The 70113-nt window shown below is 51.3% G+C and overlaps 2 protein-coding genes across 2 annotated transcripts; both read right to left on the bottom strand.

Annotated features, from left to right (window-relative positions):
- Positions 1-23924: 23924 nt before the first annotated feature.
- GHRHR (growth hormone releasing hormone receptor) lies at positions 23925-39216 on the bottom strand. Its single transcript, XM_049785974.1, has 14 exons — positions 39160-39216; positions 38203-38305; positions 38023-38130; positions 37384-37481; positions 35795-35892; positions 34968-35097; positions 33947-34100; positions 33674-33734; positions 33149-33218; positions 32401-32492; positions 30997-31126; positions 29735-29776; positions 28498-28561; positions 23925-24040 (listed from the first exon to the last, which is right to left on the bottom strand). Exons 1-14 carry the CDS (start codon positions 39214-39216, stop codon positions 23925-23927), a joined length of 1323 nt encoding a protein of 440 aa, XP_049641931.1.
- Positions 39217-55499: 16283 nt separating this feature from the next.
- Positions 55500-64570, bottom strand: AQP1 (aquaporin 1 (Colton blood group)). The gene is made up of 4 exons (XM_049785303.1): positions 64129-64570; positions 56507-56671; positions 56318-56398; positions 55500-55682 (listed from the first exon to the last, which is right to left on the bottom strand). Exons 1-4 carry the CDS (start codon positions 64516-64518, stop codon positions 55503-55505), a joined length of 816 nt encoding a protein of 271 aa, XP_049641260.1. The 5' UTR covers positions 64519-64570; the 3' UTR covers positions 55500-55502.
- Positions 64571-70113: the final 5543 nt, after the last annotated feature.

The raw sequence follows: 70113 nt of genomic DNA, 5'->3' as shown, positions 1-70113 counted from the left end.
AGGGCATAAATAAAGATGATTCTTCCTGAAGCCTGCGTGTGAGTGATTTCACCTGGGCCTGGAACTCGCCGGCTGCATGGAGGTTGCAGAGCCATGTGGGCTGGATGGCATCATCCACCATCCAGCCCCATCGTTATTTATTTAACACAACAGGCTGGGCCTGAGGGTAGGACCAGGACCAAGGACTGAGTCTCCACTGACCAGAAGTCTGGGCATTGTCAAAACCTTGAACTGAAAATGGAGCTGGCAAGGGGTGACTGCCCCCCCAACCCAGCAGAATCAGCTGGGAAAGAGAGCACTGATGGGGTCCAGGGGGTGAAGCATTTCCTGGCCTCAACCAGGAGGAAGTATTGGAGGATGGGCTAAACAAGCCCCACAAACCCCACCTCTGGCACCCTGATGCAGTCCGCACACATCACACTCTGGACAGGCTTCTCAGTGACCCCCCCACCCCCCCACCCCGCCTCCTGTCCTGGGACTCTGCTGCCTGACTAGCAGTGGCAGTTGAAGGCCCCTGACCGCCATCATTGTGCTTCTGTGGAATGCCCTTTGGCTGGGCCATCCCAGGCTCTGTGCCAATGTCACACTTGATCCCCGTGGGATCTCAGGCAAGGGACTCCTTCGCTCTACGCTACAACTTCCTCAGATGCCAGTTGAGGAAAACAACAAAGAGGTGTGAGGAAGTGAGGAAAATACAGTGCTTGACTGGCAGCTAAGGCCCACCAGGAAGATCCCAGAGCACCCCACTTGCCAAGGTGATCACCGTGCCCTGAGAGACGTGGCCCCTGCCAAACGCCCCCCTCCCTCCAACACACACAAAGCTCAGAGCCACAACAAAAATCCCCTTTTCTTGTTTGGGGGCCATGTTTAGAGGTGTTCAGGGTTTACTCCTGGCTCTGCATATAATCACTCCAGACAGGGCAAGGGGGATGGGGGGGGCATATAAAATGCTAGGGATCAAACTTGGATTGGCTGTGTACAAGTTAATAGCCCTCCCTGCTGTCCTGCCATTCCAGCCCCAAGAAAGCACATTTTATTGCATTTTATTGTATTTCTTTTGTTTGTTTGTTTGGGGGCCACACAAAGCTGTACTCATGAGTTACTCTTGGCTCTGCACTCAGGAATCACTCCTGGCAGCGTTCAGGAGACCATATGGGATCCGGGGATCTAACCTGAATCAGCCCCATGAAAGGCAAACGCCCTCCCCACTGCATTATTGCTTCATCCCCATTGGGACGAGGATATTTAGAAAAGAATTGATGCCCTTGCCCCCTCCTCTACCCTCCCTCCCAGTATGGTCTGAAAGAGCGAACACCAGTCCCAGTTGGGACAAACATGGCTATCACAATGGAGGCCATGAGAGCATGAACATGACTTTTGATAGTGTCACCAAGTTGAAGTTTCCTATTAGCCTCATGAAGAAAAGAAGCAGAACCAAGGAAAATGAATTCCAGACATGTTTGATTGAGTATCTAAGCGATCATCTTCTGACAAATAACGCAGGTAAGGGGGAGCAGTTTGGCCTGTTTTCCTTGAGCAGAGTCGGAGACTTCACACTTCATGGGAGACTTCTGCTGGTTCAGCTCAGGTGCTGGCGTGGCCTGAAGACCAGCAGCCCATGAAGCAGGGTCCTGGGGAGCAGTTGCACCATCTCGGTGCCTTTGAGAGAGACGTCCCTTGAAGACACCTTGCAGATTTTGACGTGCTTGTCAGGGTTTGTGTGTGTATTCAGGCACAGCCACTGTGCTTTGGGATTACTCCTGACTTCTGTGCCCAAGATCATTCCCAACTCCATGTTTAAGCATTACTCCCGTCTCGGTGCTCAGGGAGTACTCCTATCTCAGTGCTCAGTACTTACTCCTGACTTAGTGCCCAAGGACTCTCTCCATGTTTGAAGATTACTCCCAACTCAGTGCACAGGGATTACTCCTTGCTCACTGCTCAGGAGTGACACATGGTTGGTTGTTGCATTAAATAATTAACGATGGGGCTGGATGGCGGTGGATTTCTCTCCGTGCCATCCCAGTCCACGTGGCTCTGCAACCTCCATGCAGTCGGCGAGTCCCAGGCCCAGGTGAAATCACTCACTCACAGTCAGACGTCAGGAAGCAACAACTTTATTTAAGCCCTAGCCACCACGTGTGTGTGGCCTATTCAAAACCTTTCAAGCACAGCCATTTTTAGCTAGCCCTGCATCTTATCTTCTGTTAGCCATCTTCCCTTTGGGCTCCATGCTGGTCAAAGACCAGAACACAGAAACCCAGAAGCCAGAGCGCACAGCAGCGCAAAAAGGGCAAGGAGCCCAAAGGGGCCGAATTCCCTTGGTCCAAGCCTTATCTAACATTTCCAAGACCCCTCCCAGGAATGGGAGGGTCTCGCAGGTAAGGTTACACCTACTATCCGGTTCCCAAGACCCCTCCCAGAAATGGGTGGGTCTCAGGGTTTTAAATAGGTACACCCACAGTTGGTTTTCGATGGCTATTCTGGACACAGTGCTTGGATATTGTTATTATTATCGGGCATCTCCTGGCTCAGTGCTCACTCTTGGCAGGACTCACATACACAGTACCAAGAACTGAACAGCCACCATGAGCAAGTGTCCTGCATCCAACACTGTCCCTCTGGTCCCCAGGGCCACTGGGATGACCTGGCTGACCAGAGCCCAGGCTCTACTACCCTGGTGAGGCTGTTGTCTCTGTCTCTGTCAGGCTTTGTCTCTGACTGGAGGGCTGAGGACTGGCCCTGCCCCCCACATGGGAGAAATTGAGGCCTAGGATTGAGCATCTGAGCAGCATGTGCTGGGAAAACAGGGCCACAGAAAGGGCAGTGCTAGGAGGATGGGGTGATGGGAAGCCAGGCCTCAAGCTACTTTCCCAGGCCCCCAGCCCTGCGCAGTGACCCTCCCCCCCATTCCTTTGTCTGATTTATTGCCCACGACAGCTGGGCTTTGCCCTGCCATCAGCCATCACTGTGTGGCTCTAAGGAGGTGAGTGTGGCAGGCTGCACCGCAGGCTTGGCACGCTGCTTGCCGTTGCCTGGAGACCGTGAGGGAGGAAGGCAGGTCCTGCACCAAGGGCCAGATGGACAATGGCTGCCTCCCAGGGCCACAGTCTCCTGCTCCCTGGCTGGGGATGCCCAAGCACCCGGAGGCAGAGGGGAAACAGAGGTCCCTAGCTAGGCCCTGGCCTCTAGACCTGAGCTCTACTGGCCCCTGGCCGCTGCAGCCTGGGAGAACGAGGAGGCCCCTTGCACCCAGGCTCCCAAGCAGCTGCCAGGGAAAGAGCCAGTTCTGTCAGCTCTTGCTCTCAGAAGCAGGGAGCATGTGTCACTGGGGTGCCGGCAGAGAACAGACAATCAGGCCCTCCTCAGGCTTCTGGCTCCTGAAGGTGGTTCTGAAGGGGATCCTGCTGGGTCCGGGCTGGTGAGCCAGAAAGGGACACTGAGCAATGGGGCCCCAAAAGGAAATGGCAGGGTGCAGGGTTGTGGGGAGTGCAATACTCCCAGGATGGTATCAGGGGGCTGGGAAGGGCCCTACTTGAGAGCCAGTCAGGGGGTTCTGGAGCCATACATAGCACATGGGGAGGGCATTTGCCTTGCATGCAGCAGATCTGAGTTTGGTTCTTGGCATCCCACGGGGTCCCTGAGCACAGCCAGGAGTGATCCCTGAGTGCAGAGCTAGGAGTAACTTCTAAGCACCTCTGGGGGTGGCCCCAAACCCAATCCCAAAATCAAAAGCCAGACAGGGGAGGTCTCGTCCCCAAGGCAGCTGTTTTGTTGGTCGTTCTGTTTGGTTTGGGTTGGTTGGTTGGTTGGTTGCGGCACAGTTGGAGGTGCTCAGGGCTTACTCCTGGCTCTGCTCTATGGAATCACTCCTAGTGGAGTGCAGGAAACACTGGGGAATGCTGAGAACCAAACCAGGTTGGCTGCACGCAAGATGAGAGCACCATAACCCTGCACTCTGGTGCCTCCTGAAGGTGGTTCCGAAGTGGCCAGTCCACAGGCAGCAGATTCAACGAACCGTTTTGAATGGAGGCTGCTTGTTAAACTTTGCACTGGGTTGGGCTTATCTCCTGAGGTGTCCTCCTGCCTCCCACCTGTGTATGGGGAGTGCAGAAGAGGTGCTTACTGAGCACGGCCTGACAGGAGGAGGGGTGGGGAGAATGATTCCCTGCTCCTGAGCGCATATCAAGCCCTTATTTCAGGGTGCGGGGTCCTGCAGTGTGGTAGAATGCATATGGGGCAGGGTGAAGGGGGGACTCCTCCATTCAGGTACCAACCAGAGCAAGGTCCCAGACCAGGGGCAGGACTAGGGCTTCTGGGTATCCATATCTGAGGTAGATGCCCCCAAATTTCCTCCAGACCCATAGCAAACACACACACACACACACACACACACACACACACACACACACACACACGCAAACACACACACACACACACACACACACACACACACACACACACACACACACACACACACACACACACACGCCCTCAAACTTCTTTCAGATCCACAGCAAACAAATCTCCAACTGCTGGAGGGCCCTGGTATATATACACACACACACACACACACACACACACACACACACACACACACACACTCTGCTGCCTGAGCTGTCAGCCACAAACCCTGACAGGCTGATTATCGCCATCTGGGGAGAAAAAAAAAAACATGTCAGCCACAGCATGCCTAGTGAGAAGGATTCTGAGGAGAACTCCCAAGAGGCCAGCACTAGAAAGTGAGTAAGCAGAGACACCACTGGCGCTCGCCACACTCCTGGGGAGGGGAGCAGCACCTCCTCCAAGAAGCCCTCCATGTTGTGCTCAGGCCACCACCAGACCTGTGAGAACCCCTGGGGATGACCTAGAGCATTTCTCTCTTTCCCAGGGGTGCTCCAGTTGCTGCTTGGAGGCATGGGCAGCCTTGGATGCCTGGCTGGCCCCTCACTGTTTGGATTTACTTCCACCCTGAGGGTCCCCCTTTTACTTTCCTGCCACCATAGTTTGCCCAGGTTTCTCTCCCCTGGAAGTCTGTGAGCTCTTGGAATTGCCCATATCCCCTTCCCTATCCTGTGTGTGTTCCAACCATAGCCAAAGCCAAACCCAGAACCAATCCAGACTTCACTTCTCCCTGGCCAATAATTCTCCTCCATACTAGGCACAGCCCCTACCTTTGGTGGGAGGGTTTTGGGTAGTGGTAGGGGTGAGTTGTCCCTCTGACCAGTAACCCTCAGCACAGCTGTGCCTGAATTTTCTGTCCCCTTCACAGGTGCCAAAAATCCAAGCCTGGGAGCAGATGCGAGAGGCCACTACTCAGGGCCTCCCTCCCTTGGTGCCTAACTCCCACTGGTTGGTTGATCCCGACAAGGACTCAGTCCTTTGAATCAGCAGCCATCTTTAATTCAGGTACCATGGCCAAGCCTGAGACCAAAAGCAGCTCCTGGAGATCTTCAGGCTGCCTCCTCTACTCAGCCCATCTCTCCTCATTATCCTGATCTGTATCAGGCTGCTGCAGCAGCACAGGGTGCAAAGATAAATCCCATCTCGGCTCATCTTTGCAGATTTATCTCTGCTCATTATCTTCACGTAGCCAGGAATGTGTAGCCCAGAGGGTGAGTCACAGCTCTGGAGGGGCTCAGCGCATATCCAGGACAGTACCCAGACACAACAGTCAGACAAGACACCCAGACACGGGGATGGGACTTCAAGCCTGCTCAAGCCTGCAGCTGACCACAGTGATGCCCAGGATCCTCTACCAGGCTTCTCTGCCCGGGGTGCCTGGCATCTGCTGTCCCTGCCCACAGCCACACCCAAACAGCACGTGCCCATTAAGGACAGAGGCTTCCATTCTCCTTCTGCCCTCCTACTTCTGTCCAGGGCCTTTTCTGTGCCCTAGCTGGCGTCCAAAGCAGATGCTAGGTGGATTCGAATGCTGAGACACATGCATAGCACAGTCCCATTATTCTTGCAAATAAGCAGCCAGCAGGGCATGCTGACAGTCAGGGACCTAGGTGCCATCCTAGTGGTGTGACCAATAGCCCCATGTGAGTGGCACTGCCTTAAGTCACAGGGTTACGGGCCCGGGGAGATAGCACAGCCATGTTTGCCTTGCAAGCAGCCGATCCAGGACCAAAGGTGCTTGGTTCGAATCCCGGTGTCCCATATGGTCCCCCGTGCCTGCCAGGAGCTATTTCTGAGCAGACAGCCAGGAGTAACCCCTGAGCAACGCCGGGTGTGGCGAAAAAACCAAAAAAAAAAAAACAAAAACAACAACAAAAAAAGTCACAGGGTTACTATCTGTGAGACAGGGAAACTGAAGATTCTTACAGAGCTGGAAGGCAAAGGGACTTTTCTGGGCTGTGCCACTAGCCGGAGACCCAGGAATGGTACAGAGGAACAGAGAGGGCTCAGCTGGGATGTTCCAGGCCAGCCATGGCTGCCGGACTCCCTTTGACCCTCTGACGGCCACCCAACACTTGCTTTGTGGGGCTCAGGTCTCTGGGTGAGTTTGGTAGCATGGCTTTTTCATAAAAGGGGCTCAGAGGCTGTGTCTCCAAGGAGGGGACACAGGGGGAGTTTCCCCTCACCTCCAGGCATCCTTCTGAACTAGAAAGGAGGCTTCTGTGAAAGGCTTGTTCCTCCCAGCCCCTGCCACACAGGCTGACAGCTGTGTGTCATCTCCTTTGAAAGGCAGCGACAAGTGACCATGACCTGTAGTTCCGAATCAGCAAGGACCAGGGCCACAGGGAAGGGAACAAGCAGGATAGCTCTCACTCTTGCTCCCTTGTCCCTTCTCATTTCTCACTTCTGCTGGCCCTCCCTCTCCCCTCTCTCCTCCCTTCTCCCCTCAGCCCTTTCCCCTGCCCACCAGAGGCTCTCTGGAGGCCACTAATAAAGGAGAAAGACCCAAAGAAGCAGCAGCTTCTCTCCCCTCAGCCCCCAGCCCCACTGCCTGCAGTAAATGGAACGGGGGACCAAGAAACACACACACACACACACACACACACACAGTCTATGGAAGCAGCTGCAGTGTAATTTTAGTGCTGCCTTGTTTGAAGAATGGGTGGGGGGGGGGGCTTGCCCTTGATTCCCTAAATAACAGGGAAGAGATGTTTTCCTGGTCGTGCCCCCAGGAGCATGAAGGTGGTTTTGCCATGGGCGAAGTGCTATCCCTGTAGAGTAGGCTGAGCTCGCTGCCTCAGGCACAGGGGCAAAAATGAGCCTTATCTGGGTGGGCATCCTGCTTGCTTCCCTGGGCTGAGACCTCCTACAGCTTTCAACCAGGGGGAACCCCAGAACCTTTGGCCCAGTCCTCTGAGGGAAGCAGCGGAGTGTCGGGGAGAGCAGCATCCTGAGAGAGTCAGGCCGGATCCATCATACATCATCGTAGGCAGCTCTAGGGCACTCTGCGCAGATGTGAATAAATTCTGGGACGACTGAGCAGTGCAGGTCTTGGGGGCATGGGCAGAGTGTCAGAACCCACCTAGGTTTCTAGCTTTCCCTGAACAATTGGGCCAGCAGTGCCACTTATGCAGGGTTAGCTGGTGTGGGAGGGGGGGCAGTAACTGTGCCAGGAACCAACTCTCTTGTCTGTACTGACCATCCCTTTCTGTCACCCCTCAGCCCTGGGCCAGCCCCCACGCTTGCACAAAGCCATTTCTCTGTTCTCATGTCCCTGTCCAAAGCGAAATGTAGAATGGGGGTGTTGAAGGGGAGGACGCTTGTCTTCCATGTGGATGACTCAGGTTTGATGCCCAACATCATGCATGGTCCCACAAATATCACATCAGGAGTGAGCCTTGAGTACAAAGCCAGGTCTAAGCCCCGAGCACCCCAGGCTGTGGCCTAAAAAGAAACAAACAAACAAAAACATAAATGTCACCAGAGAAGTCCCCCTTGCCCCACTTTCTGCCCAACAGGCTAAGAGGTCAGCACAGCCCCATCCCCAGAGTTTCTCTGGGGACCCCCCCTGCCCATCTTCACTCGCAACCCCTTCCTTGAGAATAAAATCACTGTGGCAACACATTATCCCCGGAGGCAGAAGCAGAGGCCCAGGCTGAGTCGAAGGGGGAGGGCCCCCTTCTTCTCCCCTCAGCCTCAGCGGCTGGGCTCAGGCTCAGGGCTTGGAGAAGCAGCTGAATGCTCCCCCCTCGGGCCTACTTCCTCCCAGTACAGTTGCCATGACAACTGGCATTCACCCTAGATGCCAAAACACCTCAAAAACAGCAGCACCAGCTCCATCAGGACTCGGAGGAGGGGGCCATGGAGGGGGCCTGACATGGGGAAAGACATCTGGTCCCAACAGAACCCCTAGCCCCCCAGAGCAGGGACAGTGGGAGGAACTGGGGGAACGGAGGGGAACAGAGGGGAGGGGAGGGGAGGAGGGGAGGGATAACTCAGTGGGAAAGGATTCCTCTTGGTCCTTTTTTCTGCACATTCACTGGCACTCCCTGTCTCTTCCAGCACTTTCTCCACCCAATCCCCTCACTCTGTTCCCAGGCAGAGTGCAGGGAGGAGTAGGATGGGGCTGGGTCCAAGGGCAGGAGGCTCTCCCTCTGCTCTGGGCTATGTGACCCCCTCCTCTGCGCCCTGAGCCCCCACCTCCCCAAACACTCATCCCCAAACACCAGGCTCCTTCTAAGAGGACGAGATGGGAGCAAGAAACTCTCTCCTGTCCAGAGACAGCTCCAAGCTGAGCCCTTCCACCCTGTATCCTCACCACAGGGGAGGTGGCAGAGCAAAAAAGGAACCCCAGTCCTGGGGCTCATCCCTTGAGAAAGGAGGAGAGGAGCAGAGAAGAGGTCCATGGTGAGCTGGACAGAGCCAGAAAGAGCCCGGGGGCCCTCTTGGCCCTTGTATGACCATGACTTTCATCCTCCTTGGCCCCAGGAATCAGTCATAAGATCTGGGTAATGTGCCACCATGCTGTGCCCTCACATTAGGGTGTAGCAGGAAGGACCAAGAGGGGGCAGTGGAGGTAGTGACCAATGAAAGCAGAGACGCCAGAGCCCTGGTACTGTGGCCTGGGGTGGGGCAGCTGCACACACACACACACACACACACACACACACACCACCCACTGTCTCAAGGTGCTGGGCTGCTCTGCACAAAGGATGGAACGAGACGGGTCTCTGCTTCCCCTCCAAGGTGGCCTATGCACCACAGTGCAGTCAGCGGGCTCAGTGCCAGGTTCAAACACAGATGGAGTTGGCCCAAGCAGGAGGACCAGTGAAAAAAGAGAACTAGACTGGACTGGGAGAGAAACTGTTTAGCTCCATAAATCTACATGTCCATTTTAGAGGCAAGTGGTGGGGACAGCAGGGGGGCTGGCAGCTCTAGTGTTTCCCTGCCCTGGCTCAGTCTGTCTAATTGCCCCATGAAGTTTCTCTCAGCATCCCCTCTCCCTGGCCCAGCCCTGCACCGAGTCTCTGCCCATTCCCCTAGTCTATGTGTGACTGTAGAAGTCCTGGAGCTCAGCTACTCACCTTCCTCTCCCCAAAGACCAGGCACATGGAGGTGTCATGAAGCCAGGGGGACCCAAGCTTAGTCAGAGCCTAACTCCAGTGACTGCTGGGATTCAATCACTTGACGAGCATTCAATCAACCATTAAATACATGACACCACTTGAAGATAACTGACAAAATGCATAGAGAAATATGTGTGGGGATTTATCACTTGTACCAGCATATATGCTAACCTCACCCTGTAGAATTCTAGATGCACTAAACTAGTTATATTGATTTCTTCATTGAAGCTACATAGCCCCCTTCTTATGGCAGGTACCAGACTGAGCTCTGAAGACAAGAGTGACAGAAGTGTGGCCAGGGGAGTATAGACTCCGCTTGCACAGAACTAGCAGCAAACTTGGCCAGAATGAGCACAGAGCAAGACACAATGGTGAGTCTTGGTGAGATGGGGTTAGGTACAGAATTATGGTGAGCTTCCTGGATATTCCTGGTGATATTTAAGCCACTACCTATGGGGAAATACCTGGCAAAGGGTGGTGGTGCAGGGAGAAGAGATTGAGACAGGGGGCAGACACCATAGCCACAAAGAGACTCACTACAGCCATTCAAGAGACGGGCTACATGGGCCTCTAAGGTACATGTCTCAAAATAAAAGCATTTTGTTCCAAATGGGAGGAGGTTATGGGAGGAGATTGACAGAACTGAGAGCAGTTTTTGTTGAAAAGTTCTGGAAGAATTTATGATAGGTGCCTGACAAGCAAGCAAGTAACAAACAGTGAAAACCAAATTAACTTCAGAGAAAATGAGCCCCCGTGGATTTCCCTTCCAGAACATTTCTCAAATATCTCCCTTCTCTCCTCCCTGGTTTCAGAAGACCCAATCACTGCAGGATTCTCCTCAGATCTGAGAGAGCTCATAGGAAAGATCTCTGGCCTTCAGTGGGCAGCACACACTCTGGTAATTGCCACCAGGAGCCTGGGCTCACAGGGCTTCCCAACAGCACCCTACAGCCCACTTAGGGCAACCACGTGTATTTGGAAAATGCCCCTGATGGGAGGCCCTGGGGAGCACATTCTCAAGCTAGTTTAGCATCACGTGAAGCCCTAAATGTCATTCCCCAAACCCGGACGGTCCCTTTCTGAATACCTTGGCCAGATGGGACAACTCAGCTGGTCACTGCTCACTTGCAGGGCTGAACACAGCCATTTAGCTCCAACTCTCTGTGCATTAAGTACCAGCTTCTGAGTCAAAAAAAGAGAAAAAAAAATCATCCAAATCCCATGTGTCAAAAAGAAAGAGAAAAGAAATCTAGATAACAAGGTCAGAAATATAGCACAGTGGGTAAGACACTGTATTTGCACATGGTCAGCCAGGCTTTGATCCCCAACCCACCTAGGATTTGATCCCCTGAGCACTTCTAGGAGCTATCCCTGAGTGTCTATAAAGGAGTAAACCCTGAGCACAGCTGGATGTGGCTCACCTCACACACACACACATACACACACACATATATATATAAAACAAAGACAATGTATGCCCAGCAATAAATGCAGAAATGGAAGCGTGCTGGGGAGAATATATATATGGTGAAGATGCTCAACAAATTGTGCTCTCAGGAAGTGAGCCAGGATCTCATGTGTGCAAGGTGTGGGCCTTGCTATTGGGATGGCATTCCTGGCTTAGAAATCATAGTCTTCACAAGCAAAAAAAAATCTCTTTCAGATGCAAGGGCACTTAGAAAAACGATGAAATCAAAACAAGCACTTGGGCATGCTCATTAGAAGCAATACATTTAAAGAGCAAGAGAGAAAGGTGGGAGGTGCCACAAAAGAAAGGACAACATGGTTTCAGAACCATAGGTATATAGAAGAACACTTAGGTAAAAGAATCCATGACATTGAGACTTAAGGCATTTTCAAGGAGGAAACACCACTGAGAGAGAGAGAGAGAGAGAGAGAGAGAGAGAGAGAGAGAAGAGAGGAAGAGAGAGAGGAAGAGGAGGAAGAGAAGGAAGGAAAGGAAAGGAAGGAAGGAAGGAAGGAAGGAAGGAAGGAAGGAAGGAAGGAAGGAAGGAAGGAGGAAGGAAGGAAGGAAGGAAGGAAGGAAGGAAGGAAGGAAGGAAGGAAGGAAGGAAGGAAGGAAGGAAGGAAGGAAGGAAGGAAGGAGGAAGGAGAGAGAAAGAAGAAAGAAGAAAGAAAGAAAGAAAGAAAAGAAAGAAGAAGAAAGAAAAGAAAAGAAAGAAGAAAGAAAGAAAGAAAGAAAGAAAGAAAGAAGAAAGAAAGAAAGAAAAAGAAGAAAGAAATAAAATGAAAGAAAGAAAGAAGAAAGATGGAAAGAAAGAAGAAAGAAAGAAAGAAGAAAGAAAGAAAGAAGAAAGAAAGAAAAGAAAGAAAGAAAAGAAAGAAAGAAGAAAGAAAGAAAGAAAGAAGAAAGAAGAAAGAAAGAAAGAAGAGAAGAAAGAAAAAAAAAAAGAAAGAAAAAAAGAAAGAAAGAAAAGAAAGAAAGAAAGAAAGAAAGAAAGAAAGAAAGAAAGAAAGAAAGAAAAAAGAAAGAAAGAAAAAAGAAAGAAAAAGAAAGAAAGAGAGAAAGAAAGAATGATATAAAGATAGAAGAAAGTAAGGAAAGAAGTAAAGAAAGAGAAAAAGAAGAAAGAAAGAAAGAAAGAAAGAAAGAAAGAAAGAAAGAAAGAAAGAAAGAAAGAGGAGAGAAAGAAAGAAAGAAAGACCAACATGTTTAAATAGAACATAAGGTTAGAGGGAGGTCCATTCTAGGAAATTCAATTTATATCCAGCTAGAGGCACAAAATGAGGACAGGGGGAATAAAAGCAAGAAAGGAGGAATTATTGAAGAAATAAACACAAACTCATTGTAGTTGAAGCACATAAATTTCCCAAAGGAAAATAGTGTCCACCTCCTACTGCTCAGCACAGTGGAGGTTAAAAGGTCATGAGCAAAAGGATGGAAGTTCTAGGGAATTCATAGGTGCTGTCAGGCCACAATGAGTCCTCTGTGGAAACCACAAGGTAGAAGACAAAGAGTGATGTTTTGCCAACCAAAGTCGCTCTGACCTAGAAACCCAGGTCCCAGGAAACGGCATGCAAGCTCAGATATGTTGACTTTTCTTCCCCCCTCAGAAGGCAGCTGAGTGCCAAGCTCAGCAATCACCCATCCAGAGGAAAGCCAAAGAGAGAAGAGAAGAAAACTTCGTGCTTCAGTGGAAGCTACTTTGCATAGGTGATTGGCAGAGGGTTAACTTACAACCCATTAACATCAGGAAAAGGGGTTACCGGTATATATGTTATATATATAAAGAAGGTAGGAAGGCCAGAGAGATAGGACAGTAGGACAGGGGGTAGAGTGCTTGCTTGGCTTGCATGCAGTTGACTTGGGTTTGACCCCTGGAATCCAGAAGGGTTTCCCAGGCTCTGCCATGAGTGATCCCTGAGTACAGAGCCAGGCAGAAGCCCTGAGCACCACCATCACCTAAAAGAATTTGTGGCCATATAATTAGAACAGGAGGTAAGGCACAAGGCTCGCATGTGGCCAACCCCTATTGGGTCTCAAATGATCTCCCAAGCATTGGCGAAGTCCCCCAAGCAAACAAAGCCCATATGGTCCAGGAAATCCCTGTCACCATTCAGCCAAGTAGTTCATCTTAGGCCTTTGTGAAGGACCACAGACCCAGTTGGCTGAGAACCACTAGGAGAGGCCCTAGGAGTTCGAGCAGTGATGGATGGAGATGCATTTTCCTCTCCTACAAAACAAAGGATGCAGGGAGGTAAACCTGGGCTCAGTGCTACAGTACTCTCGTTGAATGAAAAGTTGGAAAAGAAAGAGGTTGGGAGGATGAAGGCAAAGCAAGGGGAGGTGATATACCTGTTGATTTTACAAGAGAGGTGGACCCAGCTAACAACCCAAAGAGTCATCAGAAAACAGATGAAGCATAGATGTCCCCTCTATTTAGACGGGAATGGAACAAAATCCTGCAAGAACCCATCCAAAGAATGGAGGGAAAGAAGTGGAGCAGGGAAGGTGTTTGGATAGCCGAGCAGCTATGGTGGCCTTCCAGTTTGAATCTTCTTGCACAAGTCCCTTTGCTGTTGCACTGGGACCACCTGGAGAGCCCAATACAATACTCTATCTTGTAGCTGCAGGTTCTCAAGCTGGGCTCCGGGCAGGCTCTGCAGTGAATGCTCCTGGGGGAATGAAGAGTGAGAGGGAAGCCAAATATGGGGCTCTTGGAGGTGCTTCCAGGGAGCAAGCAGGCATGAGGGGGCACTCCAAGGCAGCCTGGGATTTCGATGAGCCGAGAGAAAGACTAAACAGAGCAAACAGAGACACAGACACTCTCCAAGGCTGGACAAGTCCCTTCATGGGAAGGATTCATCTCTCTCAGAGACTTGAAATTCTGAGTCACTCGAATGGCTAAAGAAACTTTGGTACATATACACAATGGAATATTATGCAGCTGTCAGGAGAGATGAAGTCATGAAATTTTCCTCTACATGGATGTACACGGAATCCATTATGCTGAGTGAAATAAGTCAGAGAGAGAGAGAAAAACGCAGAATGGTCTCACTCATCTATGGGTTTTAAGAAAAATGAAAGACATTCTTGCAATAATAGTTTCAGACACAAAAGAGAAAAGAGCTGGAAGTTCCAGCTCACCTCAGGAAGCTCACCACAAAGAGTGATGAGTTTAGTTAGAGAAATAACTACATTTTGAACTGTTCTAATGAGAATGTATGAGGGAAATGGAGAGCCTGTTTAGCGTACAGGGGGGTCGGGTGGGGAGGAGGGAGACTTGGGACATTGGTGATGGGAATGTTGTACTGGTGATGGGGGGTGTTCTTTACATGACTGAAACCCAAACACAATCATGTATGTAATCAAGGTGTTTAAATTTAAAAAAAAAGAAAAAAAAAAGAAATTCTGAGTCACTGCAGAAGACCCAGAGGAATGGGTGGGAAGGCAGAGTCATCAGCTCCCTGAGTAGAAAGATCCAGAAGATCGCCCTCTCCACATGCACAGGTCTCCTCCATCTGCACTTCCCTGCTCTCATCTCTCTGCAACCCGTGTCACTCTCCATTTCCACTCCACACTGGAAAGGCCTGGGGTGGGGGGAGCTTTCCTCTCAGCAGTGCAAATGGGCTAGCTACTTCCATCACCCTAAATTGGGCCAGGACTGGGGCATCCCCCTAAACTCTCAACAGTACCCAGACCCCTCCAAACAATTCTGGGCCTACCAGATGGTGTTGCTCAGGGTCTATGGTGCTAGGATTAACTCCGCTTCCTGGGCCAGCCATGTGTTGTCAGGGATCATCTGGGGTGGTTTCCATACAACGTACATGCCTTATCCCAGGTACCATCTCTCAATGCCCCATTATGGGCATTCTAACTTGATATTTTACTGTGATTCTAGTTGGCATATACTTGCCACAATTTGCTATTATTGCTTTTCTTTTAGGGCCACAACATGATTTCTTTTCCTAATTTTTATTATGACATCATGATTTTCCCAGTTGTTCATCATACAGTTGTTTCAGGCTTTCAATGTTCCAACCCAAGTTATACTACCAGTATGGTAGCCTTCCCTTTACCAGTGTCCTCAGTGTCCCACCCACCACCCTAGCCTGCCCCTTTACAGGCACAAACAGTTACTTCATATTGTTTGTTCCAACATGAAGGCCAATGGAATGATCAGAATTTAGACCAACAATGGTTGGTGTGAGATGCTTCTTCCTTATCTCCATGGTATAACTAAAGTCAGTTTCTGATTATTTACTGGGCTTTAAGTGGAAGAAGCTGAGCCTTGAGTGTTCCTGTCTAGGGTCTCTGAGACATGACCATGACTTGAGCAATATAAACTGAGAAAGGACGGTTGGTATTCATTGCCACAGTGTAAAAGAGTGTGCTAGGTTTCATCTTCACTGTAACAGGGTCAGAGGGTGGCCTTTTTCTCCCCGATTCATCCCTGACGGGCCTCTGAGCAGTGGCACCTTTGCAGGAAGAACCGTGGTTGCCTTCTGAATTTCCTCTGAGGTTCTGAGATGTAGAGCAAGATTGGAGCCTTCCTGGAGTAGGAGGCAGGCCAGGCCCTAAAAGGACTCATAACCCTGAATTTGCAGTTCCTTCCTTCCTAGGGAACACCCTGGAGAGAATTGGGGGCATCTGTGACCCCAGGTCTGTGACAGGAAACTGAAGGAGGCTATCTGTGTGACCTTCAGGCAACCCCCAAACAACCTTCTGATTCTAGGAAGTCACTGAGATGTGAGGGGCTAGTGCTGGGAGCCAAGGCCTAGTGCTGTGGTCACCACTGTCATCTCAGCTTCCTGAGGCCCAGAGAGGGCTGGCAACTTGCTGGAGACCACATAGCAGGCAGAGGCAGGGCTGGGGAAGCTGCACTGTCATCCTGCCCCTCCAGGCTCTGGAGGACCCCAGTATTATGCCATCTAGAACCCATTGGAGGAAGACACTGGAACTGAGGTGTCTCAGGATACTAGGCTGAGTTTTCCCCATCTGTACAGGGCCATGGTACTGGCTGAATTTGGGCTGTGTTTGTTCCACAGAAGTCTTGGAAGAGTGGATGGATGGGCAGGGTCACAGGAAGGGGAAGACAGTGGGAAGTTTGGAGTCAAGACCTCAGGAAGTACCTTACTAGGACACAACCCCAGATCAGGCATGGATGGCAAAGCTGGGGGCCCATCAGGCATCCTGAGCCAGGGGGTGAATGGGGCTGTGTCCTAGAGAATAAGGGACTCTCAAAGCTATAACCCCCCAGAAAGCCACAGTAAGGCTGGGCTGCCAGAGAGGTCAGAGGTTAGTGTGAAGACTAGAGCAGAAAAGGCTCCATTTTGTCAACCCGAAGTTAATTCTCCATTTAAGGCTAAGTTTTCATTTAAAGGCTAAATTTCTATCCCAACAATAACGACACGGTCCCCGAGGCTGCTATAAACCACAGTAGGCCGCCCTAGACATCTAGCCATAAGAGAACATGATGAACATCCTAGACGCACCCTTGACAATAGCCAACCAACTTAAAGGTCAAGACATTCTGCTTCTAGCCCTCTAGAATCTGCCTTGTGATGGGGGTGGAGGGCTGGCCTCTCTGGAAAGTGACCCTGGCCTATCAGTTTGTAGTTTGTTTGTTGGTAGATAGAATAATGTTTTGCTTCACTTTATTTCAATTGTGTGGTCTCTTCCTTCAACTCCAGACCCTAGCAGTCAGTATGGGGCAAGTACGAATGGGTCTTCCTCGAGCACCTCCTAGGGTTCCCTGGGGCCAGAGAGACACCATGTGCCTGCCTCCCACGCACACATGTGTACTATTGTGTTCTTGCGTGAATGCACATTATGCATGCATACTGACATAGATGCATGTCCATGCATGTATGCATCCTCCATACACAGGCATGTGCCTGTATGTATGTGTAAACACATGCGTCCATGCGTATGTTGGTGCATTGGTGTGTGTGCAGAGTGGCTGCCAGGAGTTCAAGTGATCTGTGCTGAGTGACCAGAAGGAAATGCATACAGCTAGTAGGGGTCAGGATCCCTTACTGTCCCACCCACCCCTCTATGGGTACTCTGAACTCTCCATTTCTCTCCCTGGACTGGGCTGCTTGCAGCCCGCTAAAGATGGCCCTGCAGGTCATAAGTCCTTAGTCTCAGGCGTCTTCGTGTTGCCCAGAGCAATGACTTGGGAGAGGGGGTTGGCTGGCCATGTGTCATATGGAGGCCGAATGATCCCTGCTAAGGGTCATAGGGCTTCTCTGGACCACTCCTTCCTGCCCCTTTATTCTCTCATAGGACAGGACACTAGATAGCAACAGGAATCTGGGTGGGATGGGCAGGCCTGCCCCCTCTGCTAAAGCACCAGATCCTAGAGTTTCCTGTCCTTACCAGGAGTGGTGGCCCAGCCTTTGTCCCCCACTTGGGCCCCTTGACAGCAGAAGGAATCAGACCTGCCCATCAGCTCTTCTATATTTACCACCTGGTCGCCAAGGAGGATCCATCTTCTGCACAATTAAATGAAAAGAGTTTTAATATCGGCAGGCAAAGGACTGAGCATCAATGGAGAATTAGGTTAGTGCCGGCAATTGAATTAGCGCCGGGTGGCGGGTGCAACGAGGGCTCCCACACGGGCCATCCCTCTCCCTCTCCAGCATCCGGCCTGTCCCCTGGGAGGCTGGCTCCTGTCTCTGGCCTTTCCCACTGGCCTCAGACAGGCAGGTGCAGAGAAGAGGGGGCACGCGGAGGGCCCCACAACAAGGTGAGATCAGGTGCCTGGTTGCTCTCCTCTCGACACCAACTTCCTAGTCTCAGGCAGGCCTTCCCCAGGAGCTGCTTTATCCTCCCCACGCCCCACCCCCAGTCTGTTGTCTGTGCTACACACAATCCTTTGTCCCAGAGCACATTGCAGAGAAATTCAGGCACCGTCAAAGGCACAGCAGGGCGCCTGCCAAATCACCCCCTTGTTCCTCTTTCTATTCAGCATTACTTGTTTTAGATTTACTGGCTGATGAGTGCACCAAGGTGCCCTAGCTAGGCCTCCTGGGAGCAAACTCAGTCACATGGTGGCCCTGCACGTTTGTGGGAGCCAAGTCAAGGATCCTTCCGCTTGCCCTGACCGTGGGGGTCCCATTTGATAAATGCATGTTCAGAGGTGGGCAGTTCCCAGTCCTGGGGGGATGTTTGTAGATGGTGAGGAGAGACCTCAGCAAGAATAGAGCATGTACTGGCCCCTCATCCTCGATCCCTGACATCCCTGTGCGCCCCCCACCCCACCCCACCCCCAGCATACAAGCATTCAGGGAAGCAATGATCAGCAGTGATTTTCACAGACCCACAGGCTCCTTCCCCCACATTCTCCTGTCACCAGCCCTGGGCAGGAGCCTGCACTGCAGAGACAGAAGCAGCAAGAAAAATGACCAAGAGGAGGCCAGCAGGCAGCTGGCGGAGACACCCAGTGCGGAGGCCACTGCGGGTCATCAAGAACAGGGCAGCACTAGCGCAGGGCTCGGGTGTGACAATGCCACTCCTGGCTAGATCCCTGGTCCCTTGGCTCTGGCAGGAGACCTGAGGAATCCAGGGCACAGCAACCTATGAGCAGCAGCATATCCACAGACCCTTGTGGGCTGAAAAACTCCCAGGGCTGTGTCTGGGTCCTTCAGCACTGGGCACGGCTGGTCTCATGTTCCTCCACGAGTTGTGGTAAGGGTGAATGGGTGTGACGCAGCAGGACTATCACACAGGGTGGCCATCTTGTCCCCAGATTGACATTTTGCTTTTTCTCTCCTTAGAAACTGTTAAAATGGCCACGAAAGCCCAAATGAAGACCTGAGGTCAGAGACAGCCCATGGGCCCAAGGTTTTTATGGGAACCATAAAAGCCTAGGGCCTGGGAAGCTCAAAGTTCAGGACAGCCCTGGGGCCCAAGGCCCAGGATTCTGGAAAAGCCCCTTACCTCAATAAAGATCACAAAATATACCTCAGAGAATGCAAAAGCAAAACAAGTTTATTCCAAAACTTTGGGTCTCCCTGGAAGGACGGAAATTAGGGCTGCCTGGAGGAGGAAAGGGGAGCAGAAAGGCAGAGGCAACTAGGAAGGGTACTTGGATGGAAGTGATAAGAGGCTGCAAGAAAAGGCTTAGCATAGAGACCATGTGAGGAAAATGCACATGGTGGTTAGGGCCTTGGAATATAGCTGGATATCTCCTGATCTTTATCTGACTGCCTGGGAGATCATTTCTCCGCCATTACCCTGCAACCTACAGGCCATAGGGGCTGCAGGCGCAGGGCCAAGCTGAGGAAGACCTCACCACGATACCACCTTAGGACTTTATAATTTATATTTAAAAAACAACTCAAGACAGGACATTTCTGAAACTCCCCTAGCAATGGTACCACCCATCTCACTATTATGACATGGTGGTCTGCTTATCTGCTTAAGTTCATCCACTCTGGGAAAAATGTGTTCCCTCCCCTCTTTCAGACTTGGAAAAATTATGATCCAAGCACCATGATTTGGGTTTGGGACACCAGCTCATAAAACTTCTTGAAGTTCTTAAGCTTTGTCTAGGGTTGAGTTCCTCTATTTGACCCCATCACATGCACCTTCTTTGGCTTTTATGGGATTTCTCCCAATGTGAGTTTTTCTACCATTGCCAGGGTAGTTGCTGGGGGTGTGGGATGGTAGGGGCAATGGATGTCTTTGACCTTCTCTTCCTGGCGGCCTTTGTTCCTGCTGGAGCTTCTCTTGAGGGAGGTCCAGTCTTCCCTGGGCCTGCAATTGCACCAGGCCAAGTTCTTCTCAGGCCTTAATGACTGTGTCCATCACAGGGCATCATCAGCTTAAGGCCAATGACGGTGATGCCTTCAACTCACATCTCATGCTTTTGTTCCATCACAAAGATGCATTGTCACGGAGAGGGGGCTCCCTATCTTTCTACCTGCTTCATAACAACAAACACTCCAGTCCCCTCCTTACTACTGTTTCCTTCTCCAAAAACTGGATTATGGCCCACTTACCTCACAGGGCTTGTCCAGGTGACACAGTGACCAAGCCTTAGACCTAATAGGCTGTCACCCACACTACATCTGAGACAAGTGATGCAGAGCTGGTACTTCACGTATGGCTACTGGCAGCCAAGGGTTAAGAGTGAGGTAAAAGGCAAAAAGGGCAGAAACAATATATATATATCAAGATGAAAACCCAGAGGAGAAGTCTGGAGTCTGTAGCCTCAGCTCTTGAAGAGGACATGTCCCTTGAGATAAGGCCACTCTAGAGTTCTCTAGATCTCTTCTGCCTTTCCCTTCTGCCCTGATATGCAGAGACCCTTTGCTATGTAGGTTAGATCAGTGGAAATTGGCCACAAGGCCCTTGTTCTTCTAAGAATGCCAGGTCTAAAGTAAAAGATAGAGACCATAAAGAGCAGTTGGGAGTCAGGCCATGAACCCGTCATCCCATACTTTTGCCTCTTACGTATGTCTTCATTTATTTTTATTATTTATATTTAAAAATAATACTGTGCTCTGTTTCTGTCTTGTTTTCTTTTTTATTTAATTTGTTTGTTTGTTTGTTTGTTTGTTTTGGGCCACACCTGGTGACACTCAGGGTTTACTCCTGGCTATGTGTTCAGAAATCACTCCTGGCTTGGGGTACCATATGGGACACTGGGAATCAAACCATAGAGCACCGCCAGGTGTGGCTCAAAAAAAAAAAAAAAAAAAAACTCTTACAAAACTAGTTTCAAGGCTGTAAACTCCCTAAGCAATTGCCTGTCCCCAAAGCTCTGTTTACTTCCTGCACATCTTCAAATCACTTCATTAATACTCCACAGAGTCTGTTTCAGCTCAACTCACCAGGGTAACCCCTGTGCCCCCCAAGTTGAAAAGTTCCTGACCACTGCACCCCTGAACACTACAGTCCAGAGCATTGAACAGCTAGGACATTTTCTTCAAAGTCTCTCCTCATTGGTGAGGGAGGAGAGGACAGTGGGGGGACTGTGGCTGATCTCTGTGTTCTGACAATGTTGGTCTGGCCCCTTTTTCCTGCAAGCCAAGACAATGTTCCACTGTAAAGCCCCCCCCCCCCCACTTGTCAGGTGTCTATGAAGACAACTGTGGGTGTAGCCCTCCACTTTCAACTCTAGTCCACCTAAATTGGAAGCATCTAGTGAGTTGGGAGGGAGGGTTTCTGGTGTATGTCTTCTCTGCAGAACACCTGCTGGGGCTGGGGAGCTGAAGCTGTCTCCATGAGGAGAAAAAAGCTTCGGTAACAATCATTCCTGGCTGATGTAGAAATGCCCACGTGCTCTTCCGCACTGGCTGGAGGCCAGAAGGTGGGTCACAACTTCCACCTGTTCTGCTGGCATGTCCTAAGGCATGGCAGTGGGCTACCACCTCCGCTCTATGCAGGCCCTGGGCCCCTCCTTGTCCCCAGCCTTTCTCCCTGGGCAATGCTGTGGTTGCAGGGACCAGGGTCACACAAACACACACAAACATAGCCATAGACATGGACAAACACATACAAGCAGACACACATACATACAGATTGAGTACTCAACAGGGCCCAATATTATGCTGGATCAGGATTACACTGCAGGCTACCCAAGTGCCCGCCTGGCATGCAGGGTACTGTGCCGGTGGAAGGAATAGTCTGCCACAATATTTGTATGCTCTTTGCTGCTGTACAGCCTTGTTCAGGCACGGCTTTCAGACTGTGGAGCTCCTACAGTTGTGCTCACGGTTGTCCTCCCTGCTGGAGGCCCCAGGGATGACACCTGACACATCGTACTTGAGCAATCGTCCAGCTAGGAGAGCACTGGCCTTGCACATGGCTAGCCCTGGTTCAATCCCCAGAACCCCACAGGGAATTCTGAGTCCTCCTAAGGTCATCTCTGAGCACTGTTGGATATAGCTCCCCAATAAAAACAAAACATAAAACTGTGTCTTGAGGACAGATACTTGGGCCACCCTAGTCCCTCTTCTAACAGGCCCAGGTTTCTATGGGCTGAGGCTCATCCTAAGGGTCTCATTTTCACTTCATCGCCTCTCAGAAAGCCCATTCTCCCCACTGAGCAGAATCTGGTGCTTGGGTGAGTCCCTCAACCTCTGAACAGAGGGGAGACTGCCCTCTGCAGTGTGGGGTATGATGGGGCCTCTGCAGGCCCAGTCTGTGCCCCTATCTGCAGTCCCCACTCCTGTCTTCTCCAATACCCCCAACTACCTCAGTGCCTCCCACCCTTCACACTGTCCCACAGCCTTACACCCCAATTTCCCCAGAGGTGGAATTCTCATGAGCTCTGCCAGGACCTAACTCTCAGCTTGGGCCTCCTTGAGGGCACAGTCCTATAGGGACCATGGGGCAGGGGGCTGACCCACTGAGGAGTGAGGGAGCCCGAAGCAGTGAGGCAACTCTGGGAAGTGCAATTGGGGATTTGGAGCTAGGAGGAGGCCTGAAGTAGCTGCTGGATCTCCCTGTTCTCAGAGTCCGGCCTCTGGCCCCACCAGGCTTGGCCCAATCTCCCTCCAGCGAAAAATGTTCCAGATGTTCCCAAGGGCCCTTCTGCCTCTAAGTCCAGAAGAGGGTGAAAGGGCGGCCTCAGATTTCTCAGCAGAGGGCTGGTGGCTGGCGCAGGCTGCTGGACCTGGCTGGGCCAAATGTCTCTTTGCTGTTTCTCTGCATCTGTTTCTTTCTGGCCTCCTTCAGGCACAGGGGTGCAGGGCAGAAGGGCACAAGGCAGAGGGCACGGGTTCTTGAAGTGACGGCACTGCTGGTACCTTTAGAACACAGTGCTGCAGGCACTGCTGATATGTACTGGGTGTGATATTGCTCACTGTTTTCATTCGTGAGCCGCTGCCTGGCCCCACATGGCCCACAAGACACAAGCAGCCAACGAGCACTGGAAAAGTTTGAGTGATAGAATGAGCACCACTGCTCCCATGGTCTCTGGCATGCAGCAGAGAGGGGAAAGAAACTGTCTCAGGAAGACAATTGTCCTAGAGGGACAACATTGGATGCACAGAGGTTCTTTGGGGCATAGGGCAGGGAGATAAAGGAGGCCCAGATGGCAGAACAGAAATGAGAGTGTACGGAGAGATCAAAGCCTGACTGGCAGCGGGTCTCCCATCCCCAGAGACATACAAGGTCAGCCAGACTCAGACAGTCTTGTGAGCCCCTGGAACACCTGAAGATCTGCTGAGGCTGGGAGCGCTCATGATTTCTGGCTCCAGTTGTGCCTCTAGCTTCGTCCCCTAGGACTTGGGTCAGTCACCCCTTTCTCTGAGCCTCACCTGAGCTCTGCCAGGAAAACACCTGAACTTGGTTGTCACAGATACACTTGCTATTGCCAGGGACAGGATGGGGGCTGGGTCCCAGCTGGAAGCAGGTCTTTGCGGGGTTCACCTCTGTGCTGCCCCCTTCATATGCCCTTGGGGAGACTGAGGCCTCAGTGTCAGCAGGCAGGGAGGAGTCTGTTGGGGGACTGAATGGGATCCCCTAAGCCTCACTGCGGGTTAGCTCAGGCATTCGTGATGGGCTGCCTATGTCAAGTGTAAGTGGGTGAGGAAGGACAGGGGCCAGCTGGGGCCTGAGAGGGACAGAACAAGCCTGAAGGTCCCCCCGGCCCCGTGTGCTTACACCCAATGCTGGCAGCCTGAAAATCAAAATATATGCAGGGTGGTCCTCACTGCATCCAGTGTTGGCCAAGGTGCCCCAGTCCCTGACTACAACTCTAACTCCAGGGACCCTGTGCTGCAGGGATCCCCCACCTCCCCTGGGCCACACACGGTCTCAAGGGGTTCCAGAGTACACAGAGCAAGCACCCAGCCTGCAGGAAACAAGAACATCTCAGCATATCCCCGTGGCTTGGGCCCTGGCTCCCACTCTCCCTAGCAGAGCTTCCTCCCAGCCCCTCTTGCACGCACTTGGCTCTGTAAACAGCCTTAACGTCAGCTCTTGGCGGGTAATTTCCCATGATTACAGGCCCGGCAGCGCAGCGAGACCACAGCTGCCAGGAAGCGAGGCCCTGTCAGGGCAAGTAGGAGCGCATGCTCAAGGCACGTGTCTGAGAGCAGACACACATGGGCACACACGTGAACACAGACACATGCAGATGCGCACACTCCATCCACCCAGCTCCAGGATTTCAGGGGCCCAGTTTGGCTCAGGGACTTCACAACCTTCCCTGGAGCACTATACTTGGGCCAGCAAGGTGGGGGACAGAACAGGTTTGGGGGCAAGGACTCCCATTTAGCCCTTCCTTCTAGGGAGAAACTTCTAGAATCTTCCTCCTCTGTATGGTCCAAGGGAGGAGCACCAGAAGAAGGAGCCTCTAGTAGGGCACCTGCCTTGCATACGACTGACCTAAGTTAGACTTCAAGCACCATGTATGGTCCCCCAATCCCAAAGAAAAAGGATCCTCAGCACCACCTGGTGTGGCCACAAGACAAGCAACAACAGAGAGCTTCCCTTTTTATAGGGGAATACCTGTAGCATGCTGGACTCTTCCTGGCTCCAGGGTGAGGGGAACCACTATTAGGATATGCCTATCTGCAATGCCTGTGCTCAGACTCCTGAGTTATCTCTGAACTCTAGAAATGCCCTGTGGCTTCTGCCTTGAGGTTCCTACATACATTGTGGCTGTGGGAGTGTCCAGGCATGCGTGCTGATGGAACTGTGGGGTGTGCAGGTGTGTGGGCTGATGGGAAACATGTCTTCGTCTTTATTTTTCCTTCTAGCCATTCCCTTTCCCTTCTTCCTGCCCCTGCCCTGCTGCCCACACAGGAAGCTTTGTTCTTCTCCCAGCAGTGCCCTGGCTGGCAGGTGTGGACTGGGCAGTGCCCTCCCTCCCTCCCAGACGTGTCAGTCGCAGAGTTCTTGGCCTCAGTTATCCAGCCATCTAGTGGTCACAATGAGTATTGTGTGTCTCCACCCACACCAGCCTCGCTGCAGAGACTTTTAAAAGACCCTGCAGGGCCGTTGAATAACTTGCTTCCTGAGGTCCTGGGATGAGCAGGCGATTTCTGCAAGGCTTTGAGTCTTGGTCGTGGCCCTAGACCAGGGATCCTTGCCACAAAAGAAACTAGAGCAAGCGTTCTGAGAGAGAGAGAGAGAGAGAGAGAGAGAGAGAGAGAGAGAGAGAGAGAGAGAGAGAGAGAGAGAGAGAGAGAGAGAGAGAGAGAGAGAGCTCCTGCTACACAAGCCAGTACCTTCAGAAGTCAATATGACAAATTTTCCAATAGTGCACAGTGAAGTCAGAGAAACAGCAGGGAGGGAACTTGCCTTGTACGTGGTCAACTCCAGGTCCACCCTCAGCACCTCCAGAGAACCCCCTGAGCACTCTCGGGAGTGATCCCTAAGCACAGGGTCAGGATTAACCCCTGAACAAAGCTGCAAGTGTTCACAAAACTAAAAATAAATTTAATGTTTTATTTTATTTATTTATTTATTTATTGGTTTTGGGGTCATACCTGGCAGCACTCAGGGGTTACTCTGGGCTCTACACTCAGAAATCACTCCTGGCAAGCACGGGGGCCCATATGGGATGCTGGAATTCGAACCACCATTCTTCTGCAAGCAAGGCAAATGCTCTACCTCCATGCTATCTCTCTGGTCCCAAATTTAATGTTCTTTAAGTTTTGTGTTTTGTTTTGGTTTTTGTTTGTTTGTTTGGGGGGCCACAACTGGTGACGCTCAGGAGTTACACCTAGCTATGAGCTCAGAAATCGCTCCTGGCTTGAGGGACCATATGGATGGAACCCCCATCCGTCCTAGGCTAGCGCAGGCAAGGCAGACACCTCACCACTTGTGCCACTGCTCAGGCCCCTGTTTTTTTAAGTTTTTAAAATCTGTGTGCTCCAAAATTGGCTCCAAAATTCTAGGTCTAGGTTCTGCTTCTGGGTTTTTATGTATTTGAAGTGTTCTTGAAGAAAGGCACTTGTCCTTACAACGATTTCTTTGGAAAATTGGAATAATTGTCTTCAATAGATCTGTTCAGTGATAACTTTACAAATGTGATTCAGTGATTACCTTTACAAATCACACAGCAGGATGAGACTAGCAAGTCTCTACTTTGACTAACAATTTTGTGAGATTCAATTCATGTGTCATAAATCTCACACTTTTAAAGTGTATGATTCAATGTTTTTTTTACCATACTGACAGTCAACAAACATCTTGTCTGATAATTCCAAGATACTTCATTATCTCTGAAAGAAACTCCAAGCCCAGTGCTCAACAGTCCCTAAGTCCCCGACCCCAACACCATTTTCTCCTCTCTCAGTCCTTGCTACCATTTATCTAACTTCTGCATCATCTGCACCTTTCATAAATGACCTTTGCCACTGAGGTCTTTAGTTAAAGACTACGGTCTTTCTTTAGCATATTTTCAGGGTCCAAGTTCATTGCAACTTATACCAGTGCTTCACAATATGTCTTTACTGATTGAGAGTTCATAGCCTGTTACTACCTCCTGTTTTTTCCATGTATCAACTAATGTTCATAGGCATCAAAATGGGACTTTTAGCAGCAATGAACATCCTTGCTGTGAATATTCATAGCATGTTCTTACACAGACAAGAGCTTTCATTCTACAATGTTTGTCTAACACAGGTGATGTCACATTGCTTGACTTTTTGAGGGATTGGCAGACCTTTCCCCAAAGCAATGGCACCATTTTACATCCCACCAGCAACGCATGGGGTCACCCATTCCTGTACATCCTTACCAAGACATGAAATTGTCTTCTTGTTCACTTTACCTTTCAAGGCAATGAGAAATGGTATCTCAGGATTTCTAGGTCCATTTTTTAATGACAGACTTTTACTTGCTATATTGGCTGTTTTTATAATATTATACATATATATTGACTTTGAATATAATATATATATATTGATTCTGAAACTACCAAAACACAATGCATATCTATACATAGAGAATGAGCTCAAGGAATTAAAAAAGGCAGAGAAAATAATCTTTGCAGAAACATGCAAAATCAGTGACGACTCTCTCTGGCTGATTATTCTGGTCTATCTTTTAGCTCTTTCAGATGCTTTGTAAAAAGAAGAAATGACTTTGATGAGTTTTGAGGAACAGAAACTGGGTGGGGGGTGATGAAGAGGGCTTGGGAAGTGGGGCTGCCCTTGACCATTTATCTGGCCAGCTGACCACATGGCCACAATAGGTTGTGGATTTTTTATGGTTGGACACACACACACCCATGACCCAGTAAGCAGGTTCTACCCAAAGAGGCTTGACAGTGAAAGCCAGTGGAGATTGAAGGTTTCCTGAAGAAAGAAGACTGGAACGAGCACTCTGTCATGGAGACAGATTTCCTACTGGCCATACAGTCCCACCACTGCCACCATCCTACCTGTCTCATGGATCAATAAACAAAAAAGATTTGGACTAAGACTGGGCAGAGTTTGGTGTGGGCATTGAGATCAGTTTCCAGTCAAAAACACCCCAGTTCTCAGCTTCTCCCCTACCAAGAAACAGGCTGTGAACAGCTGCTTTCTAGGCACCAGTGGACATTGGAGAGAGAGAGAGAGAGAGAGAGAGAGAGAGAGAGAGAGACCTTAAGCAGAATATTCGAGAATAATAGCAAAGGGATCCAAGAGTTTCTGGAGGAGCAACCCCAATGGCTGAGGAGCTCAAGAAGAGCTGCTAGAACTCAGTTACTACAAAGCAGTGCAGGGCACCCTTTTACCAAGCACATCCAACTGGAGCACTCACAGAATGGGTTCCCCTTTTCCAACATCCCATCCAGCTGGTGGCTCACACTCATGGCTTCAGGGATGGGAACCGCAGGTGCTCAGGAGTCAAAGGACACCATGTTAGCCCTCCAGGTCTTGGGACACAAAGACAGGATGCTACCATGTGACCTTTGGGACACATGGGAGATTCACATGGATGATGGTCCATGTGGTGCCCATGTAGGGAAAGCCATGGAGCCAATATAGAAGGGGCAAACCCATGGATCTTATTCAAGTTGAGTGTCAGGACTAACCTGGGTTTAGAGGCATCACCCCAGCATCTCTGTCTTTACAAGCATAGGCTCCCCAGCCTATGCCCCATGAGCTACAGAGCACAGAGACATAGACACCTCTCAACAGGGTCTTGACAGGAGCAGGGCCAGAGGAGGTGGAGAGAAAAATCACACAGGGAAGCTGTAAATACAAGGGCTAAGAGCTGTTGTATGAGGGAGCTAATGCGAACTGAGTGGCACAAATGCTTCTGGTCCAGCAAATGGAAGCCAGCAAGGCTGTGTCCCACCTGCTGTGTCCCACCCACGAAAAAGGCTTGGGCCACATGCACCACTTAGGGCCTCTGGGTCGAGCCTATGAGAGCAGAGTTGAGAGAGAGGGAGCCCCAGGGTGCATAGAACAGCAAATGATGTGGGTGGCCTCAGTTCCAGCAAAGGTGCAGGTGGTGTTGAAGCTGCTCAGGGCGGATGTAGACACTACTAGCAGACAGAGGTCAACCCCTTTCCAGATGGGCAGGAAGGCTCTGTCCATGGGGCACAGGGACTTCTGGGCAGGAGCTCAGGCTCCTGGCAGTGCCACCTCCGCAAGATCTCGGTCCTCACCTCCAGGAACAAGGGACAAGACATTAGGAAGGCCTTCGGCCACCAGTCTGAGGGTGCATGGGAGAAGCTGGGAGTGGGATGTGAGGGGTATCAGAAGGGGGTGGATTTCCTGCAGGGCCACATCTGGCCCAGCACTGAGCACAGCTTGGTCTGGGCCCACCTGTGTCTCCTTGAGATGCTCCAAGTTCCTGAAACGCTCATGTCCGACCTGCAATCCTCCCTCAGGCGGACACGCAGCTGAGTCCTGCCCAGAACCCCAGAACCTGTGACCCTTTATCTTCAAAAGGATCCTAGGAGATCTGGCAGAGTAGGGCCATAATACTTGGAGAGAATGGGGAGACATTTTTCTGTCCAGCCTCAGGGAACCTTCTGGCCACTACCACCCCAGTCACTGTTTCTTGTCTGATATGCAAAGCTCTCCTTGGGGTCACGGCCCCTGATGGCGGTCATAACCCGCGACACTCAGAACCCCAAGTCTTGTTCTTGCACCTAAAGGGAGAGGGAAGCTCAGACGAGGGTGAGTGCGGAGGGGACATGGGGGCAGGTGCAGGCATACTGCAGGCCCTCCCTCTGCCAGCAGAGGGAGCCCTGGTCCCATTCTAAAACAAAGTGCAGGGTACCAGCACTGAGCTAGTTTCCCACTTCATCCCACAAAGCAATCCTGTTGTAAGGGGGAAATGCAGAGGCTTCTGGGCTTTGGGGTTCTTCCTCTGCCCTGAGTCCATATTCTATAAGCCATTGGCACCACAGCTTGTTCAGCATGGTCCTTTGGGTTCTGTCCACTCTTCAAATCTGTTTCTCAGCTTCAGCTCTGCATCACTCTTGTTCCAAACCTCCCAAACGACCACCTCTGAATTTCTTTACCCACTACTTCTGTTCTATTATTCAGCCCCACCGCCAAGGAGACTCTTCTCTAAAATTTTCCTTTCTTCAAGATGAAGAATACAGAATTGGATCCATTTATGGGTATCCAAATGGTCTCCTTCATTTCCTGCTGAGTGGATGGGAAGCTGGCCCATCCCAGAGGAGAAACAGATGACAGAGGGAGTGTGCTCAGGATACATTTAACCTGTCCTGCTCAGGACAGGATGTAAGATTCAAGGTGGGAGAACAGGGCCTCAGGATCTGAGCATAGGAAGGCTGCAGGAGAGTCAGGGCTGAAGAGTTTCCTACCTCTTGGTTGAGGAAGCAGTATAGGATGGCAACGATGAATCCCTGGGGGTGGGAGGAAAGGTGTTATTTGAATATTTTGTGGCCTCATGGTGCCCACACACTTCCTGTAACTTTATCCCAAAAGATTCTGGACTGTGGCTTGAGCCAGGGCTTCAGGCAAAGGAAAGATAAACATGGGCAACACTTACTCTACGTGGCAGACACATCACCTCACGTGATTGCCATACCAAGTCTGCCAATGCCCTGATTCTATGGGCACTTACTCTTACTTTCTTTGTCTATGTAACACTTGGGATTAAGCACATAGCCTAGACAGTGATTTTTTTAAATATTGCTTAATACATGTTGGTTGGATGGATGGATGGATGGATGGATAGGTGGGTGGATGGACAGGTAAATGAGGAAGTGGATAGATTAATGGATTGATGGATAGATAGACAGATGGATAGATGAATAGGTAAATGAGAGGGTGGATGGAAAGACAGATGGGTGATGGGAGGATGAATGAATAGATGGGTAGATAGATGGGTAGATAGTTGGGTAGTTAGGTGGATGAGAGGATGCATGGATGGATGGTTGGTTGAATGGATGGATTAATGACTATATGGGTATATGGATGTATGGGTGAATGGGTGGATGAATGGATAGATGAGTGAATGAATGAATGATATGGTGGTGAGTGCATGAGTAGATGAGTGGATGCATAGGTGGATGGATGAGTATATGGGTGGATGGATGAATGGATGGATAGATGGACCAGTTAGTGGACGGATGAGTAGATGAGTCAATGAATAGGTAGGTGAGTAGATGGATGAGTAGATAGGAGGGTGTATGTAAGTATATATGTATGTGTATATGGATGAATGGTTGGATGATGGATGTATTGTATGTGAGTGGAAGTAGGTGGGTGGATAGGAGGGTAGATAGTTGGTAGTAGGGTTGTCAGGTATACTGTGAGTAGATGGGTAGACATTATATGGTTAAGCATAAAAGTGCTGATGGGTAAGTAGAAGGATGAATGAATGGGTAGATCGGTAGGTGTACCAATGGCTGAATGATGGCATACAGGGGTGGAAGTACAACTCTGAAGTTGAGTATAGAAAAGTTGAATAAATGAAGATGGCTGACAGAACATACAAAGACAATTGAACAGCTTGACAAGTGTCTAGAACCCTCCATACCCAGCTTAGGTGCCCTCACCCTACCTTAGAACCCAGCAAGCTTGTGGGTACAGCCCTGCCCTCAAACCCAGCGGGCCACACCTGGAATGAACCCAATCCCAGCTCCAATGGGAGGCGGATGTTCAGGCCAATGTCATCAGGCAGAAAATTAAAGATGATGTGATGCGTCCCGAACAGTGGGATGAGTAGAAGTGTCGACCTGGAGAGTCGCCTGTAGGAGGGGGACAGTCTCTTACATTCTTGCCCACTCTCACATCCCACCAGAACTTCCACACATCAGAGCTTAATTGTCCCCTCCAACTCCCAGACTTGACGGCAGAGCAAGGAGCTATGAACTCCTCTCTGCCAAGTTGTGTCTCCATTTACTCCAGACAAAGGCTACATGCACATAGTTCAAAGTCAAGTTCAAAAATCAGTTCCCTCCAAGAAGTCCTCCCGGACTATCCTCAACCTTCCACTCCTCCTCTAGAAAAAAAAAATCCCCATCCACAGAATTCTGGTCTTCATTTATCTGGCCTAGTCACTGGCTATCTCAAGCCACACACTATAAGCCCTTGGGGAGCAGGAAGTCACATCTGTCCTACCTAGGATCATGAGGAAGAGCTAGAGAGCAAAGTGGTGAGTTATGAATAGAATAGAAACATGCTGATTCCCACTGCAGCGTCTCACAAGGCTCACACACATTCACACACACACACACACACACACACACAGTTTCACTCACATACATATTCATGAGTATGAATGCACAAATATGTACTCACCTATTGACATACATAGTAACACATTCACACATATCTCATTTGCCCCCATAGACTTGAAACACCGACCATCTCTACACACCTGCTTGTACTTACATATAAACATACTTACACACATCGACACATTCACATTACATTCAATTGGCACAAGATCGCATCATACACTCATTCTCCCACACCAGTGGTGGGCAACCTGCATCTCGCGAGCCACATGTGGCTCTTTACACTTTTAATTTGGCTCTTCTGTGTGCCGCGGGACTCTGCCCCTAGTCTCTGTCAGTGCGCGCCCCGTGTGTAGCCCCGGCAGCCAGCACCACACAGCTCTGATCAGAACCAAGGCCGATGTTCACGTTAGTGTTTGTGACTTTGTCAGTCATTGTCAGGATGTAATTTTCTCTACACTGTAAGGCAAATGTTATGGAGTTTAATGTTATCGATAAATAATACCGTTCTAAAGTTTTTGTTTTATTAGTTGTGTTATTTGTATCCTCCCAACCTATGTGGATACTTGCATGCAGAATAGTCTCAATAAAAACTAAAAACAGTGTACCGTCCTATGTATTTTTGGTTTTGAAAATGTGGCTCTCAAAATAAATTTCAATCTGGTTTTGGCGCGATTTGGCTCAGTTGAAAAAAAAAGGTTGCCAACCACTGTCCCACACACTGTGCCTTCACACACACACACACACACACACACACACACACACACACACACACACTTTACCAGTACTGAGACCGGGTGTTCAGGCTGCCCTGGGCTGGCTCCAGTTTTCTCAGCAGGATGCGAATAATGTTCAGAAAAAGCCCAAAGTTCACCTGGAAATAGTGCCAAAAGTGAAAGCAAGAGTGGGTAGGGGCTTGGTGATCTGGGGTGGGGTCTTTTTTAGGGTGCAGAGAGCCCAGAGTCTTGAGTCAGGGATCTGGAGGCATACAGAATTTGGCTCTAGAACTCACAGCCAAACATGAGACTAGGAAGGCCCACCTGGAACTTAGGGTTCAGGGTTCCACCCTCTTCTCCTGTGCCCAGTGGGGGGGGGGGGGGACAGCAGGCCACCATGTCTCAATGCCTTTAGCACCAAACAAGCACAGGCAGCTGGTGAGTTGGGGAATGCACTTGCAAAGTGGTAGGGATGGGATTGGGAGTGTCCCCCGCCTGGCACACAATCCTGCTGGCCCTGTTCACAGAGAGCCACTGGAGGATTTCCACAGCCCTCTTTTCCCAGTCCAGTTTCTCCCTGCTGGATTTCAGGGCTGACTTGCTACCGGGCACCAGATGTGTCTGGCAGAGAATGAGAAACAGCCTAGGAGCAACCCCTGGTTGACATCTGGAGACTCGTTGAATACCTCATAGGGGACAAGTGAAGAGTCCACAAGACCCAGAATTCCTAAATCCCAGCTCATGTTTTTTCTGCTATGGATGCCCCCCAACCCCCAGGACTCCAAGGACAAAGGACTGGGTCCCCAAGACTAACCCCAACGGAAAGCACTATGGGCCCTTTGATGATCCACCAGTAGAGGGAGCTGTCATCTAGGTCCCAGCACCTGAGGAGCAGAGGTGGGATTAGAGGGTGCGAGGCCCTCCCACCTCTCATTGGTCTGTATTCTTTGCCCATCTGGTCTCAGCCCTCCGATCTGACCCCTTCTTTGCCTCCTCCCGTCTCTCTCCACCTAGACTATGAACTGGCTTGGGGGAAAAGTCTTAATTCTTCCTTGCTGGCCAACACTGCCCAATCCCAGGAAGGGAAGCTCTGACACCCACCCTCCTCTCCCCAGGTTTACACCCTGAGAATCTGGGTGCACCCCTCCCTCAGATACTCAAGACTGCTAAGTGTTGCCTGTCCACTGTCCACTGTCCCATGGCCCATTTCTCCCAGCCTGAAGTCTCAGGAGACCCAGCACCCACTACTGGGAGAGCAGGTAGGGTACCTGCCCTGACCTATAAGCCCCACATGAACTTGGGTAGCAGGTGGTGTGAGCCAGCAGCCAGCCCAACTCACGCAATGTCCTCAAAGGCCACTTTGCATATGACCCACACGCCAGTGAAGAGCAGAGGAAGGCCTGGGGTGAGGAGCAGAGAAGGAAAGGGGTGGTTGGCCCTAACCCCAATTCCCAACCTGCTCCCCAGAAGCCTTTGTTCCTTGTCCCTTCCCAACCCCTGGAGGTCATAGTCCCTTCCCGAGTCTTCCTCAGTGAACTGAGGGTCACTTTGTTCTGATCATGCTCGTCTCAACTCCCCTCAATTTCCCTCAAATGATCCCCTGGACGCTCACCCCAGCCTGCAAGAACCAGCGCCCAGAAGGTTCTCCAGGCCTGGAGTGATGGTGAGGCCAGCAGACAGGTGAGGTACACGGCTTCTGCCCACAGCCAGCTGAAGTTGGTCATGGTGGCAAAGTGTGAGGTGGCCACAGACACTTTGCAGAGGACCTGAATGCCAGGGACACTCATCAGGGCTCAAGTCTGCCCTGCCACATGCAGACCCCAATTCCCCAACCGCATTCCCCAACCCTCGCCATGAGTACCTCTAGAAGGTACTGAGGTAATGAAGACCACAGACCAACTACATTCAAGTAGGCTTTTCTTCCTGTGATTTGGGAAGCCCCTCTGCCCTCAGCCCATCTAGAAGAGGAGAAATACCTTTCCAAGGTCTCCTCTGGGGTGGGGTGGGGTGGGGGAATTGCCCCTGAGTCCCCGCTGTCCAGCTGGGCCTAGCCCTACTCAACATCTGCTCACACTCCTAGACTCTCGACTTAAATGCAGGGTCGGGGAGAACTCAGGAGCCAAGGGTGCATTACATACCACTACCCAATTCAAATCCCTGCAGTGTGTGGGCCCCCAAAGCTATGGGGTGTGGTCCCAGGCGCTCTGGGGCACTGTCCATGTGAGTGACTTGTAGTCCCTGAACTCAGCACAGTCCCAGCCTAAATTACCCAACTAGGCTCGCAGGGTCCTTGCTAAGGAACAGACAGGCTCCCGCTAAGAACGAGTTCCCAGCCACGTGTCCATCTCCAGGACTACCCAACTTCCCAACTTCTGCCCTCTCAGGTCTTGCTCACATTGGTCCTTCCTTTCTGATCTCGTCTCCCGCCTCTTCCCTCTTGGCTAGCCTCAAATTGGGGGACACTCCCCCTAGAGCCCCCTCCCCAGTTCCTCACACCCACAGCCTCAGATCAGGATCTGCAGGGGATGCAGAAGGGCCTGGGACTTGCCCTGCACAGAAGGCACGGCTCAGCCCTGCAGCACCCGGCCTGTTCAAGTGCCCCAACCCCACCGGCTCCCTCGCGCTGCGCTGACCGTGGACAGACTGCAGGGGTCAGCTCCATCTGCATAAAGGGTCGCATCCTTCAGGAACGCAGCGACTGCCTTGAGGATAAAGGAGGCGAACAGCTGGGTGTGGATGTAGTTCCTGGGGCAGTGCAGCCTCCTGGAGGGGTGGCAGGGTATGGGAGAGGGTTCCCACAGAGGGTCTGGTTTGAGGAAGGCGTGGGGGTAGGGGGGCATAGCCCAGGGAGGCTCTGGCTTTGTTCCCTTGACCTGAGTTCCCACTGCTACCGCAGGCCGGCTTCCCCAGCCCTGCCTGCTCTTGGAGCTGTAGGGAACAGGAACCCCAGTATGTGGAGTGAAGGAATGTGCGAGTTGGGGTGAACTGCCCACGAGTGGGCAGAGTGCGGGGAAGAAGCGCAGGCTGCAGGCTGTGGGGCTCAAGTCCTGAAGTGAGAGGGACCTTGGGGGAGACCAGGGGGGTGTTAGTCAAAGGCTCCAAACAGTCCAGATAACCTGGACGGAGCCAAGAGGAGGGCTGGCTTTGCATCTAGGCACAGAGAAGAAGGAAAGACAGGGGCTGGCGTCCTGGTACCAATATCAGAACCATGGGAGCAGAGGAAGTAGGGCTCTGGGATGGAAAGCGATAGCTCTTCACCACAGGTACCCCAACTTTCCTCTCTGGCACCCCTTTTTAGAACAAAGGAAAAGTACTCCCCCCAAAATCTACTTTCTTTAAACAAAACTGATGGGAAATGCTCCCCAAGGACAGAAAAGACCTGCTGCAGGCCCCAGATTGTCCCTGGAAAGGACATTGGGGTGGGGTGCTGCGGGTGGGCTTGGAGGCAGGGCACTCGGACCTGAAAGCCACCAGGATGGCAATGGCTATGCAGAGGGTCACAGTGGAGACGCTATAGCCCAGAGTGTAGATGATCTTCACCGTAGAGAAGTAGTATTTCTGCAGGTGGAAATGAAGAGCCAGGTGAGATGAATCGAGGACTGACGGGTGCTTGGCTTGAGGGAAAATCGGGATTAATCCCCAGAACACCCAGGTGCAACCCTCAAGACACCTCTTGGGTGGTCCCCACCCAAAGCCAAACCAGAACAAACCAAAACAAGGAAGGGGCAATGGTATGGTTAGGTACCACCACGCACACGGCCCACCTGGGTTCACTCTCTAGAATCCAACCAGGTAAGCCCCCAAAGTTAAAACACAAAAGCCGAACAAAGAAAAGACAACAAAAGGAAAAATGAAACCCAAACCAACACTGCTGCTAACAAGATAAGAATGCAAAAATAGGGGCCGGAGAGATAGCATGGAGGTAAGACGTTTGCCTTTCATGCAGAAGGTCATTGGTTCTTGGTTCGAATCCCAGCGTCCCATATGGCCCCCTGTGCTTGCCAGGAGCAATTTCTGAGCATGGAGCCAGGAGTAACCCCTGAGCACTGCCGGGTGTGACCCAAAAAAACCACCAAAAAAAAAAAAGGCAAAAATAAAGATGTAGAAGACTGTCCCTCTGGGGGAGGGAGGCTCCTCTGGGAGTGGGCCCCAAGGACTGTGGAAAGTACGCCTGAACAACTCTTGTTTACAGCTTCTCCAAGAGGGGAAGTTAAGGCCAGAGTTTCCTTGGTGGCCAGGGCAGGCCCAACCACATAATCTATCCCTGGAGAATCCCAGAAGCACTGAGAGGAAGTGGGACTTGGAGCTCCCTCACAGCTAAAGGCTAGAAGAACTGCTTGACCCAGAGACAGGCAGGTGGATGTGGAGGTTGTGCAGAGGATCAGTACTGCAGGTCAAACAGTCTTTCTACTGAGATGGCCTAGTCGTGGGGAGGGCATCAATCCTGGATTGATCCCTGGCATCCCATAAGTTCCCCCAGAGAACTGCCGAGAGTGATTCCTGGAATCAGAGCCAGAAGTAGCCCCTGAGAGCCAGAGCCAGAAGTAGAGCTCCTAGATGAGCTGGAAGCAGGGAGAAGGAAGAAAGAAAGAAGAGAGAAAGAAAGAGAAAGAGAAAAAAGAAAGAAAGAAGAAAGAAAGAAAGAAAGCAAGAAAGGAAGGAAGCAAGAAAGGAAGGAAGGAAGAAAGAAAGAAAAGAAAGAAAGAAAGAAGAAAAGAAAGAAAGAAAAGAAAGAAAGAAAGAAAGAAAGAAAGAAAGAAAAGAAAGAGAAAGGAGAGAAAGAAAAAAGAATAAAAAGAAAGGAAGGAAGGAAGGAAGGAAGGAAGGAAGGAAGGAAGGAAGGAAGGAAGGAAGGAAGGAAGGAAGGAAGGAAGGAGGGAGGGAGGGAGGGAGGGAGGGAGGGAGGGAGGGAGGGAGGGAGGGAGGCAGGAAGGGAGATGCAGGGCCCTGATGTGGGCAGCCCTTGCATAGGTCCTACCCAGTTGGAGACTGGGATGCCACTAGATAAGGACTCCCTGCCCTTCATCTCAGGACCCCTGAGCCTCTCACCTCTTCAGCCAGCTTGTCCAGGGGCACAGGGCAGGCCTCCAGGTACGGTGGGAAGGGCAGGGACCAGCCTGAGTTGGTGCAGTCCCTCTTCACCTGCCCTGTGGGCAAGTAGGGGGGCTTTGACACCCTGTCTCCAGGACAGAAACCCAGGCAGAGGCTGCCAGAGAGACTCCAGGGGACTCAGGTCCATCAGCCAGGACTTGCACTGGGCCCTCCACAAGCCATGAACGGAGCCACTGAGGCCAAGTCACTTCTCAGGGACCACAGAGCCAGAGGGGATCCTAAGTGGGGTTGGCAGACAGGGGATTGAGAACTGTTTCTGCTGGCTGCTGCAGTGGCTGGGGGGACTGTGCACCAGGGACCCCAGGCCAGGGAAGAAAGCAGAACATTCCTAAGGCCTGCAGGGAGTGGGGGGACAGGCAGCTTGGCTCGGCATCCCCATCCCTTGTGAAATTCTGCTCTCTATATGGTGCAAGTGGGGGGCTGGTAACTTTCCCAGGTCTTACCCAGAGAGAGTTAGTGCCCAAATCCAGTCTGCCTGCCCCTTCTCACTCCGAAGGGAGCCAGACTTTGTCCACTGCCCTAGGGAAGCCCCTTCCATACCCTGATCACCAAGGCCCCAGCACCCCTGCCCCTCACCTGGCTTGGAGCTGAAGTGAGAGATAAAATCCGGGCAGGAGAGAGTCACACACTTCCCCAAAGTGGCTGGGGGCCAACATAGCAGCCCATCCCAGGCTCGGGGGCAACCTAGACAGGATCAGAGCACTCAGGATTGTGGCCACGGGACCCAAGAGGCCACCCGGGCCCTCAGAGCCTTACCCAGAGAGGTGTTAGACAGCTCCGACGTAGCCCCAACACATGCTCTTTCGTCCTCTCTCAGCTGGACCATAAAGTCACATTCTGGATGCACCAGGCTCTGTGCCTACAAGAAAGAGAAAACACAGGCACAAGTTCAGTTCATGCTCTTTTAGGGATCCTGTGACTGAAGACAGACACAGAAAGTGCTGTTCCCCACTTGAGTGCATGCTGGGCTCCCTGAACCACCAGGGAAAGAAGAGGCGATAAAGGAGTCTAGGGTGGTTGGTTGTTTCTCCTGCCTGAGACAAGGCTCATCTGGTCACAGGACAGCAGGGCCAGAGGACAGTGGGCCACAGGGCAGCAGGGAGTGAGTGGACTTTCCTTGCAGACAGCCCACCTGGATTTGATTTACAACACCCCTATGGTCGACCCTTAGTCCTTCCAGGAGTGATCCTGAGCCAAAGGACTGAGGCAAAGGGATGAAGATCTTCCCTGGAGGAGAGTGTGGAAGAGTAGAAGAACACACAAAATAAAGAGTAAGCAGGGGGAGTCGCCAAGACCACAAGTATAGGGCCGGGCGGTGGCGCTAAAGGTAAGGTGCCTGCCTTGCCTGCGCTAGCCTTGGACGGACCGCGGTTCGATCCCCCGGTGTCCCATATGGTCCCCCAAGCCAGGAGCAACTTCTGAGCACATAGCCAGGAGTAACCCCTGAGCATTACCGGGTGTGGCCCAAAAACCAAAAAAAAAAAAAAAAAAAAAAAAAAGACCACAAGTATAGAAATATCTCCTGCAAAGGGATCCAAAAGGACAGTCCACTAAGCACAGAGGTTTGAAGAGTCAAAAGACAGAGATGTGAAGGCCAGGGATGGAGGGGAGGACAGGCTAGCCCTAGGCCTGCCCTGCTGGATGGAAGATAGAGAGACTCTGACCTGCCCAGGACCCTCCCTAGTGCAGGGAGGGCAGGCCCAGGCAACTCACCAATTGGAAGGAGCTCAGCAGGCAGAGAGCGCAGGTACCCCAAGTACTGCTGTCCATGCTGGGGTCTGCTGGCCCAGCCAGCCTCTGTGTGTAGCCTCTGTGTCCTGCTCACTGCCGCTGTCCCCTCTTCTGGCCACTTGCAGCCACAGACACACCACCCTGCTCAGGTGGCTGTTTGCATAGGCAGGAGGTGTCGAAGAGCACAGAGTCCTGAATATTCACCAGTGCGGTAGCCACAGCAGGCCCCCACAAGTGCGCACACAAAGACACTCAGACACAAGAACACACATGCGGGGCCGGAGTGGTGGTGCAAGCGATAAGGCGTCTGCCTTGCACGAGCTAACCTAGGAAGGACTGTGGTTAGATCCTTCAGCATCCCATATGGCCCCCCCCAAGCCAGGAATGATTTCTGAGTGCATAACCAGGAGCGACCCCTGAGCATCACAGGGTGTGGCCCCCCAAAAAAGAAAAACACATGTACATAACACATAAGCACAGACACAGACACAAGCATAAGTGGGTGGAGAATTCCCAGACCACTGGAATTGGGTCCTTCCCCAAGTGTCCTGCCTCTGACTGTGGGCATGTTCTGGGGTTCAGAGTGGATTTGAAGAGCATGTGGTGCAGAGCTTGGGGCCAGGGGAGGACTGTGGGGTGTCCTGTACTCCCTCCCTCGCTCTCCTTCCCAGGCACTGGCTGCCCGAGACTTGTTTACAGGCAGAACCATGAATGATGCAGCCATGGCTTCCATCTGCCCATGTTGTTTTTCCACTTGGATTCAATGTCAACTGAGGACTAAAGACAAAATATTGTGCCTAGAGAAACCTGCTCACCCTCACCCTCCAGTCACAGGCCAATGGGAAGTGGCTCAGAGCCTCTCGGGAGGAGATCAAGGCGAGGAAGGTGCATCGGAGAGGCAGTTAGAACCTTGTGTCCTCAGTGCAGAGACCACAAACAGCCCAGAGTCAGGACCAGGATGTGTCCCTCCTGCCAATTGTGATGGCTGGAATCTCAATACTTAATACTAATTAGGCTCTAGATTAGTGGTTTTTTTCCACACCCAGTAGTGCTCACAAAACCATATGCTGTGGTGGGATTCAAACCTTAATTGCTCATGTAGCTGCTTGTCAAGTCAGTACAGTAACCTTTGGACTATCTCTCTGGGGGAGATTTTGAGGGGGAGATGGGGAGGGCACAACAAGTAGTGCTCAGGGCTTCTGTGCTTAGGGATCACTCCTGTTAGGCTGGAGGACCATCTGTGGTGCTGGAGATTGAGGCTGGCTGCATTGGCCTAATGCAAGGCAAACACCCTTCCCACCACAATTCTCTCCAGCCCTCTCTTTGGCTCTTGTGTCAGTGGTTCTGAGGACAGTGTCCTGCCTCACCAGGGGATAACAGGAAACTGGAGCTGAAGGGAGGATGAGTAGGGTGGGAAGATCCTATTGGGACGTAGCAATTCTTTTTTCCTCACACAGCCTATTCTCCTCCCTTATTCTCCTCACAGCACAGAATGAATAATCTAGTCCAAGTATCTTGGGACCAGGGTAGAGGAGCCCAGATGTAATAGGGCCTGTTCCACTGGGCCTCTTAGCTAGTAGGGTCTTGGTCACTAAATACCCATCCAAGACTTGCTCCACATCTACTCAGGTCTCATAGTTCCTTTACCACTTACAGGTGTCTGACAGGCCAGTTCTAGAACCTTGTTGTACCTTTCTTCTCCACCAAATGTGAAGCTGGTGTCAGTCATTGCTTTTCCTACAGGCTGATGGAAACGAAGCTATGGGAAGGCAGCGACTGTGGCTGATTCAGCTCTGTACTCAGTGCATCATGGGACACAATGGAACTGACTCTTCACTTCTTAGCCTGCAATAAAAGAAATTAACTCTTCAGTTCATGGTTACAAAATCTAAGTTCAAAAAGGTTGGAAACATGGAACACAACGCTGTAACAAGAGCTGACTTTAAAACAGAAATGCATATTATAAATTAGAATAAAAGACCTTTTCTGCTGTCATAAAAAACAGAAAGCAAAGATTATGGTTTGATCACATCAATGATAAAAAAGAAAAACAAGCCTTTCAAGAAAGACTATGGTAGATGAAATACTAAAAGCAAGTTACATACAGAGAGAGAGAAATGTTTTGTAAATGACAATGAGTAAGATGCAATATCCAAACCATATTTCTACACTATCTACAAGTTGAGACCACAGAGATAGTACAGTATGTAGGGTACTTGTATTACAGGCAGCTGATCTAGATTTAATCCCAAGCCCTACCAGGAGCGATCCCTGAACACAGAGCCAGGAGTAAACCCTGAGCATCACCAGGTGTATCCCCTCACCAAAAACCAAACCAAACCAAATTTTAAACCTCCTGATAAAGGGGAAAATAACACAACATGAAAAGCGAGCAAAGTATAACCAAATATTTCAGAAAGTAAAATTTAGAACAATAAATAAAGATACAATCAAGATTATTGATTTAAGGAAGGGAGGGAAGGAAGGAAGGAAGGAAGGAAGGAAGGAAGGAAGGAAGGAAGGAAGGAAGGAAGGAAGGAAGGAAGGAAGGAAGGAAGGAAGGAAGGAAGGAAGGAAGGAAGGAAGGAAGGAAGGAAGGAAGGAAGATATTAGTGCCCAGGAATGGCTGAGTGGAGGAACACATGCCTACTAATGGAAACCAAAGTAAGTTTAGATAAAAGGCCAGAAATTAAACCAGACTAGGTTGTAGGCAAGGCAAAATCTTTACCCACTGTGCTATCTCTCTGGCTTTTTTTTTTATCTTTTTTCTTAAATAAAAAAGCACAGATGTGGGCACGGAGAGATAGCACAGCGGCGTTTGCCTTGCAAGCAGCCGATCCAGGACCAAAGGTGGTTGGTTCGAATCCCGGTGTCCCATGTGGTCCCCCGTGCCTGCCAGGAGCTATTTCTGAACAGACAGCCAGGAGTGACCCCTGAGCACTGCCGGGTGTGGCCCAAAAAACAAAACAAACAAACAAAAAAAAGCACAAATGTGTTTTGTTTTTACTAATACCTGTGGCTTCAGTTCAGTACTGTTGCCATTTTTATTATTTCTTGATTTATCTAAATCAAGAAATCCTTTATCTTTGGCTCCCACTAGCAGAATCTTACATTGGGTCATGCTATCTCTAAGGATTCCTCCCTACTGTCCAAGCCAAATAGCTTCATATTTGCTCTATCTCTGGAGCCATACCTTTGTGAAAAACAACTTGCCCAAACAGACGGTAGGGTTGATGCACAATGCTTAGAGAGGCTCTCCCACCCCATCGGCATAGTCCCTGCCTTGTTTTAGAAGACAGTCAGATTCATTTGACATTATGTGATTTCCATCCCGGTAAACCAGACACCCTGCTTATTTCTTCAACCATTTTTGTACAGTTTAAATTATGCTTGGACGTTGAGAAAGGCATAAATCACATTGCCCATCACTGACAGCAGAGTTCCTTCACCCCAAGCCACCCTTTTGTTGTCCAATGTTTTTCTCACGACCAATTCTAGAAAACTCATTGGTCTTGTTTTCAGAGTTTTGCTTTTTCTAGCAAGTCAGGTTTGTAGAATGATATCCAGTGTCATGGAAATCTTTCAGGTTTGGTTTCTTTGGTATATCAAAACAGATCGAGGATTCGTTCATTTTATTGACTGAATCGATATCTTTGTTTTACTGAGAAAGGACCTATTGTGTGAATGAATCACAGTTAGCTAAAGGTCACTCACATCAATGATAGATTTTTGGTAGTCATGAATAAAGTTATGTGTGTAACTCAACTGACTAGTTCAATTGGGTAAATATCAAGTAGTTGGATTAAACGTAAGTGTATGTTGAACTTTAAAAGAATCTGCAGTATAAGCTAATTTCTGAAGTTATAGTTTCACTTTGCATTCTTACCAGTAATATATAAAAGTTCCAGTTGCTAGTCTACATCTTTGCAATTGCTTGGAGCTTGAAATATCTTTAAATATTAACAGCCTCATATGTATGCAGCTTTGATTCGAAACTGTGGCTTTAATTTGCATTTCCATGATGATTAATGATGCTGAGGAACTTGGCAGGTGTCTTTTGCTATTTGTGTACCTTCTTGGGTAAAGTGTCCGTTCAGTGACCTGTCCATTAAAAAAAAGTTGCATTATTTGTTTTCTTATTCTTGACTCTTAAGTGTTCTGTATATATTCGAGGCATAACTGCTTTATGAAATATGTGATTTGAGCATATTTATTCCCAGTGTATGGTTATTTATTTTGCTTCTTTTTCTAGAGGAAATTTTTTTGGTTTGTTTGGGGGTTTGGTTTGGTTTTGGTTTTGATTTTTGGGCCACACCTGGCAATGCTCAGAGTTTACTCCTGCCTCTACACTCAGGGCCATTCCTGGTGGTGCTTGGGGACCCTCTGGGATGCCAAGGACCAAACCTGTGATGGCTGAGTGCAAGACAAATGCCCTACCCACTGTGCTATTGCTCCAGGCTCTAAGAGAAAAAGTTTTCAATGCTAATAAAGTCTTATTCTGGGAAGTTTTGAAAAAATTGGCATACTTTTAGTATCAGAGCTGACCAGCTTTTTGTCAGCTATGCAGATCTTTCTCTCCTTGTTTGTTTTGTTTTAGGACTTATTCCTGGCTCTGCACTCAGGGCTCACATCTGGGAGATTTTAGAAAACCATATGGGGTGTCAGAGATTGAACCTGAGTCGACTGCATGCAAAACAAGCAATTTACCCACCTGCAGTCCTGTCTCTACAGCCTTCCAGTTTTCCAGTTGTTGTTGTTTTTTTTTTTTTTTCTTCTGTTTTCTTTTAGATGATGGCTCTTTGCTGGTCTGAATTCTGGTTTGTGATCTGCATTGAGTTGAAGGTTGACCCTCTTTTCCTTGTGTGTTTGTTCAATTGTTTCAGCACGATTTGTTCAATAGTTATATATTAGTTGCTGGCAAGTCCATCAATAACTACAAACATCTCAAATTATCTCCCCCAAGCTTTCCTTTTTGAAAAAGGGAGAAATAGGGGAGGAAACTGGCAGAGCCCAAGCAATAAAGATTTTTATCTCTAGTAATGTCTGTGCTGGGATGACATTCCCAGGTCCCAGAAGGCAAGGAACAAAGTGCCACAGTTCAGAGGTAACAGGGGCCATGGCAGGGAAACTTGTGTGAATCCTGACTTGGGTGATAGATCCTGAAAGGACTTTATTGTTATCTCCTGTGAGCTTCATTGGATAAGGAACTGGTGTTTACTTCCTAGTTCTGCTGAGTGTGCCCTGCCTCTGGAAGACAAGGGCAGGAGCCCTCTGGAACCCTTTGCACTTCTCCTAGCAGTCTAAACTTATCTTATAATTGAAAGCAGAAAAGAAATCAAACTTCATTTTTCAACTGAAAAGGTAAGACAGTAAGCAATAAAAAAGAAATATTTCTAAAACACAGAGCTTGTGAAAGACTTGTAAGCTATGAACAAAGAATTTTCCACACCTTAGTATGCTAAGGAAACACCCTGATTTTCAAAGAATGACGAAGGTTTGAAGAGGCACTTAACCCAAGAAGACAGGGCCAGCAAATGAGCGCATTTACAGCAGCTAATATCACTAGTCTTTATAGAAACTCAAGTTCCCCATGAGCTATCACTACTCCCACTAGAATAGCTAAAAGCTAAAACACTGATAACGGCTGCCTTGGCAAGGCTGAGGTGTCTCTGTTGGAAATGGAAAATGGTGCAGTCTCTGCAGAAGACAGCGGGGCTGCTGCAAAAGAAATAAAGTTAAATATGCAATAGATGTCCAGTGTCCACACTCCCAAGCATCGATTCAAGAGCAACTCACAAAGATTTTATTTAGTTGTGGGTGGGTGTGGGGAGACCACCCAGCGCTGTCCAGAGCTTTCTTGCTCTCTGGTCTGGGATCACTCCTGATGGTACTTAGGGAAACATGGATCGAATTTGGCCCACCATCAAAGTAAGTGACTTAACTTATTTTCTATCTTTGGAAGCCTCACTCACTAAGGCTTATACCCAATAGTCACCAGGACTTGACTTATAGAATAATCAAGATCTACAAACGTACACAACCTAACCCGTCACCTCATCAGCATGTTATGGAATAGATGCATGAACCAGAAGTTTACTTCATAATAGAAAGCAAAAAGATCACACACAACCACAGGGATGAGCCTCAAAAGCATCTCTCTAGTTGAGAAAATCAAACTGCACTCTACAAAGTGAGTCCATCTGTATAAAATTGCTAAGGCCCAGAGTTGAAGTGTGAAAAAAACTTCAGAGTCATTTACAAACTGCTCTACATAGGGTCCATGACGGTCATACCACTACTGTGTACGTTGTCACCTTCACCAAATGGTACCCCCAATGTACGCATTTTATTATGGGTAAATTAGTATTCTTAGGGCTCACTTAAAATACAAAGATGTTTAGTAGAAAAAAAGAAAATTACAGAATTGTAGGGGTTTTTTTTTTCTAACTAAAAACATATTTGCGTGCATAAAAGCATTTAGTAATGACTGGAAGCTTTCACATCCCAAATGGTGCAAATGGATCTAAGAGGAAGAGCTGGGTAGAGAGTAGACTCCTGGGATGTGTCCAGTGGAACGTTGAGTGGTGGCCTGAGAGGAAAGAACACAGCAGCCAGGACTGAGTTTCTCCTTAATGGCACAGGAATCTCCTGAAGGCAGGAAAGGGCAGAAACATTCTCAGCAGCCTCCTGGTCTAGAGAGCACAGCCAGAGGTGCTGAACTTAGTACTACTACTTTTGCTTCAGGCCTGTGTCTGCTGCTCCCTGGTGCTCAAACGAAGTAACCGCAACTCTTGAGGCCAGAAACAGAGGGGGAGATTGAGGGGTGGGAGCAGGGACAAGAGGATCTTGAGCCTGTCTCAGGATGCCTCCGAATTGCCCGTGTTTGGAACCTGGGTCTTTGAGCTGGTAAATAGAAGCAGGCAGAAACCACAAGGCACTCAGGGCAAGGCCAGAGCGACCTTCTCCATGCTCACTTCATTCCAATTTAATCCATGCCTTCAAGACAGGAAGAAGTCAGCGACAGATTCCAGGACCTTTAATACAGAAACATGATACCAACAACAGAGACTGTGTGAAAAAGAAAAGTGTGTTGGCACTACAGACAGTGTCTTGGATTGGACGATCTAGCTTGCCTGGAGCCTAGAGTTGGTCTTGTGCCAGGAAACTTCAGGGGTCAGGTCTCTTTGTATTTAGGCCAAGGTTATTTCTTTCCATGTCCCTCATATTTTGGTGGGCCTATGCAAACAACAATTGCCACTCTAACACCATTTTTACTATGCTCCTTTGACTCTAATCCTTAAAAAGAACTCACTTAAAATTTGAGGTTAACTTAAGCTAATATGCATGTATATGGAAATGTAAGAAAATACTATGCCTGTAATGTTTAAGGAGTTACATAAGTTTTATGGCCTTAGATTGCCTTGTGTACTGTTAAGAAATATTATAAGGTGTTACAATCTGGGGACTTGAGGGACAAAGTAATTGTACATGGATTCTGTCTTATTTATCTTAATGTTCTTTGGCTGAAATTTCAAAGTTAAGATATCAGCAAGGGGACTTCTGAGAATTATGTTATGGGTGATTGTCCTTCCACTGTAACTTTACCTTGTCCTCTTTCTTTGCACCCTTGTTCTCATAATTAAAAATAAAAATTATTAAAAAAAAAAAGAAGTCAGCGAGTGAGGGGGCCTCCCAGGAGCCCCCACCTGGGCAGTTGACACATAGGGCTCTGGGCTTCTTGGGAGGGTTGGGGGCAGACTTGTTCTGCACTGGGGCAGTTGGGCTGGAGGCCCAGGCTAGAAGGATGGAGTGCTTGGCATCTCAAAACAGCAATTTACATTCCAAGGACTAGGAGGGGCATGGTAGCTTCTATCTAAGCCTTTTAGGCCTATCTCAGAGGCCCACAGGAGGTGCTGCTGGGAGAGCCTGGCCATCCTGGGGTCTCATCACCTCCTACCCCAGGGGGGCAGAACAGAGAAGAGCGAGGATGAATGAGCAGCTCTGAGGGAAAGGCTCTGCCAGGCACAGACAAGTGGACAGGCCAGATCAGAGCCCTAACACCTTGTCCTTATTGATTTCAGTTCCCCAACCCTGCTCTCACACCCTGAGTGCTCTAGATTCTGCCCTCAGTGCCTCTTTCTTTTTTCTTTCTTTTTCTTTTCCATCTTTTTCTTTCTCTCATTTCCTTTCCTTCTCTTTTTCTTTCTTTTCTTTGTTTCTTTATCTTTCTTCCTTTTCTTCTATTCTCTTTCCCTTTGTCTCTTTCCTACTTTCCATCTTTCTCTTTTCTTTCTCGTCCCTTTTTATCCTTTTCTTTCATTATCTTTCCTTCCTTCCTTCCTTCTTTCTTTCCTTCCTTCCTTCCTTTCTTTATTCCTTCCTTCCTTTCTATTCCCTTTTTATCCTTTTCTTTCATTATCTTTCCTTCCTTCCTTCTTTCCTTCCTTCCTTCTTTCCTTTCTTTCTTCTTTCTTTCTCTTTCTTTCTTTCTCTCTTTCTTTTCTTGCTTTCTTTCTTTCCCTCTTTCTTTCTTTCTTTTTCGCTGTCTCTTCTCTTTCTTTCCTTCTTTCTTTTTCTCTTTTCTTTCTTTCTTTCTTTCTTTTCTTCTTTCTTTCTTTCTTTCTTTCTTTTCTTTCTTTCTTTCCCTCTTTCTTTCTTTCCCTCTTTCTTTCTTTCTTTCCTTCCCTCTTTCTTTCTTTCTTTCCTTCCCTCTTTCTTTCTTTCTTTCTTTCTTTCTTTCTTTCTTTCATTCTTTATTTCTTTATTTATTTCTCTATCTTAATTTATTTCTTTCTTTCTTCTTTCTTTCTTTCTTTCTCTTTCTTACTTTCTTTCTTTCTTTCTGTTCATTTTTAAGGTCATACCCTGTTGTGCTCAGGGCTTTCTCCTGGCTCTGCACTCAGCCATCACTTCTGGCATGTCTTAGAGAACTATCTGGGATGACAGATATTGAGGCAAGCTTTTTAACTGCCGTACTGTTTCTCTGCCCCCATAAATGGCTATTTCTAACACTGACGGGCCCTCTCCTCTTCTCCTCTCCTTCCTTCTGCCTTCCTTCCTGTGCACCCCTCACATGCCTCCCCCTCCTCCAGCATCTCACATGGGACATCTTTCTCCTCCACATTGCCCCTGTGTGTTCTGGAGAAAGTCTGTTCCTAAGACTCATCCAAGTCACTCGAGGAGGGCTCTGTGCACAGGCAAGAGAGGAGGAGGCTTTGCTTTAAGGACAAGTCTCCTCACTTTTACCACTTCTATGAGAAGCAGCCAACAGCCTCCGGCCTGGGGTTGTCCACAGGCACATGGCCAGCCCTCTTGGGGAGAATCCCTGAGCCAACATGTGTTCCAAAATCAAAGTCTTTCAGATTTTCTTGGAACACCTTGAGGGCGCTTAGGAGGAACTTCATACTTGGGGCCAAGGACAAAATGGGCAGGGAGCTACCAGCGAGCATCCAGAATTTTCCAGAACACGGGCCGAGAGTTCCAAAGAGGCATTCCTGAGTATGGTGTCTCTGGCCCCTGCATTCCTGGAGGCAGAAGCAGCTGCCCCGCCCAGCCCTGCAGGTCACTGCCAGTGGTGGAAATTCTTGGAGTTCATCTTGGGTGGAAGGTACGCGGCCACGAGTCACTGGCCCAGCACATCTGCGGCCAAGAATGGCATGAGCTGTTCAACAGTGGCTCTCACAGAGGCCCCAAACCCCCCCACGCAGCTGGGAGCAGAGGCACCTGGTGGGATCAGGGAGGAAGGAGGCAGGAATGGCAGGTCCCTGAGAAGGATTTCTGAGGAACTGGCTTTGCCACTGAGGGCTAGAAATGTGCTGGAGGCTGGAGCGCCCTGCCTGGCCATCCAAACTCCATCCTGAGCTCTGGGCAGGGGGATATTGGGTGCAAGCGCGATGATGATGGAGTCTGTGTCCTGCGACCCTGGGAGAGGCTGATCCAAGTCTAGCCTCGATCTACATGTGGCGGTGGCATGGGGCTAGCAGGGTCCTGCCCCCAAGGGAGCAGAATAGGAGCAGAGCACAGCCAGCTTCCTCTTCTTCCTGGATGGTGTCAGGCATCTTGGTGGAACTCCCGCCTCACAGACCCTAACCACCCCCACCTCACAGCAGGATCACTGCTCAGACTCGTGGGATCTGGGAGAATCCTCCACAGAACCTGTGAGAGCCCCCAGACTGCTCCAGACACCCCAGTCTGATAGCTTGACTTCACCCCCATGAATAAAATTCACAGTACAGATACTGCCCTGTCCCCCAACACACATTCTGCCTCCAGATGTTCAAATTCCCACACAGCTGGCGGAAGAGTGCCCATCCCCTCCCTGCCCACCTCAGGCACTAGAGACTGGAATTACTTGCCTTGGGCTTCCTGGAGTCTCAGTTTTTTTTGGGTTTTTTTGTTTGTTTTTTTGCTTGTTAGTTTTTAATTATCTTTATTTAAACACCTTGATTACAAATACGATTGTAGTTGGGTTTCAGTCATGTAAAGAACAACCTCCCCTTTACCAGTGCAACATTCCCAGCACCAATGTGGAGTCTCAGTTTTGACTTCTTATTTGTTATCCTGAATAGCAAGAGTTGTTTACTTGCATCATTCATGTTGCATTATGGAGGTTTTGAACAGAAAAAGAAGTTCAAGAACCAGCCTGAGTTATGACCATGGACAATGGCTGGTATACCCCCAGCCCTGACCACTTGCTCATCTTTACTAATGTGTTGGAGGGCAGAATTCACACTCTCTATCTCTCTGTCTCTTTATGTCTGTCTTTCTCTCTCTTTCCTCTTTTTATTTGTTTTTGTCCTCTCTCTCTTCTCTCCAAAGACAGCGCTTTTCTCCCTCTCATTTCTATCTATGTGTTGATATGGTAACTGGTAGAAATTGTCTGACAGTTTCTCCCTGAATGCTAGCTAGGCCCAGCGACCCAGCCTAATGATCTACACAGGGGCAGTTTGGCTTCTGGGATGGAAGCACTTCCTTCATACCTCACAATGTGACCAAGGCACAGTCTTCCAGTCTTGACTAAGTGGCAGGGATTAGTCAAGAGCTGACAGAACGCAGTGTCTGTGTGTAGACATAAAACTGCAGCCTATCCCTCAAGGGAAGTCGCTGTCAAGTTGTAGGAACAGATCTTGGGCAGCAAACTTCTCCAGCATATATGCAAGTTCACATGCAGATACAGATTTTAGTCAATGGGTATCTCCCATGTATACCTAAATTGAGTTGTCTCCTTCTTGCCCAGGGTTAACAAGCAAATGCGTCATGGCCTCCTGAAGCAAGAACATAACTTCCCAGAATTCCCCTGTAATAATACTGAGGCCACCAAAGGTCCTGGCACTACTAGACTGGGACCAGTGCTGGCCCTTTAAGAGCTGAGCTGTAGGGACCAGGGAGATAGAAGGCCTTCTACTTGGCCAATCCAGGTTCCATCCTAGCACCCATTAGGGTCTCAGAAATGATTTCTGAGAAAAGAGCCAGGAATAAGCCCTAAACACCATTAAATGAAAACAAAAATTTTCTAAAAAAAAAATTCCTAGAGGCCCAAGGCAGATGTGGAAGGAGCCAGGCAGGAGAAGCTGACAGTAGAGGTTGTGGGGCAGGGACTCCAAGGATACTGAAAACAGGGAGCATTTGAGGGACAAGGAAGACACAGTGATGTGCGTGTCACTGCCACATCCCATGCTATACTGCACAGAACAGAAGCATTGGCCAAACCCTCTGTGCAGGGTGCGTGGTCTCATGAAACAAGGTGGTATTATCTGTGGGTGAGTGGTATGATCATCTACACCACTGCCCCAAGAAAAGAGTGGGGTGAAGGATGGTGGCCCAATGCCTGGGGCCTCACCAGCCACCCAAACTTCCAGAGATGGCCTCTTTGGCACTAAGGACGAAATACCACCTGCTAAGAATCCGGCCCTGGGGAGTTCTGGGCCCCACATTGACCTGCCCTGGGCCCCAGCAACAGCAAATTCCTCTCATGGTCCTCTTTGTGCTCTAAACCTAAAGCAAACAAGGCATCCTGCCCAGCGCTCAGTCCATAAAACATTAATCCCATCCCCTCCTTGAGTGGATCCTGACCCAGGAGGCTCTGCCCTCACCATGCCATGGAAAAATCCGAAAGGAGCGCACGTGGCTGAGCGCACCACGGGCGGGACCCCTGGCACAATATCCCCAGTGCTTTTCCAGTGTTTTTTGGATCTCTGCTGGGCTCTCAAAGGCATGGTGGGCCCACCTAGAAACCCCTAAGAGGTGAGAGCCACCCCATATTTGCCGAATCCCCCGGCTTGGGTGTCCAATGGTTTGTCTGAGACCCCCTCATTCAGTAGACAGGCCCTCCAGGGTCCACCCAACTTTGACATGAAGAGGGATAACTGCCCTGGGGCTCTGATGGTGCATTCTGGTCTGTTCTTCCCTCACTAACTCTGGGGAGAGATTTCCATTGACCCCGAGAAGGACAGGAATGTCAGAGGAAGCATGTGGGTCCCCCAGGAGGCCTGCAGGTCATATGCGAGCAACCAAGGACAGCACTCTGTTGACTTCGCATCCTCCACACTCGAAAAACAGGATTCAGGGACTAGCCCAGGTTCCTTAGAGGCGTCTGAGCAGGCAAGGTCATTGTGGAACTTTTTGCTTCCTCAAGTTTAATGGAGAGAGGAATTGTCCAGGAGTTAAGAAGCTGCTAGATTACATCCTACTTCCTCGCCACGGGGCCACAAGCAGAAAGCAGCATTGCTGGCCAGCTGGGGTGCCCCTGAGAGTCGCTTGGGAATAAGGGACAGGCCAATGGAGGGGACAGCTATTGTGTGGTCTCAGCAGGGACCCAGAGCAGAGGGGTGACTGGCACCTTCACCAAATCCCCCACACGTAATCACTTGACAACAGGGAATCAGAACTAGGGCCTGGCAAGCTTCTGAGAAATATCTTGAGAGTGGCTGGCTGGTTGGGGGGCAATACAGACTAGGTAAAGCATCCCAGAACCTCACTTCATTGAGCAAGAGACTTGGGGTGACAAAGATAAACTGAGACTCCTGACACAGGAGAGAGACAGGAAAAACCTGGGTCCTGACTGCTCCAGGCCAGCTTAGGCAGCTCTTCCCTGCCCTCCTCTCCACACTAGGGAGACTACAGTCTGCAAATGTAGAACATTCTCCTTCCAGAGTGAGAGGCCTAGAGGGGGCCAAGGATGCTGGGCAGCCAGAGAGAAGCAGCGTGGGCTAGGCACCACTGGGACGCGGCACAGCATGGGGCCAGATATGCTTGTTCTGTCTTGGAGTGGGAGATGTCCATGCCTCTTGCTCATCACCGTGTCTTCAGAGGACACCCTACACCTTGGCTGGCCAAGAGTCGACCTCATCATGATGTTCCTGACAAATTGGGGCTCCAACACCAGGACTCCAGACTGAGAAAGTTCCCATCGCACAGTCACTGCTGCATGACCCTCACCCAAGTCTAGTCTTGGGGACCTATGAGTGCCCACCAGTGGCCCTATCAAACTTTCCAAGATTAGAAAGGCCCTAAGCTGAGTGAATGGTGTATGGGAGTCACCCTTATACCACCTAGGATTTGGGACAGTACAATGGATCCAGCATGAGGGTGGCTTTGCTCTGGGGTGCAGGAGGGTTAGTGGGTGTGTGCAAGGTCTGGAGCTGCCTCAGGACAAGGCTCAGTTGGTTTCCACCGCTGAGAGGTGGGGCAGGTGAGGACCCAGCAAGAAAGTTGGGTTCATGGTGTTCACGCATTAGTCCCTCTACCACAAGCCCCAGTTTTGCCTGTGCTCAGTAGGAGAGACTGGAGATCTGTGGAGACTAAGGCCATCAGGGTGGTGGGGAGATGGGGCCACCATCTATGGGCCTGGGAGTTAGGTCAGGGCTCCCCACCCTGCATATTCATGGACACATCTGCCCAGATGTTTGAGGGCACCTGAGCCCCCGACTCTGGATGGTCCCAGCTGTTTTATGAGGATCTCTGGGTCTCCATGTTCTGACAAACCAGGCCTGAGGGAGTGTGTGAGGCCCTGCCCTGGGTCCAGACTGTGTTACCTATGCTTTGTGGAACAGGACACTTGCACCAGTCCAGGAAAAGGGTCAGATATGGGGAGCCTCTGAGAACCCAGCCTGGAGGCCAGAATGAATGGACTGACAGATGGATGAGTGGATGGATGGATGGATGGATGGATGGATGGATGGATGGATGGATGGATGATGGATGGATGGATGGATGGATGGATGGATGGATGGATGGATGGATAGATGGATGGATGGATGGATGGGTGGGTGGGAGGGTGGGTGGGTAGATAGATGGGTGGATGGGTGAATAGGTGGATGAATGAATGGATGGCATATGGAAGGATGAATGGATAGATGAAAGGATGAGTGTATGAGTGTATGAGTGGATGGATGGATGGATGGATGGATGGATGGATGGATGGATGGATGGATGGATGGACAGGCAGATAGATGAATGGATGACTGGATTTATCGATGGATGGATGGATAGATGGATGAATGGATGGAAGATAGGTAGATGGATGGACAGATGGACAGATGGACACACGGATGGATGGACATATGGATGAATGCCTCATTTTCTTTAGCCCAACAGGCCACCAGAGCCAGTTGGATGCAGGCCACAGGGACCCCTTAGTACTTCTCTGCTTACTTCTAGGGTTCCTTTCTAACCATTCTAGGGGGTGCAGTGCTGAGAGGCAGTAGTATTCCCACAGTGGTCAGAGCCTGTGGGAGCAGCTGGGATGGGCCCATGTAAGCAGAGGGTCAGGAAGTGGGTCCTGGGGTTCATAGGTGCTGCCTAGAGGGTGGAGGGACTCGAGACTCATACTCTGGCTGGCTGCCCTCACCCAGAGTGAGTTCTTGTGAGAATTGGGGGACTCTGTGCCAACCCTCACCCCACCCCAGAGCTCTTGGGAGGGATATAGGCCATGATACTCCTCTGCCTGGGGCCCCATCAGTCTGACCCAAGTCCCCTGTAGAAGGAAAGACCATGCCAGAAAAAGGAAGACCACAGAGGGCAAGAGAGCACCTTGCAGACATTTCCATTTATTTTCTTAACATATCATAAATTCCATGTCCAAAGAGACATGCGCAGAGCAGACAGAAGCAGTTCCTGGGATACAGCAACCCAGATCAGGGAGAGGCCTTGCCCCGGCCCCATCCTGGGCTTTGCCCAGATGTTTGGAGACAGAGAAACTGCTGAAACAGGTTGTCTGTCTGCTCAGGGTCATGGAGACAAGACCTGTATGTACCCTGCGCCTTCCTCAAGGGCCTGTGTTTTTCCCTGTTAGGGACTTGTGTCCCCACTAGGGGTACAGACAAGGCCATGGGTCAAGATAAATTCTTCCCCACCACCCAGGATCCCGAGTAGATCTGGGTCTTGTGGCCTTGTATGGATCAGGCTTGTGAAGGTCGTAGGTGGCGGCTGCAGCTGCTTGGATGGGTCCAGGTTGACTCCCTCCAGAGTGCTGAGGCTTAGCTGTCCTAAGCGCTTCCAACCAGCTCAGCCATTAGTGGGGTGAGAGAGCATCCGAACCCCATCCAGAGCCCAGCATGACGTGGCCCACACCTCTATGGACAATCTGTCCTTGGTCTTCATAAGCAATCCCTACGGAGCCTTCCTGGCTCGAGACCATCTGCTTCGACACTGGCAGGAGGAAGCAGAGGAGGAAGGAAAGAGCAGGAAGAGGTGCTGTCCTTGGGGTGTGGACAGCTCAAGGCAACTGCCTCCAAATAACCACCTTTCTGTCACAGTAGGCCCTGAGGGGGAGCCGGCTGCAAGGACACCCCCAACCCTCCCCTGCAAGCATTTCACTGGGCACTGACTGACTCCCCTACAGCTACAAAATTCCCCCAGGGTTGGGGGCTCCAGGCTCTTTGCTCTCCTGGCCTGGCCTCACTTCTACACGGGACCTGACAGAGACCACCCCCAGACCACGCCGTATATGTGCTGATGAACCTCAGTACCCTGAGTACTTGTTCAGGAGAGGGGTGGGTGCTCCATCTTGCATACAGGCTCATAGGGGGCAGCTTTGGGAAGAGAGGGGCACTCTGATTCCTTTGAGGGAGCCCTGCTGGGCGGGTCCCTCCCTGTCACCTCCCTGAAGCAGATGACCAACCCTCTGGGTGCCCCCCAGCCCCCGGAAGGCAGGAAGGCCCAGAAGCAGAGAAAGAGAAAAAAAAAAGTGTTAGAAACAGCCCCGACGGGGCGCAAGTGCACGTGGGGAAGTGACTTTGATTGCCAGAGTATCTGCGATATGACGGGTACGTCAGCCCAGCCCCTCCGCCCACCCCGGCCCCCCCTGCCCCAGCTCCCCAGCACCCCTATTTGGGCTTCATTTCCACCCTGGAGTTGACGTCGTCGGCATCCAGGTCATACTCCTCCACCTGGCCGCTGGTCCACACCTTCATGCGGTCTGTGAGGTCGCTGCTGCGCGGAGCCAGGATGAAGTCGTAGATGAGAACAGCCAGAGCACTGCCGATGAATGGGCCCACCCAGAAAATCTGGAAGGAAGCATCAGGCAGCTCAGAGGGTCCTGTCTGGGGTTTCCCCCCACTGCCTCAGGTCTCCTCGCTGCCCCACTCATGGCTGAACCCCAACAAGCTAATTCCAGCCCCACTCTCAGAAAGCCATACCATGAACCGCAAGCCCAGCACTGGACCTTTCTCCTACATAATTTCTGTCCTGTGCCTCTCAACACCTGTTAGCGGTGTCTTGCTTAGCACAGCCTGGGGACCCACAGAGGGCTGAAACAGGCTGGCATAGGTGGGACCCCCAGCACCTGCTCACTGCCCCACCCTGTGCAAGAAGCAGACAAGAGCCTTGTGTGATGAACCAGCAGCAGCAATTGAGCAGAGGTACCAGCAGCATAGCCTGCTGAGCACTGACCCTGACCGGGCCTTGCTCACAGGGAGGGAGGCCCCTGGACCCTGCTTCCCACTTCACTGAAAGGGCCCACAAATCACTGTCCTGGGCATCCAAATTGCAAATGAAGAGCTGCGGCTGGACCCAGCAGCAAAGCAGGTCCTGAGGATGTCCTGACCTCTGCATCTCCAGCTCAGGGCTTCATCTCCCCTGTTTCTGCTGTCCCCCAGTTCCCAGAAGAGGAGAGTCAGGCCACAGCTCCTGGCAGCCTTACCCAGTGGTTGCTAAAGTTGTGCGTGATCACCGAGGAACCGAAAGAGCGTGCAGGGTTGATGCCACAGCCTGTGTAGTCAATCTGGAGGAGATGGGAAGAAACGTATCGGTCAAGCCCAGTTCCCACCCAGTGCCAGGACCCTGTGCCCACTTTCCCCAACCCAATCCCACACCCAGGAGCTCTACTCACTGCCAGCAGGTGTCCCAGGGCTACAGAAAGGCCAATGGCGAGGGGCCCAGAGCCCCCAAGGTCACGGCGTCTTCGGTCTGTGGTGGCCAGCACGCATAGCACCAGCTGCAGGGTGGCAATGATCTCGATGCCCAGGCCCTGGCCTGAGTTCACACCTCCAGCCAGCTGCAGGGGAGAGGGGAGGCAGAAGTGAGCAGAACACACCCTCCCTGACACCTTCAGAGACTCCCTAGGCCAGTCCCCTGCTCACTGGCTATTGCAGCTCAGCTCCTGGATATGTGCATCTGTGGGTACGGTGCCAGTGGGGTGTCAGTACAACTACATCGGGCCAGGGCACCCCTTGGAGTACCAAGGCCAGGGGACACCAAGCAATAAAGGAGAGCCCAGCTGGGACTGGCTCCTTTAAGTCCAGAACATTCCACGCCATTCCCTCCTGTTTTTAAAAGTCCCAGGCTGTCCTGCCAGGGCAGGAGTGCCATGAGAAGAGCACTTGCCTCGCACATAGCATTCCTGGGTTCGAACCCTGCACCTCAGAGGGTCTCCCGAGGCTCAACGGGACTGACTGCTGAGCAGAGTTAGGAGTAAGCCCTGAGGCACCACCCCCAAACAAAAACAAACTAAATCAAACTCCCAAAGCTGGGAAGGTCTTGTTTCTGCCTTCTCTGTCTCCCTGCCACTGCCACCTCTGTCTATCGCTCTGTCTGTCTCCCACCAGGTCCTGACTCCAACCCTGGCCCTTCCCTCTCTGAACACTGGGCCCCTCTGCTCCTGGGCCACTTTTAGAAATGTGACTCATGGAAAAAGAAAGGAATAAGAACAGCCAGCATGACCCAGAACCGCCCCCTGTGCCTGCTCCCGGTCCTCCCCGGGTCCTCCCTGTGTGTGTGTGGGGAGGGGGGGGGGGTCCCAGGATCCAGGTGGGCTTAGATGGGACAGAACCAAGACACATGAAGGTGCCGGGTGCAGACTTTCACCCAACTCTACCCAACAGTGTCCCCCCAAGCAGGAGTGTGTGGGGCCGTTAGCAAAGTCTGAGCCTGGGGAGGATTGGGGGGGGGGTCTCCTCCCGGGCCTTTCCTAGGAGAACAATTCCCTTCCCGCCTTTGTCTGCAATCCAGGGTCACAGGGAAAGTGACTCACATCTCTCCCACAGACAACTCCAGCCCCAGCGCTGGTCTTTTCTATAGACTCCAGATCCAGGGCTCTCTGCAGCAGCCCCAGGTTAGTGCCTGACATCCCTCGCCTCCTGAGCTGCCAAATTTGGATCTCAAGGCCTCTCTTTAGTGCTAATTCTTCGCTCTAAGCCTCAATTTCTCCACCCATAAAATGGATCTCTAGGATCAGAGCAAGTACATTGGCATGCACAGGTTCCAACCCCAGAACTGCTAGGAAGAGCCAGGAATCAATCCTGACACTTCTGGGTGTGGTGGGAACCAAAAGGGAAAAAAATAAAAAGAGGGGCCAGAGCCATAGCACAGTGGTAAGGCTTGCATAGGCTGACCCGGGGCAGATCCAGATTTGATTCCCGGCATCCCACATGGTCCCCAAGCCTGCCAGGAGAGATTTCTGAGCACAGAGCCAGGAGTAACCCCTGAGTGCCACCAGGTATGGCCCCAAAACCGAAATAAATGTTTTGTAAAAAAAAAGTAAGAAAGAAAAAGAGAAAGAAAGAAAGAGAGAGAGAGAGGAGAGAGAGAGAGAGAGAGAGAGAGAGAGAGAGAAAGAAAGAAAGAAAGAACGAAAGAAAGAACAAAAGAGAAAGAAAAAGAAAGAAAAAGACAGATCTCATGACCCCAGGGCCTGGGCAGAGAGGGGGAGATCTGGAGCCTGGCTGGCCCCACTGTCCCTTCCTATGGAAGCTCAGGCTCCTCATGAGCCCCTCTCAGGTCACAGATGCTCTGGCTGGCCGGAGACTACACCCCACATCCTCCACTGATGCCTCTTCCCTCCTCTCTCAATCCAATCAGCGCCCCTGCATTGCCCGAAGGCACTGCATTCCCCAGGGTTCCCAAGAGCTTTGTCATGCCCAGCACTGCCCCAGGATAGGAGACTAGCAGCTATCCCTTTCTGAGGCCAGAAAGAGACCAGGAAACTCTTGACTCCTTCTTCAACACCAGCACCCCGTCTCCAGGAAGCTCCCCGTGCCCACACCCTAGTCCGATCACACTCATGTCTAGTCATCATCCCCACTTCACATGCCAAAGAACTCAACGCTCTTCACATCTGGGAAAACTTGATAATTCTAACTTGGAAAGGGGGGTGAAAAGTCTGTTGAAGATGGGTGGCTGGCAAAGAGCGGGTTCCAAGTTAAAGTTTGCTACTCTCTGCTGTGGCTGAAAGGGTCGGGTTCACTTATTATTGAGAAACAGAAAAACAAACCCACAAGAGTTGGCATGCACAGCCTCCAAAGCTGTGCCTGGCCATGAAATTCTATGCCACAGGTGAGGGACAGCAAATATAGCAGACCACCATCATTTTGGCCGAAGTCAGGGAAGTTGGCAGAATAGCCCGCACTTCTGACCTGAAGAAGCCCCAAGAAGATGCCAACTCGCTACCTATCTTCAGCCCTCCAAAGACTGCGCAGGATTAGCGCCCCAATGGGAGCCCCTGTGTGACAAGTTGTCTGCTCTCCAGCCCTGTGGGCCTAGTCCCTGGATGAGGAGTGTGTTGAGAACAGGCCTGGGAGGCCTCGGCTCTCTAGACCTTGGAAGCTATGTGGAGCCACAGCAGAGAGGTCCTTCATTTTCTAGCATTTCCTTCCTATTCTATGACCACATCTGTCACCTAGACAACAGATGTGATGGGACAGATGCCATGATGAAGGCACAGCCCAGACAGGCACTGCAAACCAGGTCCCTTTCCCAAATATTCTGCCTCCCCGCTCAGCAGAAGATGGACTGAGAGCCCCCAGTTTGAACTTGCTACAGGGCCCTAGGACAGGCCAGACAAAGTGATCCTCAAGAACTGGACCCCTAACTTGGTTTGTCTTCCCTGACACCCCTCAGAGGCTCTGGCGTTGGGGTTGCATGTGACTTGAAGCACTTATCTCTGGAGAATGAGGAAAAGCAGATAGGACGCTCCTGTCCTGCCTCAATGACTCGGTGCTCAAAGTGGGGGAATCAGAAAGACTCCCTCCATAGGAATTCAGGGGTGCTGCTGCTTCTTGATACCTACTGCTTTGGATACCCCTGAGGGTCTTTGTAGACAGAAATCTGGGAGACTGTTTCCAAGGGCTGTGTAACACTCTCCTCTCCCATGCTCCATAGTGAAGTGCAAACAGCTAAGCCTGGAGCCTAGAGCCCTGCGATGGAGGGCCCAAGGCAAGGGGAATCTGAGAAAGCACAGGTACCCTGCCCCCGAGAATGAGGGTGCTCACCCCCTCTTTGTCTGCCCACACGGGGCGGCAGGGGCCGGATTCTCTGGGAATCCCCATCATGCAGGGGAGATCTCTGGGGGTCAGGCTGTCCCTGTAGCATGTGACCAGGCAGCCAGCCCCAGGTGCCCCTCACCCATACTAGCTGCTCTCCCAGACTGGGAGGTGGGGTTTGAGTAGAAAGAAGCCCCTCGAGGGAGGGTAAGTGCCGCCGTTCTCAGAGCCTTGGAGCCACTGCAAGATGCCGATTCATTTCTAGACAATGCACAAACAAGACACAAAACAATACACAAAACCCTGCTTCCTCCCTCCGTCCGTCTATCCTTCCCCTCATCTTTCTCGCCCCCTTATTTCCTCCTTCCTGCCTCCTTGCCCTCTGTTGTGAACGGGTCTTGTGCATCCCACAGCCCCATGATTTGGGAGTGAGGGTGTGCAGGGAGGTATGGGGGTGATTGAGTATGTGTGAGTGAGAGTTTGGAGGCACAGGCATATGTCTGAGAATGTAAACATGTACGTAAGTGAGCATGTATGAGTGTTAGCCTACGGGCTTGGAAGAAGGAGCATTTCTGTGTCTGAGCATATTGTGTGGATATAGGCATGTGTGTGAACGTGTGTGAGAATTGTGTGAGCACATGTGAATGCGAATGAGCACCCACCAGGGACCCTGATGGCCTCATCCCCTTCAGCAAGGGGTGTGATGGAATGTAAGGTGCCCCAACTCTGGGGGCTACTGGATCGTCCTATCTCCATCACATCCCTAAGTCTCCCCCTAGTGGCTCCAGTGAGCTTGAGATATTCACGGGCTACAGGAATCTCATCAGGTCCTGGATACTATTGTGGGCCCTGGGGAGCCCCTGCCTAACCCTCTCTCTGGAGGGGCACGTAGCCTCTACTGCCAGGGAGACTAGACAAGCACTGAAGGGGGATGCTGTTAGCAGAGTTGAGGTGCCTCCATCCCTGAGATGGAGAACCATTTTCCAGATCCAAGGACACAGGGTGGAATGAGGACCCCTGGTATGGGGGCAGCCTTAGGGGTGTGGCGTTAGAGGAATCGAGGATATTCTGGACTCATGATGGAAAGACTCTGGAATTGACCAAAATGAGCTCAGCTTATGATTTAAGGGGAAAGGGGCTGTGAGCAGAGGGGACCAGGCCACTGAAAGTCCTCTTGGCAGGTTGGGCTGGGGAGTAATACCAGCCTTGGGGATGACCTAGAAATATTGTCCAGAATTTTCCATGGTGAGGAAGTCTGCACCGCAAGCTGGTTGCCCGCCCTCTCTCTCTCTCTCTCTCTCTCTCACTGGCTCTGGCTGGAGCAGTAATTATACCCCCTGCTGGCACCACGCACACCTCTAGCCCCCAGCCCCTCCCTGCCTGGGCAGGCCTCAGTGAGCCAGGGGGTTCTGTCTCCCCAGCACAACAGAGTGGCAGAGCTGGGAACCTCAGGCCTGGAACTGACACATGGGGCCTCTCTGTGTAGGGAAACTGAGGAAAGTAGGGACAGGACAGCACAGGATTGGGCCAACAGGCTGAGAGGAGACCTCTAGAGAGGGCTGCTCGGGCCCCACCTGACCATCTATAGGGGCTTTGGGATGGCGAGCCAGACTTGGGGTGCTGGGCTCTGACCTCTGGGCTGCATTCCTAGGACTCCTGCTTCTCTTCAGGCTCTCTGTGGTCCCCTCTGACAGCCTATCAGCCAGCCAGGGCATCTGAGAAGGTTGAGGATGACCCCAAGCTTATCTCTTGCTCCCAGCACCGTCCTGGTGCTCAGCTGGGCCTTATCTCACTGCCCCCAGGGCGCCCTAACAGGCTCCACTTCCAGCCCAGGAGCAGGGAGGTGAGCACAGGCGCCAGGGAACACAATCCTCACTTCCTGGGCCTGGCCACACCCTTCTTGGCCCTGGCCACACAGGACACCCCCTGCTCCCCTGAGCCTCTCGCTCTTGCCCAAAGGGGTGCCAATTTCTGCACCAGCCAGGACCCTGCAGGTCAACCCTGGAGACCTCTAGGGCACATCTGGGTGAGCATAAAAGAGGAGAAAGAGCAGAAAGTTGTCCCCGGGACACCCCCTGACTCACCCAACCACTTCCTGCCACATTTTCTGCCCTATTTTCGTGGAATTCACCATGGCAACATCTCACCCCACCCTGGTCTGGAGCAGGGGTTGGGGTGGGGGGGGCTGAGGAAAATGTGTGTCACCTACTGACTCTGGCCCTCATGGCTCATAGAAGCTTGTGGGAAAGGGGGGCAACTCCCTGCTTTTAGGCCAGACCCCAAGCAGAGGGCAAGGAGTGGCGAGGCCTTCATGTGGCTGGCACACCGGATGCCTCAGCCAGCCCCCTCCTGGGGAGCCCGATAGTTCCTCAGCCAAGTCCGGGTGCATGGGGCGTGGCCAAGAGATAACAAGGTTCTGAGGGCCCCTCTTGAAGCCTCAGCTCCAAGGAAACTCAACAAGTGAGCAGCCAGGACTGGAGGGCCCTGCTGCCCGCCTGTCCGCCTGCCCTGCCCTGCTCCCTGCAGCCAGCCTAGCTCGGGAGCAGAGACCCGGCAAGGGAAGAGGCAGTGAGCAGGGCATGGTACAAGGTGAGAAGCCCAGACCGACGCCTGGCTTTAAAGAGTGCCAGACCCTTTGGCCTGGTGCCTGGGGAATACAGGGATGCCAAGATGGGGTGCTAAAGTCTGGGAGCCTCAGTGCCCCTCAATGCCCAGTGAGATCCTGGGGGGACCTGCTCCCCCTTGGCGGGCCCCTCGGAGGAGTCCGTGGAGGAAGCTGCCTCCTGTCCATGTGGCCACAACCACTCAGACTAAAGTCTAAACTCCATCCTGCAGAGCTAATCTTCAATCCTGGGTCTAGCAGGTACTAATTGGGGGGGGGGGGGGCAGTTCAAGGGGACAGGGGGAGGTGTGACAGCAACAGAGAAAGTGATAATGTCTGGTGCCAGGGTCATGCCTGCAGCCTTTGGGCAGCTGAACTTTGGCAGTAGCAGCAAGACTCCCATAAAGAGCACCGAGCAACACGCCCAGCCGCCTTGTCTCTCTCCCCACCTGTGCTCTCTGGCTTTGCCTCTTCTGGGGGGGGGGGCAACCCTGCGGGGCACCCCAGTCCTCTCTGTCAATGGATACTAACAGCCCTAAACACAGGTTTTCCCCTCGACTTCCTTTTTCCCCTAACCTCTTCTTTTTCTGGATTAGTCTGCCGAGGTCTCAGTCTCCTGCGGTGCTGAGTGCAACTTGGCTGCGGGTCTGAAAAAAAACCCAGGTCTGCCCTGAAGCAGAGTGTGACCAGCACCATGCTGAGCGCGGCAGCCCTGGAAGAATGTGCTTTGCAGCTTCTGAAGGCCACCAACATCTGCTCCTGGTTAGATCTTGCCCCCCCCCCCTCCATCCAGGCACCCTGCCCTGGCCTCCACCCCAATTCAGCCTGGAGCCGCTGATGCCCTCTGGAATACCCCTGCACCTCCTCTGCCTATGCTTGCGCTCCCTGAAACTGGCGCTTCCAGAAACAGGTGCGGAGGACGCTCCACCCAGCGCAAAGCTCTGCAGCCCCCATGACAGCACAACACGAACCCCTTGCTGACCCCCCAGTCCTGCAGGTTCACAGCACCCAAGGAAGGGGCCAGTCGGAGAGCCTGGGCAGGAGGGAAGGGGTCAGGCCCTTCACACCACACTGCCTGCTCTGTCCTCCAGGAAACCACCTGTGAGAGAGCCCAGGGCTGTTTGCGCCCTTATCTCCCTTCCCTTCCCTTCCCTTCCCAGAGCCTAGAGCCTAGAGCTGTGCTTTCGCCAAGGCTGTGTGGGGGAAAGTTCTGGTGTGGGGACACCTGGAGGGCTGTGTGTCTTGCTCAGGTGTGGTGTGCTTTTGAGCAGCTCACACATCTAGAGACATTCAGCAGCCCACAGACAGGCACTGGGTCACCCAGATGCCTGGCAGTGCTTCCTTGGCTCACAACTGCAGGAGACGGGATCTGGGAGCACTACAGAGCACAATCTGGGGTCTCAGAGCTCTGACAGCTGCCTGCATACTCTCTGCCTAGGAAAGGGTGCCCCTTGGAACAGGGGCTGGATGCTGCCATCTCAGGCACTCAGCCCACCTGAGCCCTCGCAAGACACAGCTCTGAGCTGAGTCCCAGTACCCCATGCTGTTCCTTGGGGGTCCCAATCTGCACAGCCAGGGGAAAAAAGGAATAGACGGGCATATCACCCTCCAACCCTCCGCCCCTCCAATCCTCCAATCCCCAGCCCCACTCACATCATTTCGACCCAGCGAGTTCCCGGGCAGGCTGGAGGTGATGCCAGACAGGATGGCTGTGGCCACGATGGCCCCCACGCACTGGGCGACTATGTACATGAGGGCCCTCAGGATGCTGATCTGGCAGCTCAGCAACAGCCCCAGGGTGACGGCTGGGTTGAGGTGGGCGCCACTGATGTGACCCACACTCTGGGCCAGCGTGGCGATGCTCAGCCCGAAGGCCAAGGAGACTTTCACGTTGTCCTGCGAGGCACCGGACGTCTGGTTGTTCTTCAACGGGTATTGGAAGCCCAGGGCCGAGCCAATGCTGATGACAATGAAGAGAATCATGGCCAGAAACTCGGCCACCACTGCCCTCCAGAAGAGCTTCTTCTTGAATTCACTAGCCATGGCTGGCAGAGGGCTGGCTGGCTGCAGACACGGGTGCCCAATTCCTGCTGCACGCTGAGCCACACACAGCCTGGGCTGGGCCTATTTATAGGGCCCGGTGGGGGGAGGAGAAAAGGGGGAGCACAAAGGGAGGAAGGCCACTGCTCACTTGCTCCCTCCCGCCCAGCACCTCACAGCCTGCTCGCAAATGGATGTAGACACAGTTTAGCTGCAGGCTGCCAACTTTCCCCCTCCTTCTCCCACCCCCCTCCCCGTCCCTCCCTCTGCCTTCAGCCCTGCCCAGCTGGGCAAGGAGGCAGCCTTGTGCTGTTCTAATTTCTAATAGGCTTTGGGAAATCCCTCCCTGTTGACCCCCCTCAGGGAGCCAGAGAAATTCAGTTGCTTCTCTGGTCTCTCTGCGCAAGGCACAAAGCTCAGGGGTTGCCCCAAGCCCAGCTGTCCTCAGGGCAGGGTGGGGTGAATGTGCCAGGCTAGAGTGGACATTGCTCTCCTGCGAAGCGGGAACCAGCATCTCACTGGCCTGCCTGACACCCGCCTCAGTGGGATCTGCCAGCCTGGAGTCCACAGGGCCTTGAGGCCACCAGGGATATACAGGAGTCCATTAGGGGGAAAGGGGCACAGAGGGCTGTGGGCCGCCATCGTTGTCCCAACTCTGAAGCCAATTGCAGCTCAAGAAGCAGGAATGAGGTCTGGGAAAGTCAAACCCCAGGAGCCCCCTGGCTCCTAGAGCAATTTGGCCAGTGATTTGGGGGCAGGGTGGGGGGTGAAAAAGTTTCTAAAGCAGAGAAAAGAGAGGGCAGGGCAGAGAGGACTGAGGCTGGCGGTAGGGATGGGGTGCAAAGGAAAGGAGCAGAGAGAACACAGGTGGGGGACAGTGAAAGGGGACCCCAGAATCACAGCCTGGCTGAATCCAGGTCCAGGAAGTGAAGCGGGGAGACCAGGAAAAGAAACTGTCCTGCAGACGCCGCAGCTGATCCCTGAGCCAGAGGCCTAGAGAGAACTGCAAAATCGACCAGGAATGGGGATACCCCCCGCCCAGCCCATGATGACCACTGTTCCAGAGATGCAGGCAAAGAAGTGGGGGGATGTAAGGAGGGAAAGCAACTGAGGTGATGACGGCGGAGCCTGCCTGAACCTTCTTTCCCATTATGGGGCATCCCAGAGGGCCTACAGCTCCTTACGTAGAGATGTGGGGGCTCCTGCATGCAGGGGTGTCCTGAGCACACACAGAGTGGGGTACAAAACCTGAACGTAGGGGCCAACCTCCACTTCCTTCTGCCCAGTCTGGCTCAGTTCCCAGCCCCTGGGGTCTCTGCTGGAAGAGCTGCTGGTGAAGGTTGGGTTCAGTGGGGGTGGGGTCTCCAGCAGGCTAGGTGTCCCCCTCAAGCCAGCACTGGGGAGGGCTACACAGACCCCATGGCCACAGGAGGCTCAGGGGAATAACTGAGGCAACTGGCCCTTCTTGCCATGGACTCTGGAAGCCAGGTTGGTGCAAGGGCAGCAGGGCCCGGCAGGAAACCTCTATCAGGTAGGGCAGGGTTGCAGAAGGGGTGAGGGGTCGTGGGGACCTGCTGGGGCTCCCGAGGCTCCAGGATCATGAGAGTCCTGAGTTGTACTGTCTTCCAGGACATCCCCATTATTCCATAGCCATGAGCGGCCACCCCTGTCCTCTGAGATTTTCAGCACTGTTAGCCAAGTTGTGTGTGTGAGTTTGAGTATACATACACGTGGGGAATGCACAGAATTTGCCTTTTTGTTCAAAGCAGAGCAACATTCAGCAACGTGCTCAGGGTCAGAGCCAAAGCAATAGCACAGCGGCCAGATTCCTGGCATCCCATATGGTCCTCCAAGCCTACCAGGAGTGATTTCTTTTTTTTTTTCTTTTTTCTTTTTTTTGGTTTTTGGGCCACACTCAGCGGTGCTCAGGGGTCACTCCTGGCTGTCTGCTCAGAAATAGCTCCTGGCAGGCATGGGGGACCATATGGGACACCCGGATTCGAACCAACCACCTTTGGTCCTGGATCGGCTGCTTGCAAGGCAAACACCGCTGTGCTATCTCTCCGGGCCCACCAGGAGTGATTTCTAAGCGCAGAGCTAGGAGTAACTCCTGAGTGCTGCTGGGTGTGGCCAAAACAAAACAAAACAAAACAAAAAAGATGCTCAGGGAGGTCCCCTCCCTTGGAGGGGGATGCAGAGATGGAACCAGGAACGTTCTACCTGGTCCAACTCAGATGCTGAACTCAACAGCCGGGTCACTCTCAGCGTAACATCTGCACCCCCTTCCTGACCCAGCAGGGACCACGCCCTGCCCCCAATCTCTGACCTCCTATGCTGAAGGCATGATATCTCCAGGAACCAGCCAGATGCACTCACTGTCAACTCCCAATGCAGAGGGGCTTCTAAGAGATGGGGAGTTTTCCCCTGTGCACTGCCCACCCTGGGGGACCTTGGCCAAGCGGGCATGTCCTCGTGGCCAAGGCAGAGCTGAACTGAGATGGTCACCCCGGACCCCTCGTGCCTCCCTCCCTCCCAGAATCCAGATAAATGTCTGCACTGATTGTCAGGTGAGCCCAGTTCTGTGGGGAAACAGACAGAGCATACACCCAGAGGCCCTGGGATATGCCTGGGACCTCCTCGCCCACCTCTCTGTGACTGTGGTTTGAGATGTTGTTGGCACAAACTCTGAGTGGAGAGTGGACACAGGGCAGGCCACAGAACAGCCTTGCTGTATGGGGGCTGGGAAAGACAGCAAGCCACAGGCCATCTCGATGCCCCTTACCCTCCCATGATGCAGCCAGTTTTCAGTGCTCAGGGGCCCAAGGGAGGCTGAAGAGGGGACAAGCCCACACTCCAAGGGGCTTTGCTGGCACAGTGAGCTCAGCAACTGCTTTTCCAGATGTGGCCCTCCTCCATATTAGACCAGACAACTGGGGCTCCAATGTTCCTAGGACATTCGGGTGCTAGTAGGGACCCCCTCCCTGTCTTTGTCTTTGTCCAGAGAAGGGGCTGCTGAGCTCCTGGTGTTCACTCAGGGTCTGGACTCCCAGCTTGGGCTTGGGGTGGGTGTCCCCGATGTGGCCACACTGGTTCTGGCTGCCAGAGGCACAGAGCAGGGCAGAGGGGGCTGGAGTGGCCCAGGGCAGGGCAGAGATCCCCCAAGCCCCAAGCAGGCTGGGCTGGGCTTTAGGAAAACACGACCTCACAGCAGCTGGAGGCCCTGATCAGGAGACCAAAAGAAAGACTGGCTCTGCTCACCAGCCTGTCTGACCGGTCCTAAAAAAAGTCAGATAAAACCGAGTGCCTGAGGCTGAGGGACAGGGTATGGAGATACCTCAGAAGGCCCTTAAGAGTCTGATAGAGACCCCATACCCCTACTCCAGGCTACTGTCCAGACAGAACTGACCACCTCCCCCAGGACTCATAGGACATTAGGGAGCAACAGGGAGAACACAGAGGGTCAGGCCACCCCCACTTGGCCCCACCCCCAACATGTGTCCCCTGTCCAGCTCTGGCCAGGCCCTTGCTTCCTTATTACCTGCACCCCACCCTCCCAGACCAGCTTCCTCATGGCCAGCAGTTCCCCCAGCCCAGATCAGCCCCTTAGTGCTCAGCCCAGGCAGGCCAGGCACCAGGGCAGAGCTAGGTAAGAATCCCTGGCCATGCAGGCCTCACTAAGCATGGTACAGAGGGGCACAGGATGGCCCAGCAATGCCCATAAGATACTGAGACTAGCTAGAAGTCCCAAGCACTTTCTCTGAGTAAAGAGGGGTCCTTAACATGATCTAGCAATTTCACTGACTGCAGAGAAATCCCTGGGCTAGCACTTACTCTGAAGACAACGAGGTTGCTAGCATTTCTATGACTAGAAATGAATTCCTAGCATTTGCACTGACTAAGGAGAGATACCGTGCTCTTAACACTCGCTCTGACTAGAAAGGGATCCCATCACTTTTTCAGCCTAGAGATGGGTCCCTAGTACTTGCTATAATGACAGAAGTGTCCCTAGCACTTTCTCTGAGTAGAAAATAGTCCTTAGCTTGCTCTTACTAAAGAGGGCCTTAGCACTTGCTCTGACTAGAGCTGGATCCCAAGCCCTTACTCTGATGGCAGAGTGGTCCTAGCACTTGCTTTGATGGCAGAGGGGTCCCTAACACTTGCTGTGAATACAACAGGAGTCCCTAGCACTTACAATAATTACAGTGCTATTTAGTACTTTCTCTGACTAGAGAGAAGTCTCTAGCACTTGCTCCAACTAAAGAGGGCCCGAGCACTTTTCTGCCTCGGATAGGTCCCTATAACTTTCTCTGACTAGTGAGAGGTACCTAACACTTTCTCTAAATATATATGGCTCTCTGGCACTTTCTCTGACCTGTGATGGGTCCCTAGAAATTTTTATGAATACACAGAGGCCTCTAGCACTTTTTCTGACTAGATGGGGGAACTAACATTTGTTCCCACTTCAGAGGGGTCCCTAGCACATCTCTGACTAGAGAGAAGTCCCTGGGACTTGCTCTAACTAGAGTGTCCTCTTGCATTTGCTTGAACTACAGAGGGGCCCCTAGAACTTTCTCTGACTAGAGAGAGGGGATCCTAGTACTTTCTCTCTAAGGAGTCCCTAGCACTTACCCAAGTAAAGAGGGGTCCTTAGAAATGGCTCTAATTAGAAAGGAGCTCCTAATACCTTCTCTGACTAGAAAGGGTCCCTACAACTTAACCTAATTAGAGAGTTGGTGTCCTTAGCATTTACCATGATGTCTGTGATGAGTTCTCTAGCACTTTACTAGAATTGGGTTCCAAGCACTTGCTCTGATGACAGAGGGTCCCTAGCACTTATATTGACTTGACAGAGGTCCCTAGAATTTGTTCTGACTAGAGTGGGTCCCTAGTACTTACTCTGACTAAAGAGAGGTCCCTAACATTTAAACCTGACTAGAGAGGGGTCCCTAATGCTTGCTCTGTTGACAGAGGCATCCCTAGTTCTTGGTCTAGTGAGCAGATTTAGCACTTGCTCTGACTACAGAGGCGTCCCTAGCACTTGCTGTGACTAGAGGAATCCCAAGCACTAGTCACCTCTGATGACAGAAGCGTCCGAAGCACTTTTCGGACTAATAGGGGTCCCTGGCCAGCTCCTCTGTCCTCCTCCACCCTTCCCCAGTTGCGCTAAATCCCCTAGGTCAGGAATCTAGATAATGCATCTTTTTCTCTCATCCTGCCTTTGACAACCCATGTCATCTGGCTGCCCACCCCAGGCCCCTTCACCTGGGGGTCTGCTTCTCTTGGGCCTGCCTAAGTCATGTACCCCAGCGCAGAGAACCAGTGGTTTCATCCAAGCAACATCCCTCCAGTCAGGCCCGAGACCTGTTCACTGAGCCCCTTTCCCCCAAACCCTAGCCCAGAACCTGCATACATGGAGGTTGAGTAGAGGCTGTCAGCAGCCCCTCTAGGGGTCCTTTGCAGAAGGCAAGAGAGCACTGAGGCTGAGCCCTTGTGAGAGGGGCCTCTCTTGCCACTCCTGCTCATGTTGACCCCTAGCTCCAGCTCTGCACCCTTACTTCTCATGGGGCCAAGTCGCACAACCCAGGCTCACTCCCAACT

Source organism: Suncus etruscus, chromosome 13, assembly GCF_024139225.1.
Source record: "Suncus etruscus isolate mSunEtr1 chromosome 13, mSunEtr1.pri.cur, whole genome shotgun sequence".
Classification (NCBI taxonomy): Eukaryota; Metazoa; Chordata; class Mammalia; order Eulipotyphla; family Soricidae; genus Suncus; species Suncus etruscus.
This window is presented reverse-complemented; position numbering and strand designations above follow the sequence as displayed.

Bases quoted from the DNA above. Each gene is read 5' to 3' on its own strand.
- GHRHR (XM_049785974.1), bottom strand. From the start codon at position 39,216: ATGGACAGCAGTACTTGGGGTACCTGCGCTCTCTGCCTGCTGAGCTCC. The intron at 38,131-38,202 runs GTAAGGCTCTGA...GATCCTGTCTAG, and splicing joins GCTGTCTAACACCTCTCTGG to GTTGCCCCCGAGCCTGGGAT. The intron at 33,219-33,673 runs GTGAGTTGGGCT...TCTGCTCCTCAG, and splicing joins GTGGCCTTTGAGGACATTGC to GTGCTGGGACCTAGATGACA.
- AQP1 (XM_049785303.1), bottom strand. From the start codon at position 64,518: ATGGCTAGTGAATTCAAGAAGAAGCTCTTCTGGAGGGCAGTGGTGGCC. The intron at 56,672-64,128 runs GTGAGTGGGGCT...TCTCCCCTGCAG, and splicing joins ACTCGCTGGGTCGAAATGAT to CTGGCTGGAGGTGTGAACTC. The intron at 55,683-56,317 runs GTAAGGCTGCCA...GCTTCCTTCCAG, and splicing joins ACAACTTTAGCAACCACTGG to ATTTTCTGGGTGGGCCCATT.